Source organism: Apodemus sylvaticus, chromosome 3, assembly GCF_947179515.1.
Source record: "Apodemus sylvaticus chromosome 3, mApoSyl1.1, whole genome shotgun sequence".
NCBI classification, from domain to species: domain Eukaryota; kingdom Metazoa; phylum Chordata; class Mammalia; order Rodentia; family Muridae; genus Apodemus; species Apodemus sylvaticus.
This window is the reverse complement of record NC_067474.1, coordinates 19,130,958-19,203,046: the sequence shown is the minus strand read 5'-3', so window position 1 is coordinate 19,203,046 and position 72,089 is coordinate 19,130,958.

The following is a 72,089-nucleotide window of genomic DNA, read 5'->3' as shown; positions in this document are numbered from 1 at the left end:
TTCCCTGAACTTTTCATTTTTTTCTTGCAGCCAACTAAAATGTCGTTGTGTATACGCAATACATTTTCAGTCTCTGTTGATCAGTTGATGAACATCTAAGCTGATTCAATTTCCTAGCTATTGTGATTAGGGCAGCAGTACAAGCTGATGAACAAGTGTCTCTGATGTAGGATATGGTGTCCTTTGGATGTATGCCCAGCTGTGGTATAGCTGAATCACATGGTAATTAAATTTTTAAAGTAAAACTTTAAAAATAAAATTTGCTTTTAGCTTTTCAAGAATGTTCTACACCAGTTCTTATAAGGTTTAAATTTCAGGTTCCAATTCTTCAATAGTGATCCCAATAAAGTAAGTGATTTTTATACATTCCTCTCTATTCCACATACTTGGCAGACTCTTCCAGTGGCATGCTGTGTGGGAGTGGTGAATGGCAACATCCTATTCTTCATCTTGATCTTAGGACAGAAATGTCTGGTTTTCACTGTAAGTGTGATGTGCAGTAGATTCTCCAAGGATGCTCTTTATCATTTTTAGTGAGTTAGTGTCTATTTTTAGTTCACTAAACTGATTTGTGATGATTGGGTATTGAGTTTTGTCAAATGATTGTTTTGTGTCTCTTGGATAGGATCATGTGTTGATCACCTGTTGATCAAGTCAAGTAAAACAAGCCTTTTATCCCTGTAATATGTCTCACAGGTTATGGTGTATAATTCACTTGATACATATGATTAAACTTCTATTTGTGAAGGTTTTTACATCACTGCTCATTAGGGATATTAGTATGTTTACTTCTTCAATATTATACTAATAATGCTGACTTCATAAAATGAGATAGGAAATAGTCACAATACTTTTTATTTTTCAAAGTGATTGTAAAGAATTATACTATATCTTAAGTGTTTTGAAGAAGTCATCAGAAAACCCAGATGACTAGTACATTGTAATTTAAGAGGTTATTAATTATTAATTCAACCATTTTAGTAGATATTAGTGAATTTTGATATCAAAATTTGATTATATTTATAAAGAAATTACTCTGGGTTTCATAACTTATCAAATGTGTGGATTTATATTCATTTGTAATATTCCTTTGTTATATTTTTAATGTTCGTGGGCTTAGTATTGGTGATTTCTCTTATATTTCTGCTGTTTGTAACTAACCATGGAGCAAAGTCTTGTCTTCAACATGATTTCAAAGCAGAAAGACACAGGAAGAAGACTCTTACTGACTTTGAAATATGTAGAACTACACTGCTGGCACTGCAGTACCTTAGTGCCCCATTGGTTCTCTAAGAATCTTTGCTTCTTTTGGCTAAGCCCTCTTTCTTCCCTCCCTGCTTTGATCAGCATTCTCTGCTATCCTTCTTGCTCAACTAGACTGTGTTTCCATTTCAAGATTCCCTGGTACAAAAGTTGCAAATGGTTGTGTAACACATTTGTACCCACATTATGGGTGCAAAGAATAGAACCTTGGTAGTCTGGATGAGTCACAATTATTCTTAATCACTTGAGCCTTTTCTGTATCTCCTAACATGCATTGCAGTTCAGGTTGGCTTTGAACTCATAAGGTTCCCACCTCCATCTTTTTTAGATTATTATTGTTGTTGCTGTTGCTGTTGTTGTTATTATTATATAATTACAAGATTTCTTCCTTCCCTTTTCTTGCTCTGAGCCTTGTCATATACCTCTCCCTATTCTCCTTCAAATTAATGGGTCTGCCATTATGTGTACATACGTTTTATACAGACATACATACAGACATACATACAGACTTACATACATGTATTTTATACACACACACACACGCACACACACATACACATATATGTAAATTTGGGTGATATATTTTCATTCTTGGTTAAACATCTTCCATCTGCCAGGCTTGGTCACACAAGCCTGTATTCCAAATACTGGGGTCCCTGAGGCAATATGATCACCAAGCAGAAGGAAGCATGGGCTATATAGGGAGATCCTATCTCCATATCACTACAAACCACCAAGAGAGCTTTTATTTAGGATAAAGAAAACTGTCTACTTTCTCAGTAAAGTTGTACAATGTAGTGACCTGTCCACACCACCTGCTACCATTTGATCTGCCCTAGAGGCATCCTTATAAGCATGGTACCCTTTAGTGGTCTGGTTTTAGAGAAAGCCTTTTTCTCTGAGCCAGGAAGGATGGGAAGGATGTCGCAGTAAGAAGAATGGGAATTTTCAGAGAAAAAAGTATTGATGCTTCTGCAGCTCTCTAGGGTTTGCTGAGGAACTCTATTCATGATCAGGAAATGAATTCAGAGAAGGTGCACAAGTTGGTCTCCTTCTCTCTGGCATTTCCTTTTTTTCCTCTCAACATTTACATGTCAGCTAATTACGGTGTCCTCTGAAATAAGGCTGAGTAGGAAGATCCAGGAGGCTGCAATTGTCATCATGAGACAATGCTTAGTAAACACAGCTTCTAGGACAGGCTACCATACATCCAGTATTAACCAAGTACAAGTTGCATGAGTGCCACTATTCAGAGCTTCACATATGCAGACATGGGTGGAAATCATCTGCTTTTATTCAAGATGTACTTGATTCTGACTAATGTGAGGATGTTCATTATTTATTTGAGGACAGCCACACCAAGCTATTTTATATTGTTTGTAACTATTGTGAAGGGTGTCTTTTCCATTATTTCTTTCTCAGCCTGTTTATCCTTTGAGTATAGGAAGGCTACTGATTTTATATTTGGCCACTTTGCTGAAGTTGTTTATCATCTGTAGGAGTTCTCTGGTGGAGTTTTTGGGGTCACTGAAGGATACTATCATATCATCTGCAAATAGTGATAGTTTGACCTCTTCCTTTCCAATTTGTATACCTTTGGTCCTTTTGTCCAGTTCTTTACGTCCTTATATAACTTTTGATTAATTTCAGGTAGCAAACACTATCTGAAGTGTAGTGCCTTACCTATGAACACTGGGTCTTGATTTTAGAATAAACTTGAGTAGTGAGGTGTGTGAGTAAAATGTTTCAGCACAGATGAACCTCAAGACTAGTCCACCCTTACTATATTACATGGACAACTGAAGGAGCCATGGTCCTTTTGTATGCTCATCTACTGTGTGTGTGTGTGTGTGTGTGTGTGTGTGTGTGTGTGTGTGTGTATGTACTCAGAAGTAATTCTTCAAGTAATTCACCAACAACCACCAGAAAGGAAATATTTCTCAAACATCATTTAAGTGAACACTTGTTTATAGTTGGAAGAGAGCTGTCTTCAGCCCTAAGGACTTTCAATAATGTTCTATGATGATTTAATTAAAAGATAACTGGAATAATAACAACCACAGGGAAAAAATCAACTCCCATAGGAAAAAAATAAAAAATGAGAGAGTTCAGGAAGGAAGCACAAGAACTATAAGAAGAAATAGCAGCATCTATAGGGACAAATTAGTAGAAAGCAATGTTGGTGTGTTACATAGGTTCTCTATAATGACCAATGCATCCAGAAACCAGATGCTCAAAACCACTAGAAAAAAGGCAATGACTTTAGAGGAAAAGAACAGATTCTGCAAATCTTCCTCATAGCAGTATAACAGACTTCCTGAGGTTTTCTTTCCTTATTTTTAATTATCCTTTTTTTACTTATTAAGCATGTGGCATGAGAGGTATATGCTTGCCACGTGTGTATGAGTGCAAGCAATGTGTGTGTGGGGCGGGGATAGAGTTCAGAGAACAACTTGTGAGAGTCTTTCCTCCCCTTCTACATTGGGGGTCACTAAGATTAAACTCAGGTCACCAGACTGTGAAGAAAGTAACTTTACCTACTGAGACATATTACTGGATCCTCGGTTGTTATCTTAATTTCATTGTTCCCTATCCTCCTTGAAAGATAAAAGCCAGTCGATATTAAATGATTAGGGTAGATGCAGCCTGGCAGACATCTCCACAGGGAACAATGCCACATATGTTCCTGGTTGCATGGAAGTGAGTGCTGGAGTGGAGCCCAAGCGAGTGGCATGACATACAGGTCTGAGTCCTCTCCTTGGTGGTAGACATTAAGGATAGCTTAAAGAAGAGCTAGACTCCTCAGAAGTGCACAGCCTACACTCTAGGAATTAGCAAAGGCAAGGAATTACTCAACAATACTTTTCTACATATTCCAAATTTAGTTGCCTTGATATATGAATGAGTACAAGACGGGCAGCTCCCTACAGTGACAGTTCTGCCAATTTAGTGCTAAGTGACATGTGAGATGTTTTGTGGAAGCTGAACTTCAGGCTGTAAGGACATAGCTATGGCCTGGAATTATGCTTAAGTAACTAACGGTAATATTTAGATGGTATTTATTTCTAAGTGGCTCACGCTAAAACTCTACCAAGTTTATGTCATAAACTTTAAATTACAGGGAGTTGGCTATTTGCAGAAATCAACTCCATGCTGCATATTAATTTTTTGGCATTACGCAAAAATCCATTACTAGTACATCTATGATTATAATAATTATCTGATCAACACTAATTCAAATTATATGATATTTCAAGTGGGTTTCACCCAAAAGGCAGCTCTTTGGGGAATATCCACTGCTGTGGTTTTTGATTATGACAAACAATAGAGATGGGTAGACAATTTAAAAATGAATGAATAGACCATAACTATCAACTACAAATGAGTTTATTAATAGGAAACAAACCAAATACCTTTTTGAAGTGCCACAATATAAAGTGTTGTCACACTTTCAACCTATAACCCTAAGATTTTTGAGCTAGAAATAAAGCTATAAGGAAATCAATACTTTTCAGAATCACTTAAGAGAGGGGGGTAAAGAGGAGGAGAAAGAGAGAGAAAGAAAGAGAGAGAGGGAGAGAGAGAAAAAGAGAGAGGAAGAGATAGAGGAAGAAAGAAAGAAAGAAAGAAAGAGAGAGAGAAAAAATAAATAAATAAATAAAGAAAGAAAGAAAGAAAGAAAGAAAGAAAGAAAGAAAGAAAGAAAGAAAGAAAGAAAGAAAGGAAGGAAGGAAGGAAGGAAGGAAGGAAGGAAGGAAGGAAGGAAGGAAGGAAGGAAGGAAGAAGAAAGGAAGAAAGGAAGGAAGGAAGGAAGGAAGGAAGGAAGGAAAGAAAGAAAGAAAGAAAGAAAGAAAGAAAGAAAGAAAGAAAGAAAGAAAGAAAGAAAGAAAGAAAGAAAGAAAGAAAGGACATATTCTATTTCTATCTCTAGTCTCTGCGGATGTCTGTCTGTTGTCCGGGTTCCTCCTTCCTTCATAGTACCCCTAAAGCTTCCTAACACATTAACATTGGTATCTGGACAGCTCACTATATCCCATCTTTGCAGGGCCATTAATGTGTGTTGTCTTATGCCAAATACATCCAAATCCATTTGATTTCTAGAGAAATGATCCTGTTGCTTCTGCCATTCCATCTTCATCAGGGGTAGAAACTTACAAGGTAAGTGTTTATAAAAATATAAATAATGTATATGATACCACCTTGAAAACTGCTAATTTAACAAGTTTCACGTTTTTAATGAGGGCAGGTTTCCAAGAATAGATGTGTGTTTTGCATGATTTTTCTCTGTATATGGAGGAAGGGAAGTAGCATGTTGTATTGAAATTCATGGCATTAGCTAAAGGCAAATGAGTGTTTACTATGTCGTTTTAAAGTATGAGTCTTCTTTCTCTCTAATGTATTTATTCACTTTACAACCCAGTCCCAGTCCGAGCCCTCTGCTCAGCTCAGTCCTACCTTCACAAAGTCCTCTTCCTATTACCCTTGCCCTGTCTTCTTAGAGAAGGGGAAGCTGCCCGAGGGTACCAGCCAGACTTGGAACATCTAATACCAGCAGAACTAAGCACATCCTCTCCCCCAGAGGCCAGAAAAGGCAGCCCAGCTAAAAGAAAGGAATCCAAAGGCAGCCAACAGAGTCAGAGACAGCCCCCACTTCAGTTGTTAGGGGACCCCATGAAGACCAAGCTGCACATCTAGGTCTAGCCCATATGCGCTCTTTGGTTGGTTGTTCAGTCTCTATGAGTCCCTATGAGCCCAGGTTAGCCGACTCTACAGATCTTCCTGTGCTGGCCTTGATGCCTCCAGCTCGCTCATCCTTCCCTAAACTCATCCACAAGACTCCCTAAGCTCTACCTCATGCTTGGCTGTGGCTCTCTGCATCCTTTCCATCTTCTGCTGGGTGAAATCTCTCAGAAAACAGTTATGCTAGGCTCCTGTCTGCAAGTAGGGCAGAGTATCATTAATAGTATCTTCTAACTGAAAAAAAAAAAGAGCCCACTGAAGAAGGGATAAAACCCAAAATGAAAATATATAAAAACACTACAATAGAAATATTATTTTTGTTTTTAGATAATCTTAGAAGATTAATTTAATCTTAGAAGATAATTTAAAATCAAATATTTCAAGAATATGTGATGCTGTATTTTATATCAAGTATTGTACCTTTTTTTAGCTTTGTTTTTTAAACAGGGAAAGAACACTTTTTTATTAGATATGTTCATTATTTACATTTCAAATGTTGTCTCCTTTTCCTGGTTCCCCCCCTGAAAATCCCCTAACTCATCCCCTCTCCCCCTACTCACCAAACCAAACCACCCACTCCTGCTTCCCTGTCCTGGTATTCCCCTACACTGGAGCATCCATCTAGACTTCTCAGGACCAAGGGCCTCTCCTCCCTTTGATGTCCAACAAGGCCAACCTCTGCTACATATACATCTGGAGCCATAGGTCCCTCTCTGGTTGATGGTTTAGTCCCTGGGACCTCTGGGAGTATTGGTTGGTTCATATTGTTGTTCCTCCTATGGCATTGCAAACCCCTTCAGCTCCTTGGGTCCTTTCTCTAGCTCCTCCATTTGGGACCCTGTGCTCAGTTCAATGGTTGGCTGAGGGTGTGCCCCTCTATATTTGTCATGCACTGTACATTTTTAAAAAATTAACACTTAGGAAGGTTGAAAAAGATGTATGAGCAAATAATATTTTATAAACTTCTTTTAAACATTAAATAATATATATATTTAAAACATATATATAATGTTTTAAAGATATATATATAACTTAATTGGAGTTAGCCTACATGGAAGGGAAACACTGATACTCTCAGAAGAGTTGAAGACTATTAATACATAAAAAATTAGCCCAGTGTCAGCCAGCTTTGGAATGCCCTCCCTCAGGTTGTCAGTCAAGGTATTCTGAAGACGATCCAATCTATTGAGCTGAAACAATCTGAAAACAATACAATGTATTAGGCATATTGTTCTTGGTTACACCTCATAACTTTATATTGCTGAACATGCCACAGATATTGGTGAGAGAATAAAGGGTAATTAAAGTAGTACTGGCCTGGAAGCCTTATCTCCACTGGCTAGCTTTCACAGAACTGATGATGTTTTATAGGCTGTTGGTGAAAGAGATTTTCAACTGCCCAGATTTAAACTTCTGTGGGCAACAGTGATGACCAGCATTGCAAGATATGCCTATTGATGCAATATTGTTATGAATGTTATAGGAATAACCAACAGCTTCCTAACTGCATTTAAGAAGAGGGGCCCATGTCTAGTGTTATAAACCTGCGTGTGACTGGGAAAATGATAGGTCCCAGCATGGAGCCTAATACCATTATTTTGCTAAGGGGACAAAGTATCAAATTACCCTCTAAATATTTATTTTATACCCTTATATTAGTTCACCTGTCACCTGTCTTCAGATGTGTTCCTTTATGCAATGGAGATAATACAGACTCACAACTGTCAAAGAGGAGAGAGTACATGACTATGGAGAGCCGAGCTCTAAATGGGATGTGTAAGATCTGGAAAGATGGATCAGCAGCTATAAGCATGTACTGCTCTTAAGAAGAACCCGGGTTCACTACCCAGTACACACACTCTCTGTAATCCCAGCTTTCAGGGACCTCACAACCTATTATGAACTTCATAAGTACCTGCACTAATATGTGCATATGCCTCACATAGACAAACATACAATTAAAAAATAAAATAAAATATTTTAAAATAATAATGGAGCATTTATATCATACTCCCTCCCCCGAGTCTCAGGGAATTTGTTGCTGGAAATATTAAAAAAAAAAAAAAAGAAAGAAAAGAAAAGAAACTCAACCAACACATTCCTGACCTAGTGCCAGAAACCAATGGGCCACAGGGCTAGGGCTGGAAGATCTCACTCGCCAGCCTCTGAGACCACCAACTATCCAGCCCTGGGGGTCACAGGGCCACAGCTAGGCCATCTCACCCAGCAGCTCCTCTGCTAGTCATCTCTCTGGATGGGAGCTTCCTGAGGTCATCTAGCTACTACGCAATGCCCCACACACCCCACGATCTATAACCTTGCCACCTAATTACTCAGTAGAATCAAGACCCTTAAAGCTTAATTAACAATCAGATTTATATATCAAGAAAATCATAATTTACACGATGTCAATACAATAATCTTGGAGCCAATTGATAATGATAAAAATTTTATCCCAATATTTCTAACCTCATGAAAACATAGCTATTTGTGGATGTTAAATGCCCTCTGAAGCCATCTTTGTTCTTCTCTAGATTCTGGGATGCCCCCTATCTCCAAAACTCTCAGCTCTGCCCCCTTTTGACTGTTGAATCCCAGACCTTCTCTGCACTAATGTAATTGGACAGGGAAAATCCTGCAACAGGAATTTCATGGGAAGATGGGGAAGAAGGATTGTAAGGGCCAGAGATCAGATAAAACTTTAGCCAGATAGTGCCTTCTGGACATGACAGGCCACTCTGTTACACTCTAAACTCACAGAACAGAATTGCCTATACACAACTGTCAAAAGAACAATCTAATCATTATTCCAACATAGAGAAAATAGGCACTCACAAGGCCAAACCACTAGTGTGTTTACATAAGTGATGGCTATTGAGAAAGAGAGTTCATTTTCTTCTGTGGTATAGCATACAGTAGATTGACTATATACCAGTGGGTGGCCCTACAACCACATGCATACAGGCAGCACTAATTGTACCAAGTAGGTTCTTTTTTAAAGGGGGAGAATATAAAGTCGGGAAGAGACTATAGAAGATATTCATCATGACAGGAAGGTTCGAAAGGAACATGTTGAAGGGAGTTCCAGGGAGAGTTGGGGGTAGAAGTGTTCAAGATACACCATATACATGTGTGATATTGCCAAATAATACATTTAAAATGTTATTTAAAATGTACCTAGTGAGAGATTGTGTTGTTCAAATTTTCTTGAAACAATTTTGTGTGTTCTCAGGAGAGAGTTGTGGTCCATTCCTGGCATACCATGGTAGATGTGGGACATTGAGACACTGAAAAAATGACTTCAGAATTTCTCTATGAAAGTAAGAGAAGATTTGGTGGTGTTTTTTTTCCTAAGATGATTATGGATAAGGAGGAGATGATGAGATGACAGGAAGCTGGATGAACCATATAGGCAGAGAGTTTCCATGTATATTATTCCAATGTCTACAACACTGATGGACAGGCTGTCTGTTATTTTGACATAAATCTTCCCTTATTTTCTGCATGCAGTCTCCAGAGAAGTCTGCACTGCTCACAATCTTTTATGAAAATAAATTCTTTCATTTTGTATCTTATATCAGATCCAGTTACTATAGCCCAGAGGCAGCAATACACAGACTAGAGTTCTCAGAGGCTAGAAGCCATGAAAAGTAAATTGTATTATTTGCAAAGTCCAAAAGGGAAGACTTTTGTATTTTTGCATATAGTATAACTGAGAGAGTCACACTATCTCAGAACTACTTGAAGCTCTGAAGATGTTAATGATTGGTACTAAAATTATCAATCCATTTAAATTGTTCATAAAATAAATGTCATCTCAATGAAATATGTAAGATATATTTATAATATTAATCAAAGGTCTTGAAGTATGTTTACATATATCCTATGGATGTTTAAACTGCCTTAGATCTAAACTGTATTTTTTTTAAATAATTTAATCTAGAAAATTGTGTAGTTAAGAGATAGATGCAATTCAAAATAGAAAAGGCTGTAATAATAATCAAAACTGTATTATGATCAAACCACTAAGACTTAACCCAGCACAACTTCCCAATTTAAAGCAGAAGCAGATAGGCTCATAAAAATTCAAATCAGTAACTTCAAGATTACAGTAAAAACATCTTATATAAACTTGAGTCTGGAAAACTCAAAATCACAGCTTGAAGTCTCCTGTTAGATCATTCTCCTTTACGACCATATAGCACAGTTTCCAAATGAGGAATCCATTTAGATCACAAAACTATGTGCTGCTCTTACAGTGGAATACCTAGGTCCTCCAAGGCCTCTGATTCTCAGAATGGATGACTGTGGTTCTTTTGTAAAGGGTCTCATCCTCTAGAAACACCATTAGAGTTTGAGAAAGGGTACACGAAGCTTCAGCCCAAGCTGTGGAGAAGATCCAGTGCGAGCTGATGCTAATTTGATTGAAACTGCAAGGCGTCACTGTTTCAGTCAAAGAACTTCATTTAGCTCTCAATTCCTGACTCACATTACCTACCCAAATAGAGAGGCTCTCTGTCCCAGATAAGACTGTTGCAACTCCAAGAACAGCCTAGCCAAGAATTTCCATTCTCCTGAAGCCTGGAGCCCCTAAGTTAATGATTCACGACTCCTACACCTTCTCTTTTCTCAAAACTCAGGATTAGTTATCAGTATTAATATTGGTCAGATACCGTGAGTCACCTCTCTTCACCCAAACAAAATGGTAGACACTGTCATGTGTCTTAGACCTTTGTTTAAAAGATTAGTTCTCTGCCTCTTAGGACGAGCTCCTCACAGAACCAAAGGCATATCTAATAAGGAGAAAGTCTATTTCTAACAAAAAACGATTTCTAGCAATCACACATGACAATAAAAAATGAATGTGACCTCAAGTCCCTATTTAGAGCAAATTGTATTGCAAGTAATTACCTGGAGATACACTATTTTCTCTTGAGATTAAAAAAATCTATTAGGAAAATGTCAATATATGATTTATGTCCTGTTAGAAAATAATAGCAAAAGAATTCCCTGCTTCATCTTTAGGGACACTATAGCACAGTATGAAACCAACTGCCTTCATAAGGAAAGAAAAGAATTAGAAACAAGTTACTCTAAATTGTTATTTATCCTACCAATTCAAGTATAACCTTTATATGATTGTACTTGAATCAATTCATTGTTCAGGTTAATAAGCATAGACAATCAGTGCAAAGATAGAAGAAAGTAAAAATGTTGGTTTATGGCATAATGTGAACATATAGACAATTTAATTTCTCTCTGGTTTTTAAAAATTATATATTATATTATATATGATAAATAATGTATTTTTGCATGAGTTATTATTGACATAAAACACTATGTTTAAAACAAAAATTAACTATTGTTTGAAACATACATATAGAAGACACATATGTACATATATGTTCATAAACATATGTGCAATGTCCATATTTGCTAGATTAAAAAATGCTATAGTCTATATTAGTATTTCATAAATAAGATAACATTACAACCAACAGATAGGATAAAAATTCTGCTAGCTGATAACGAAGCTTATGGGAGTGGTGGAAAAACTCTTGAGTGGGTAAAATAATTTACCTCTACAGATCTACAAGAGCAGATTTTTTAAAGCTTATTTTTTACACTGCAAAGAGTATAACAGGAATGAATATAACAGAGTGCCCTGTGTATAGTGATAGGCTTAAGGAAGTTCCCTTCAGAGTTGTCCTCAGTTAACTAAGATGAGCCACTGTATATGTTATGTTCTAGCAGGTCATGCTGCCATGTAAACATGGGCAATTCTGATTGGTTGATGTTCATTTCTGGGTAATCTCTAAGGGACTATGAAATTTCCTTCTGAAACATCACAAGGCAGGCCTTCATCATTGACATTTTTCTCAACACTCTCCCAAGATCCCATAGAACAGCCAACTGAACTTTGAGAGGTCTGTCACAGCAATACCCCACTCCTGGTTCTATAATTTATTTTAGTCATATATACATTCTCATCCCAGTGGTGGGGAAATATATTTATATATCCAAGAATACAGAACTTAAGACACAGAGTTCCAACTGTACTGGAACATTGGGTTTTAAATCAGAATATGAGTCTCTGAAGAATTATAGCACCATCATTTTTTACTGGAAGTGATTTATTGTATTTTATATTTTGGTGCCAAAATATCATAGGTTTTATTAGAATTGAGATTATAATAATTTATCAATCCCCCTTAGCCTTTGACAACAGCAAAGAAATGCTCCTTTAAAGTGCATGTGGAATTTGTTCTCCAGATAGTCTGAGGATAGAGGAGACCTGAGGACGGTGGCAAGCTGGGAATTAGGAGGACTTCTAGAAGCCCAAACTGTTAGTTTTAACCCTTAATCATCTCAGTGAAAACAGGTTCTTGGGTTCAACCAGTTACTGGTGAAAACTACTGGGAAAACTTGTAACTGTACTGAAAATATGCAGACATAAAACTATCTTAACTCCCTAATAATACAGTGTCACAATTTGTATAATGGTTACATTGGGAATTGAGAGTCATCTAGAGATATTATGAAGTACATAAAAGGATTTGTATAGGTTATATTTAATAGTCACACAATCTTTTAGATATGAGACTCCAGATTGGTGGGTCTAGCAAATCACATTAAAATACAAATTTTCTTATAAATCTTTTTATTCACAATTTCTCATGAGTGCTGAGGACAGTTTAATGGTCAGTCTGAATAAAGCCATTACACAGAACAATTGAAACCTCAGCCCTGAGGCCTTTAAGTATTCTCATCCCAGTAGAAAATAATAACATCACCAAACTAAACAGTTGCTGCAAGCGACTCTCCCTCTACACACACACATATACCTTTCCCCTTTATGGGGAGCTGCTTCCTTTTGAAGTTCTCCTTAACTCACTTCTCGATTAAAAAGCCCAAAGAAGTCTTTTCAAATATACTTTCTGCTATTCAAATCTTTTAAAATATAATACTGAAGAAGGTAAAATGTAGTTTCAAAATGAAACACTTATTTCTAAAGTATAAGAGAGAGAGAGAGAGAGAGAGAGAGAGAGAGAGAGAGAGAGAGAGAATTACCAAAGTCATCAAAATACTTTTCTTCCATGTATTGTTCTTTCATGCTAACTCCAGTGTCTCACTCATTCATTATAACAGGGGGATATATTTTTCTTATTTTGTTTTACATTGAAATAAAACCTTATGAGAAAGACATAACCACACTGATTAGGTCAGTATTTGAGTCCTTTAATTTTGCCTGGTGACCAAAAGTGGGTGCAACCTTCAGAGTGTCTTAGTGTTGAAAGTTAGAGGAACTGCATGTTTAGGGAAAATATTCACAATTAGATCAGTGTTTGCCAGTGGTCAGAGAAACCTTGCAACATATGTTTAGGCAGAATATAGTAGTCATTTCAGATATAACATGACAATTTTTACTTATGTATTCTTCAGTTATTTTATGTTAAGTGTGTATAAACAGTAATTATTTTGTTTAATACATGTTTAATATAGCTATGGAAAGCTGTAATGGTTTGCCAAGACAGATATTAACATGGAGAGTAAGGGAGAGGACTGAGGAGTATCCAAAAAGACATGAAATGAAGTTAAGTCTGCATGGTATTGCCTTAGCCACTTCAATTTAAGGTAAACTCCCATTACATTCACCATGCCAGCCTTGCATTTTGAAATCAACATGTTCTTCTGCTTCAGTCTCTCAAGTACTTGAGACTACTTGGATGTGCCACCAACCTTCATTACTGATTCCTCCTTTGAGTCCTATTTACATGGAACTCTGCAGCAGCCAAAGCTGCCAGCTGGCTCTGGCAGATGCTCTCCTGAAATCTAAGAAGCGTCCTTCACATTTAAGCCAGTTCTGCAACTTTCATCTGAATAAGAAAATTCTGTTTCAATTTTCAGGAAAGTGTTTTGAACTCTGGGAAGCATACATATTTTTCTTACCACTACTCATGTAGGTTGGCACAAATTATCCAAAATTATTCTTCCAGAATGACGATTTCCAAAGTTTCTTAGTTTGGTGAAAACATTGTTAGAGAGCTATAATATATAATTTCATATGCCCCATTTTTTACCTGACAATCCCTATTTGGTGCTGTTCCCTGCTTAGTCCAGGTAAAATAATTCCAAGCAGACATTGCCACTTAGAGTTTTAGAGGACAGTTCTTTCATCAGTTTTAAGAACTAAAGATGATGCTAAGTAGAGGCTAAATAGAAGAGGCTAAATAGAGGCATGGTAGCAGATAAGTCAGCTACAGTCGGCTGTGTACTGACCTCCCGTACTCATCCTTTTGAAAACAGGTGATAAAATCAAATTTTCTTGCATGAGTATTCATGTCTGCAGAAGACCAACAGATCTTCCTTTCACCTGGCAGTATTAGGCAGATCTTTGATTCTCCTACTAGAGTCCTGTCAGTGAGATCCATCAGCAAGCCTCAGTGTGACTTAAATGGCACCAAGTTAGCACTATCTGCCTAATCTGACCAATTAATGTTTGAAAGTGGCCCAGTGGAAATCTGGGTCACACCATCACATGATGCTAATGTATAAGGTTTCAGGAATCCAGTGATCCTGTCTGTAAAATACACCCAGGCTAGCCATGACAATAATAAATCATTTGTCATGCCAAGAACTAAGAAGATTGCAGCATTCCTAAAAGGAAAGCAATAGGTACCAGAAATGAGACAAATCAAAGACTGAAATTCTATGTCCCTGTATTTAAAGCAGTTGTCATAATGCTTCAACAACTGACTACAGCAATAAAAGACAGAAAGCTTTGCAAAAAGAAAGAAATTATGAAAATATATTTTAATAATCAAATGGAGATTATAGAAATGAAGCATCCAAAATATAGAGATAGAGATAGAGATAAAGATAGATATAGATAGAGATAGATAGAGAGCAATGAGATAGATAGATAGATGAGATAGATAGATAGAGAGTGAGATAGAGAGATAGAGAGATGAGATAGATAAGAGATAGAGATAGAAATAAAGTTTAGCATCCAAATTAAAAAAAATGTTGGGTGAGCTCAGTAGGAGGTTGCAGAAGATAGAGGGTAGATTTAAGAACTTGAATACAGATCAACCGAGTCTATCTTACTTGAGCTACGGCAAGAAAACTTGTTGGAGGAAGATGAATAAAGTCTCAGAGCAAACAGGTTAACGTGAATATAATGAAAGTTCCGTGAAAATATGAGAAGTAGATTGAGAAAAAATATAGTGAGCATAGTTAAAATTTCACATGTTTGGCAGAGAATTAAAACTACACATTTAAGAAACTTAGAAAATACCATACTTGCTATGGGACATCAAAATTACACTTCTGGAAGTAAACAAAAATTCAAAATAATTGAAATCAGCAAGGGTAAAAAATGGCCCACTTTCCATTAAACATCATTTACTATCAGTTGATAGTAAATTAGTCAACAGAACCATGATGGCCTAAAGGAAATGACATTTCATAGTCATTTTCATGAACTGATGGAATAAAATTACCAGTTGTACAAATGAAATCTGCTGAAATAAAGATAAAATAGTGTCTTAGTTAGGGTTTTACTGCTATGTCTAGGCATCATGACCAAGACAACTCTTATAAGAACAACATTTAATTGGGAAAGGTGTACAGGTTGAGGTTCAGTCCATTATTATCAAAGTGGGAACATGACAGCATCCAGGCAGGCATGGTGCAGGAGAATCTGAGAGTTATATATCTTCATCTGAAGACTGCTAGCATAATACTGACTTCCAGGCAGCTAGGATGAAGATCTTGGAGACCACACCCACAATGACACACCTATTCCAACCAGGTCACACCTCCAAATAGTGACATTCCCTGGGCCAAGCATATTCATATCATGACAAATATGATTATTCCCAATCTTTCTGTGACTCTAACCAAACAAGTAAAAGATCTGTATGACAGGAACTTCAAGTCTTTGAAGAAAGAAATCAAAGACCTCAAAAGATGGAAAAATCTTCTATGCTCTTAGATTGGCAGGATTAATATGCTAATAGTGACCATCTTGTCAAAAGCAATCTACAGATTCAATGCAATCCCCATCAAAATCCCAACTCAATTCTTCATATACTTAAAAAGAGTAATTCTCAAATTCATCCAGAATAACAAAAACCCCAGGATAGCTAAAACTATTCTCAACAGTAAAAGAACTTCTGGGGGAATCAGTATCCCCGACCTCAAGCAGTACTACAGAGTAATTGTGTTAAAAACTGTATGGTATTGGTACAGTGACAGGCAAGTAGATCAATGGAATAGAATTGAAGACCCAGAAATGAACCCACAGAATTATGGTCACTTGATCTTTGATAAAAGAGCTATAACCATCCAGTGGGAAAAAAGATAGCCTTTTCAACAAATGGTGCTGATTCAACTGGAGGTCAGCATGCAAAAGAATGCAAATTGATCCATTCTTATCTCCTTGTACTAAGCTCAACTCCAAGGTGATCAAGGACCTCCACATAAAACCAGACACACTGAAATTAATAGAAAAGAAACTGGGAAAGACCCTTGAGGACATGGGCACAGGAGAAAATTTCCTCAACAGAACACCAATAGCTTATGATCTAAGATCAAGAATTGATAACTGGGACCTCATAAGCTACAAAGTTTCTGTAAGGCAAAGGACATTGTCAAAAGGATAAAACAGCAACCAACAAATTGAGAAAAGATCTTTACCAACACTACATCTGACACAGGGCTTATATCCAAGATATACAAAGAACTCAAGAAGGTAGACTCCAGAGAGTCAAATATCCCCCTTAAAAATGGGGTGCAGAATGAAACAAAGAATTTTCACCTGAGGGATATCGAATGGCTGAGAAGCACCTAAATAATGTTCAACATCCTTAGTCATCAGGGAAATACAAATCAAAACAACCCTGAGAATTCACCTCATACCAGTCAGAATGGCTAAGATCAAAAACTCAGGAGAAAACAGGTACTGGCGAGGATGTGGAGAAAGAAGAACACTCCTTCACTGCTGGTGGGGTTGCAAGCTGGTACTACCACTCTGGAAATCAGTCTGGTGGTTCCTCAGAAAACTTGGAATGATACTTCTGGAGGACCCAGCTATACCACTCTTGGAAATATACCCAGAGGTTTCCCCAGCATGTAATAAGGATACATGCTCCACTATGTTCATAGCAGCCCTATTTATAATAGCCAAAAGCTGGAAAGAACCCAGATGTCCCTCAATGGAGGAATGGATACAGAAAATGTGGTATATATATATATATATATATATATATATATATATATATATATATATATATGTGTGTGTGTGTGTGTGTGTGTGTGTGTGTGTGTGTGTGTGTGTGTGCACACAATGGAGTACTATTCAGTCATTAGAAACAATGAATTAATGAAATTCTTAGGCAAATGGATGTAACTGGAGTACATCATCTTAAGTGAGATAACCCAGTCTCAAAAGAACACTCATGGTATGCACTCACTGAAAAATGGATATTAGCCTAGAAACTTGGAATACCCAAGACACAATGCACATATCAAATGATGCCCAAGAAGAAGGAATGAGTGGCCCCAGGACCTGAAGGCTCAGTGCATCAGTGTAGGGGAATACTAGGACAGGGAAGTGGGAAGGGTTGGATTGGAGAACAGGGGGAGGGAAGAGAACTTATGGGACTTTCGGGGAGGGGGGATCCAGGAAAGGGAAAATCACTTGAAATATAAATAAAGTATGTATCAAATAAAAAATTGGAAAAAAAGAAAGGTGATATTGAGGTGAAAAAATAACCTGTCATTAGTAAATATAGATGACTATTTTTCCTTCTTTTTATGCTGTTTTATTAACACATTTTGCATTTGACTATTTCATACATATCCCATTAGGATAAACTTTGTTTGCTATTGCCTCTTATTCTCAAATGCCACACCGCTAAAGAGCCAGAGAGCTACAGAGGTGCTGGGCAGCTCATTGTATGGTCACTCCTTAAATATCTGCTTAGCTTCCAGAATAATCACAGGACAAAAAATATTTAGCTGAGCAAAATATATCTTTGTCTCTTTTTGAGGTATTTATATTTCCCACTTGGAGGCATGTTTGCAGTTGTTACAGCTGAGCCTTTGTTAGTAGATGGAAGCAATATACCAAAAAGTTCAGCTACAGACATGTTCCCAATTCTAAATTACAGACCTGTTTTGATTTCTGTTCTAACATGACTCATATTGTCATTTTAAAATGAAGATTTGTTCTTCATAACAAAATGACATGTATTAAAAGCTTAGTGAAAAATCAAGGTTTCTACACAACGGTTAGCGGTAATGATAAAGTATCCCATTGAACATGAACTGTTTTGTAAGAGACATCAATAGGTAAGCTTACACAAGGAAGGAAAGAGGAGGCTTTAAAACAGCCAATGCTGTAAGGGTCCGACTGGGAAGTAAGGTTGTCTTCACCCTGTCATTCTCATATACACTCTCCCCTGCCTACATGCACACAACACACACACACACACACAAACAAACACACACACATACCTACACATATACATGCACACACATTTGCATGCATAACACATGTGTATCTCTCACACATACAGCATACCTTCACAAGATTGTAAGAGATTTTGAGTTAAAAAAAACTGTCCCTAACAAGTAATCATTTATATAAAGAGATGACTTCTAGATCCCTACAAAGGGATTTGTCAGAATAAGCAAGCAAAGAGAAGGACAAAAATATGCTATGAAGTGAGATTAAAATGAAAACACCAGAGATGTATGTGTATCAACAGTAGCCTGTGTGAATCCTATCATCCCAGTAATAGAAGTAACTGTTTCTTTCCATCAGACAGCATCCTCAGCAATAGACTGCTTAACCACAACCCCTATTCTTTAGTAGTGCTGACTTCCTTGCTAATTTAAGGTGCATTTCCCTCAATAGGAAATTCTTGGTGGTTGCTTCTTAGCCTTTTGGCTAATATCAAGTGAAGGAAATGCTTGGTGAATATTTCCAGGTAGGCAGGACAAACTACATCATCTGCAATGACCCATTCAAATAAAATATGGAGAAATAATGTTTAAAAATTAAGATTTTTTCAAGATGACAGCAGCTGAGTATTAAAACATTGCACAGATCAGAAGCCTCACTTTCCATCATCAGAGAACCTTCTTGCAGTAGATGGTGATTAATACAGGGAGACCTGCAACTGGACAATGTGCAGAGAGTGAGATACTGTGGAGTACTCAGCCCTGATGGTTTGTCTGCCCTCAAGGTTCAAGGATTTTCCTGGAAGAGAAAGCAGAAAATATTAGAAGAGCCAGGGGTGGTAAGTGATTCTAAGAAAAGAGTATCCCCCAGGCCAAACAGACCTGGCATGTATGTTCTCACAAAGACTTTGACAGCACACACAAGAGCTGCACACATTTAAGCCATATAAAATCTGAGCACAGAGAAGGGGGTAGACACAAAGTTCCACCAAATTTTATTTGGGAGGGTTTTTTGTCTGTTTGTTCTTTGAGGGAGAAAAGAAGGGGAAGAGAATGTAAAGTTGGTTGAGTGGGAAGATGAAGAGTTTCTGGGATAAGGAAAAGGATACAATCAAAATACATTGAATGAAAAAATAAAAACTAATGATAAAAAACAAGAGTTGAGTCCTTCCTATAAATATCTATGTTGCTGACCAGAACACACAGCCAAAGAGCTAGATCTAAGCACAGTGTGTGCTACATATACACTGGCTTGTAGTAGCTGAATGTTGTGAAAAGACCCTGGATTTTTAGATGCCTTCCGGGGTATCTGTAGGAAATTTATTTAATGAGACAAATGCCATGTGGTCCTTACATCCTATTACTACCAGTAGAATGAGGTTACAACTTGTATGCAACTGGTTAAACTGATGGAGAAGGCTTGGGAAAGCATATGTACTAGAAACAGAGATGGTATATCATGAAGGAAAACAGCTCAAAACTCAGTTTCTGTACTTATGCCTCAACCAATAACACACATACACATATTCACACATGCTTGCACTCACATACACACACACATGTGCAAACATATATGTGCATGCATGCATGCATACCAATAATAAGAGAAAGAGTGTGGGAAAGAAAACTGGGAAGGTGGGGAGCATAGGAGGAGACCAAGGAAAGAATCTAGGAAGGGCTGGAGAGAGAACAGAAGAAGAGAAAGTGATGTAATTCTATTTTAGTTAAAAAATATACCCAAAGGATTCCCCGGCATGCAATAAAGACACATGCTACATTATGTTCATAGCAGCCTTATTTATAATAGCCAGAAGCTGGAAAGAACCCAGGTGCCCCTCAAAGGAGGAATGAATACAGAAAATGTGGTATATTTACACAATGGAATACTACTCAGCAATTAGAAACAATGAATTCACAAAATTTTTAGGCAAATGGTTTGATCTGGAAAATATCATCCTAAGTGAGATAACCCAGTCACAAAAGAATACACATGGAATGCAATCTCTGATAAGTCGATATTAATTAGCCCAGAAGCCTTGAATACCCAAGGCACAAATCGCATAACAAATGACTTCCATGAAGAAGTATGGAGAAGGTCCTGATCCTGAAAAGGATTGATCTAGCATTGGAGGGAATATAAAGACAGAGAAAAAAAGGAGGGAGGTCATTGGAGAATGGATGGAGAGAAGAAGGTTTATGGGACATATATATGGGGAGGGGGGATCCGGGAAAGGGGAAATCATTTGGAATGTAAACAAAGAATATAGAAAATAAAAATATTTTTAAAAAAATCCATCCTTCCCCTCCCCCAAAACACAAAAACAAATGACAAAACAAAACAGCCCAAGAGTCATACAAATGCAATGAAGATAAATGCTCATTAATCAGCCTCTCCTAATTACCATATCTTGCCACTGGGCACATTCATAATTTAACTATGGGTTATTTCTTGTAGAATCTCTTAGAGTTTGAAAGTGTAATGTGTAATAAGAGTACATTGCCACAACAATTGATTTTAAGCTGTAGCTTTCATATCAATTTTCAAAATATAATCTTCAGATTAACTTTGTATAAATAAAAGTTACGGAAAGCATTGAAATTTCTCATCTTACATAAGGTCAAACTTTTATTTTCAATAGTGCCTTATACCTCTCATACATATAATGACATTTGGTTTTGGAGGGCAAGGTGCAATCCTTCTCCCTGCTGATTCCTAAGTTGATTAGGGCATTTGATAAATGATATTTGCCTATCATGTATAGCTGTTGCAACAGCTCTAAGGTTTCTGAAATTTTGCTTGATGAAAATGATGCATGTGATTTCCAAGTATTAGGAAGGTTGCTCTTAACTTCTGGACTGTGTTTCCAGGCGCTCGACTTGCCAGATGGACGAAGGGGAAGAAAAGAATTCACTGATACCTGAGATGAGCCCTGTGACTCTAGATCATTGGTTCTTAATCTTCCTAATTCAGTTACCCTTTAATACAGTTCCTCATGTTCTGGTGATCCCCGACCATAAAATTATTTTGTTACTACTTCATAACTGTAATTTTGCTACTGTTATGAATTGTTATATAACTATCTGATATGCAACATCTGTGAAAAGGTCATTCATTCCCCCCCCCCCCCCCGCCCAAAGAGATTGATACACACAGGTTGAGAACAATTATTTTAAGGCTTTCCATCTCCCTATAGAAACAACTCTAGTTAAGATTTTTCTAAACTTACCTTCTATGCCAATAATTCTAGATATTATATTCTTATTTTCATTGGTGCATTAAATCTGAACACTCAATATGTTCACAACACTGCAGCCAAGGTAGAGAACGCAATAAACAAATATGCTGCCCTCCAGTATATTCTCATAGATTGTGAGACAATCCAGTGAAGATATTTAGGTGGAAGAAGAACAATTTATCACTACCATTTGAGAGGAGTTAAATGGGAAATGTCTGAGCTGATGGATAAGATGGAATTTGACAAGGAAAATGTTAGGTAGGGTTACAGAAGTATGCCTCATCAATGCTAGAAAGACTGTGGAGCTACAGGTATGGGTAAAGCTTAGGCATCAACAGGTTCAAGAAGAGGAAACTTTCAGTTCTATTTTTAAATAATGAAAAGTGGAAACAAAATATAGCTGATCTTCAAAATCTATGGTGGTTGGTTCTAGGATACACTTTGACATCAAAATCCACAGATATTCATTTCCCTTATATAAAATAGTACAGCACATCTTCCTACATACTTTAATTCACGCTCTCATTGTTACTTACAAGTGCTTACATAAAGTAAATGCTGTATAGTCACCCTACTGTATTATTAAGAGAAGGGTTAAAAGAAAATATCTGTATCACAGTTCTCTGCCCTCATCAGAGATGCCTACCATGCAGAGGATGAATTAATACAGAGACTCACAGTTGGTCAAAGTACAGAAAACAAGAGACTGTTATATGCTCATTCCTAAATAGGACATCTATATCTCACACCCATTCCAAGGATTAGGAGAACATCATGGATGAAAAACTAGAAGTTTGCAAGAGCCGGAATTTGGAGGGGACCATTGCAAAACTATATCTTCTGGTTACAACACAGACCATGTACTTATAGCGTGGAGTCATAGAAGCTGTGATTACCTCCTCAGGACCTGCGTAAAATGGGCTCATCAATATGTCATCACCATCACTGCCAGAACCAGCACCAGTAGTGACCAGGTACTATAGAGGAGATAAGAAGTAGGGGAGAGAGAAGGGAGTCAAGCTTGGTGGTCTGGGAAATCTCACAGACTGACAGTCAGGATGTTGCTTTTTATATACAGAACTCACTAGGCAGGAATTGATTCATGATGTTCCAAAACAGATCATATCATATTTTGTCCACAGTGACATGTTTTAACTTCCTCTTGGCCATAAGTTGAATCATCATTGATAAGCTGTAAGAGAACAGAGTAATTTTTTCACCTATTTTTTCTTTTTTATTATTATTATTTTTTTAAGATTTTTTTATTCCAAATGTGCATTTTCCCTGCATGGATATATGCAACTGCATGCATGCAGTGCTACAGAGGCCAGAAAAGTTACAAATGAAGGTGTTGGGAATAAAACCCCAGTCCTCTGCAAGAGGCATATGTGTTCTCTTTTTATTCGATATATTTTTTATTTACATTTCAAATGATTTCCCCTTTTCTGGCCCCCAACTCCCTGAAAGTCCTATAAGCCCTCTTCCCTCCCCCTGTTCTCCCATCCAGCCCTTCCCACTTCCCTGTTCCGGTATTGCCCTATACTGCTTCACTGAGTCTTTCCAGAATGAGGCCACTCCTCCATTCTTCTTGTACATCATTTGATGTAAGGATTATGTTTTGGGTATTCCAATTTTCTAGGCTAATATCCATTTATTAATGAGTGAATACCATGATTGATCTTTTGAGACTGGGTTACCTCACTTAGTATGATGTTCTCCAGCTCCATCCATTTGTCTAAGAATTTCATGAATTCATTGTTTCTAATGGCTGAATAATATTCCATTATGTATATATACCACATTTTTTGCATCCATTCTTCCGTTGAGGGATACCTGAGTTTTTTCCAGCTTCTGGCTATTATAAATAGGGCTGCTATTAACATAGTGGAGCACGTATCCTTCTTACCTGCTGGGGAATCCTCTGGGTATATGCCCAGGAGTGGTAGAGCAGGATCCTCTGACAGTGACATGCCCTGTTTTCTGAGGAACCGCCAGACTGATTTCCAGAGTGGTTGTACTAATTTGCAACCCCACCAGTAGTGGAGAAGTGTTCCTCTTTCTCCACATTCTCCCCAACACTTGCTGTCTCCTGAATTTTTAATCTTAGCCATTCTGACTGGTATAAGGTGAAATCTCAGGGTTGTTTTGATTTGCATTTCCCTAGTGACCAATGAAGTTGAGCATTTTTAAAGATGTTTCTCTGCCACCTGAAGTTCTTCAGGTGAAAATTCTTTGTTTAGCTCTGTACCACATTTTTAATAGGGTTGTTTGGCTTTCTGGGGTCTAACTTCTTGAGTTCTTTATATATATTTGATATTAACCCTCTATTTGATGTAGGATTGGTGAAGATCTTTTCCCAATTTGTTGGTTGCCGATTTGTCCTTTTGATGGTGTTCTTTGCCTTATAGAAAGTGGCAGGTTATAAAATCAACTCAAGCAAATCAGTAGCCTTCCTATACTCAAAGGATAGGCAGGCTGAGAAAGAAATTAGGGAAATGACACCCTTCACAATAGCCACAAACAGTATAAAGTATCTTGGGGTGACTCTTACCAAACATGTGAAAGATCTGTATGACAAGAACTTCAAGACTCTGAAGAAGAAAATGGAAGAAGACCTCAGAAAATGGGAAAATATCCCATGCTCATGGATTAGCAGGATTAATATAGTTAAAATGGCCATTTTGCCAAAAGCAATATACAGATTCAATGCAGTACCCATCAAAATCCCAACTCAGTTCTTCATGGAGTTAGAAAGAGCAATTCTCAAATTTATCTGGAATAACAAAAAACCCAGGATATCTAAAAACTATACTCAACAACAAAAGAAATTCTGGGGGAATCAGTATCCCTGACCTCAAGCAATACTAAAGAGCAATAGTGTTAAAAACTGCATTGTGTTGATACAGGGACAGGCAGGTGGATCAATGGAATAGGATTGAAGATCCAGAAATGATCCCACACACCTATGGCCACTTGATCCTTGACAAAGGAGCTGAAAACATCCAGTGGAAAAAAGTCAGCCTTTTCAACAAATGGTGCTGGTTCAACTGGAGGTCAGCATGCAGAAGAATGTGAATTTATCCATCCTTATCTCCTTGTACTAAGCTCAACTCCAAATGGATCAAGGACCTCCACATAAAGCCAGACACTCTGAAGCTAATAGAAAAGAAACTGGAGAAGATCCTTGAGGACATTGGTACAGGGGGGAAGTTCCTGAACAGAACACCAATAGTTTATGCTCTAAGATCAAGAATTGACAAATGGCACCTATTTTTTTCTTGTCAACCTAATAACCCTATCTAGGGATGTAGATTTGCCAAAGCCTGCTCTGAGACTGTTAACTCTAGTCATTTCAAGGACCCTAGATAAGTCATTAAGCCCGTGTATGCAGACTGTCATATACCAATGAGTGTATTATCTCCTTCTGTATTAACTTTTAATAATCAGAATGTTGTCATTAGACCCAAGAAAACTCTTTAGTAAAGAGTTGCTGCAGTTATTATTCAATTTCTGCCATAGTACAATGTATATTTACTTCCTTATTTATTTAATGAGTAGTAAGTTAGTTAATTTCTTTATTTGTAGAGTTTATTTATATGTCTGATATTGGTATATTATTGTTTTTCCTTGATCATATTATATACCACAGTATAAGTCCCAGAAAGTCTATTGTGTGTAACTGTGGGGGTAAATCCTGGATTGCCTTGGAGACTCCAAGATGTTGGAGAGAGCAGGGTCATGAGATACCTGTTATAGATAGGTGCTAAGATAGAGTCGAATAGAAACAAGTGTGTTGCAGTAAACAAAGCTTGTTTGGCGATATGAAATGTGCTTTGACATCAAACATAGAGATACAAAATTTGGAGTTTGCCCAGCTGGATTTTGACCTTGCTTTGGTCCAGTATTTCCCCACTGTCCTCCTTTCCCTATCTTTAGGAACAGTAATGTATACACTGTGCCATTTAATGTTGAACATATGTGATCTCCTTTTACAATTTCATTTTGATCTTATAGATGACTGTAGTTGAGGTATTACATGAATCTCAGAAAAGACTTTCAACTTTAGACTTTTAAACAAGTTTGAAAAAGTTACAGATTATCAGGACTTTTATAGTTGGATTGAATGCATTTTATATTATGTTATGGCTATAAGTCCATGGGGGCCAAGAAATGTAGACAACCATTATTAGACTCTCCATTCTCAATTGTGTAAGTGTATTTTCACTTCCTTGGTTTTCTTGCTTCAGAGAATCCTGGATGATACAGCTCAGCATAGATTGTATCCTAATTGTTTATTTAAGACTTTTATCTTAAAGTTGACACTGGGGCAAGTTAAAATTTTAACAGCTATTCCATGCAAGTAATATATTTTGAATGTGAGAAAAAATGGTGAGACAAGAGATAAAAACTACTCTGGTTTATTTATTTATTCATTCATTAATTGTCCTTCAAATTTCATGTGACACAATACCCCTTTGAGTTCAAATGCTGCCAATAATATAACATTAAGAGAAAATAGCTTTAAATGTAGTTAGGCCATGAGAATTCTTTCCTTATTTCATAATTCATTCCATGAAACCAGTATTATCTTAATACCCAAACTAGACAAAGATAGAAAAAATACATACCAACATCTCTTATGACCTTAGTTACAAAGCTCTTGTACTGTCTGATTTTGTGTGTCAACTTGACACAGGTTGGTGTTATCACAGAGAAAGGAGCTTCAGTTGGGGAAGTGCCTCCACAAGATCCAGCTGTGGGGCATTTTCTCAATTAGTCATCAAGGGGGCAGGGCCCCTTGTGGGTGGTACCACCTCTGGGTTGGTATTCTTGGGTTCTATAAGAGAACAGGCTGAGCAAGCCAGGGGAAGCAAGCCAGTAAGAAACATCCCTCCATGGCCTCTGCATCAGCTCCTGCTTCCTGATCTGCTTGAGTTCCAGTTCTGCCCTCCTTTGGTGATAAACAGCAATTTGGAACTGTAAGCTGAATAAACCCTTTCGTCCCCAACTTGCTTCTTAGTCATGATGTTTGTGCAGAAATAGAAATTAAGACAGCTCCTCATTGAAAATTAGTAGTGTATTGAGGTTGGTGTGGTAGCACCTGGAATACTAACATTGGAGGTAGTAGGAAGAGTAATAATAGTTCAGTGACAAGATGAACTATATAATGGGTTCCAGGCCAGTTTGAGCTGCATAGAGAGACTATATGTGTATGTAATTAAATATTAGCAAATAGAATTCAATAATGTAATAAAAAGACATAAATTACAATTAAGTGGGACTTTTCAAATGCTAGTTTTATTTTAAGTTTAAATTACTGCTCTTAAGAGATCCATAAAACAAAATGCTTCTAACCTATATGGCCCACTTGTCAATGGAGAGATAACTTCCTGGGATGTTCAAAGCTGTTGTTTCCATAAAATAACACACCATGTGGTTTATTTCTGTAAATAAGCTTGGTTGCCCCAACTGTACAGGATGCGCTTAATCACATGTAGGCAGTAGTTATATAAGCAGAAAGCATGGCAGGATGTGCAAAGACAAGAAATGGATAGCTTTGTGAGTTTTGCCTGGTTAAGCATATGATTAATATAATTTTTTCTGCAATATTTTGGGAATCCTGGGTACAGACCTGGCCAATGTCTATCACACTTGACAGTATTTAATACATTTTATTTCAAATTTGGCCCCCAAATTTGATAATGCTCTTATCTAACTCAGTGGAATTAACAATTTGTACTAGGTAGGCAAGGTTAATTCAATATGTGAACATTAACCATTTCAATGTGTCATAATAACACCATCAAGAAAAGGTATAAAAAAATCACATGACTGTATTAATTAAGGAAAAATCAAATATAAGTTATTTCACAAAACTAAGCCATTCTTGTCTAAAACATTCAGGAAGTCACAATACTGAGGAACATACTCAAGTTGATTAAAAACTAATAATAACTGCCAAGGAAATCAAAGAGAGTTACAGGTGAGATCTGCAAACCAAACTCAGATGTCTCTCAAAAGCAGTAAGCACTTTTAACTGCTGAGTCATCTTTCCAGACCCTAAATAAAACATTTCTTCTTTACAGTTCCATCTATTCATGCAACATGTATTGATCACAAACGTCTACCATTACCTCCCTCCAATACTCTGCACACATACATCCTATCTTCTCAGTTGGATGTCTGCTGAAACACAGTCCAGGAATGACTCTATTTGAGGTGATTTCTGAGAGCTCCTGAGAAGTTCAAAGTAAATAAGACAAGAGTTTTGCAACTTCTGTCCCTGCGGGGAGTAGCATTATTAGGAGGTGTGGCCTTGTTGGATGAAGTGTGTCATTGTGTGAATGAGCTTTGAGAGACCCTCCTAGCTGTCTGGAAGTCTGTCTTCTCCAGTTTGTCTTTGGAATAAGAAATAGAACTTTCAGCTCCCCCAGCACCATGCCTGTCTGGACACTGCCATTTTCACAACTGATGGTAATAGACTGAAACTTTGAACCTGTAAGCAAACCCCAATTAAATGTTGTCCTTTATAAGAGTTGCCTTCGTCATGTTGTCTCTTCTCAGCAATGGAAACTTTAACCAGCACACATGCCTTAAACAGCCCTGAATGTGATGCAGACTTAGCTTTGATGATAAGCTTGCTAAATTTTATTAAAGTGGTAACCACTTGGGTTTCGTATCTGAAAAAGTGCTAAATGCTTGGGGGAAGTGTGTGCTCCCTGCCTAGTCCAATGCCACACTCTATAGCTATGGACTTGGGGACCCACCACTGTGCTGGATTTAGGGAAGACATAACCAAGGTCACAGGCCTGGTCTCTTCTCCATCCAACCAACACTGTATGATTAGAAATCTATGAAACAATGCTACAATATCCTACTATGTATAAATAAGCTGTTATTTTTAAAGGAGAGGGGGTATTATAAGAGGAAAGACTTTGTTTCAATTTGCTCATTGTAAGAAAAAAATAGTCTCATGAGATTGGCAGAGAGGGACAAGGTTCCTTGATTTTTTTTTTTTTTAGTATTATTCATACATTGCACACTTAAGATGCTATTGCTGTTGCAAACTCCCTCCTGCTCATACCCCAAGCCCTGCTCTGGGACCACAAAGTCTCTGCTTGTAGACTCTGAGAGAGACAAGCTCTCTGGAAATAGATCTTTTGAATAGCTCAATTTAAAAGTGCATTTCTGTCATCAACTAAACAGGGCTCCTGGTGTGACAAACCTAAGACATTGTGAAACTACACTCTAGATGGTCTTGGAGGCAGCCTGTGGCACACAGACTAGCCCTGATACATTCTACACTACTCGTACCATGCTCAAAGTCAAAAGCAAGTTCACACTCAAAAATACCTGCTTCAATTTCTTTTTTTCCCCAGTGTTAACAGATTCTGAACATCCAGGTCTCGTGGCACCCAACTTGAGACTTCATTTAATCCAGTTGAAATTCTCAGCAGCAGTTCTTGGAATTCTCACTTGAAAGGCAACCCTGGCCTCATCTATGATCAAAAGGGAAACTGAGAATATATGGATGTGAGCCCTCATCAGGTTGTAATGTGAACTAAGAAGTTAAGCAAACCAGGATACACAATAAAGTAAGAATGAATCAATAAACTACAAAAGCTATACATTCAGCACACCCACCCACCCACCCACCCACACAAACACACACACACACACACACACACACTTAAAACCCTATGCCAAAAGCTATTCCCCTGTCATTTTCCTCAGTCCTCCACAAATCTCATGAGATTCCCCTTACATCATGAGATAGTTACCATAGCATTCTCCTTATACCAGTGGGGAAGCTGAGGAAGATAAAAATACAGGGATTGTTCTCAAGGTCACATGCCTCTTAAACAATAGACTACAAACAGGTTTCAAGTAAAAAATGGATCGCTGTGGCTTTCTACCTGGGAGTGGACAGAGCAAGAATGAGGGGTCAGGGATCCCAGATTCTAGTCTGGGTGTCGTTATGAGCCCTCTGCTTTGCAACGGTTGGGGTCTTTGGGAGAAGGGGTTAGTGGTGGGGTGACTTGATTTGTTTCTTTGTGCATCTCTGCCTCTCTTCCCATCTCTCCTCTCCTGGACTTTCCTTTCCTTCCCCTCTGTTCTTGCCTTCGCTTCATTCTTTACCTCATTTCCTACCCCACCCCACCTCCTCCTCCTTTCCTATGGAGCTATAGAATGGCACCACGTTAAACTTCCAGGCTTCTTTCATCTCACCCACTTTACAAATCTATGCCGCAAATACTTTAATACAAGTGAGTGTATGGAACAGGCATCTCTGAGAATTTAGACATCTCTCCAAGGTGAAAACCATTTCTATAGCATAAACTCAAGTGCTTTACTGTACTTTCAGGAAGGTGGGGAAGTAGGAAGTGAGAAATGTGGGAGTATGTGCCCTCCATTTGCTGATGCTGTGACTTAATTACTTTCCAGCACAAGAGTGTAAGCCTTTTGACTGGAAGCACTGACTCATGGTATTTTAAATAAATGGCACAATTGACTTTGTTGGGTTCCAGTACCTTCTCATTGACAGTTCCTGAATAAGTCATCTCTTTTGCATAAGAAACAATTGAGTTTCGTGATAAATGAGCCCTACTTGACTCAGTGCTGTGGACAGGTGGCTAAACCTTATAGTACTCTTTCTTTATCATTTGATATCTATAGAGATGAGATCCTCCAAATAAGCATTTTCCCAGATTTCTCTATAAACTGTAATTATAGTTCAAAATGAAAAGTCATCTTTTCCTTTGAGATATAATTTCATTGCTGGAATATGAATAAATGATTAAAATGCAGCTGTTCCTAAGTGACTGTCAGTGTCTTTCATACCATCCTGTAGAGTTGTAGACCTTACTCCACTGAACACAATTTTCAAAAACACATCTAAACAGCCATAATCCCTGCTTATTGACACAAATCCATCTGATGTATTTATAAATAGAAAAGACAAGGTTTTTCATAAAGTTCTCTTGCAGCACATGTTGTGGACATTTGCACAAGTAAATTTCCAGTCATAGTTAAAGGGAAAGGCATTGAAAGAATTGATTGTAAGTATTGAGAGGGGTTGGATGCCAGGAAGAGAAATTGTATGTATCTAGCAAATGCAGAGGACTGAAAAGATGATTTTCAGCTCTTTAAAATAACACCTTCACATTGTTATTGAAGCATTTCCAAACTGCTGAATTATAAATAGTGCTGTATGAGAAAGCAAGCCAAAAATTACACACAGGTGCAAGAAAATGATAGGTCTGAATGGCTTAGAAATGCTTTTCAGAGGCACCAGGAAGATATTTTTGTGTCTTTCAAACATTACTATCATAAAAAGAAAACAATAAACATCTAATGTTTCTGCAATGTAATGACCAAGTAATTTAGATATCTGTTCAAGAATAATTGACCAAATGTCAAAAAATCATATCTTCATTTTCATACGTATAGCAATAATTCAAATCCTAAGAAGCTGTTTTGCAATTCAAATTAAATTACACATTGATGCTCTAAAAACAATTCCCACCTTAGTCCCCATTCCTTCAGTATTGGCTTTGACTCTTAGACAATTCAATCAGAATAGGAATTATATGGGATATCAGTAACTTCACTTTATTTGAAATGAATTTTAAATATTTTCACATGAATATTTTGAGATATAGGAAAGTTTAATATATGTCACACAAATGCAGAGTAATAGAATAGTTAGGATATTATATTGTACAGTACTTTACATTTCATTTTATTCTAGGTATTAAGTGAGGGGTTAAACTTCCAGAAATCTTAATATTCACATTGATCATCAAATATGCAAACAAGTTGGAGATCCCTCTATAACTCCCCACCACAAAGAGAGAGTGATTATTCCTGGCACGTGAGTGTTATTTGGATCTCTTCTCTGCCATCCTCATCCAGCCACAAAGGGGCTGCCTGGAGTCAGCACACCCAGGCACCTGATTCCTCTCAGAGACTTCCAAGACTCCCCCTTTCACAAGCTATGACTTATACTTTTCATATAAGCCTGTGAAAGCTAGTGAGACTATCATCTAAAAAAGGCTGGCAGACAGATGCAGGTGGGGGAAAAGGCATGCCCAGGGCACTACTCTGTCGAGGAAAGAGAGGGGAATCCAGAACTCCCTATGACTCTTGACACTTGCTAAGAAACCCTCTAACCTTCAGCATCTTCTGGAATCCGCAGTTCCCACCTTAGTCCCCATTCCTTCAATATTGGCTTTGACTCTTAGACAATTCAATCAGAATAGGAATTATATGGGATATCAGTAACTTCACTTTATTTGAAATGAATTTTAAATATTTTCACGTGAACATTTTGAGATATAGGAAAGTTTTAAACAAGGAGAGACATGAGAAATGGGGAAATTCTTGGCATATTTGTTCTGATTTTGGTCAAAATTTGGAGTGAAATAATACAGTTATTGACCCCTATTCACTGCCATGGAAAGATATGAAGACACAAGAAGATATCTCATAAATTCATGAATTTTGGAGTCATGAAGGGAAAAATAAACAAAAAAATCAAAGACTGAAAAACAGAATGAGTTGCTCATCATGTGTTTATATAAAAGAAATAACGGTTAAGTCAGTGAGATGTTTCACTTGGTAAAGCAATAGCCCTCAAGCCTGACCAACAAAGTTTGACCTCTGGAACCCACATAATAAAAACAGAATCAATTTTTACAAGTTGCCCTGTGATCAATCCATGTACACTGTGGCATATGCACATACAATATCATTAGTGTAAATAAATGTAAAAATAATATAGGAAATGGAGGGAAGGCTTTAATGCATGCATGGCCATATTAGACAAAGAAAGAAAACAACACCCATAATAAATAGAGAAAAGGGATTCAGTAATTATGATTCTGGCAATTCTAGGTAATTTCTTTTTTGTTTTTACATTTTTTTCCAATGTATTTTTATTTTATTCGATATATTTTTATTTACATTTCAAATGATTTCCCCTTTTCTGGTCCCCCACTCCCCAAAAGTCACATAAACCCCCTTCCCTCCCCCTGTTCTCCCACCTACCCCTTCCCACTTCCCTGTTCTGGTTTTGCCTTATACTGCTACACTGAGTTTTTCCAGAACCAGGGGCCACTCCTCCATTCTTCTTGTATCTCATTTGATGTGTGGATTATGTTTTGGGTATTCCAGTTTTCCAGGCTAATATCCACTTATTAGTGAGTGCATACCATGATTGATCTTTTGAGACTGGGTTATCTAGGTAATTTCTTATATTTTAAAATGTTATGTTCAGAAGTAGATCGTGGAAGATTTGGCAGTTGTTTCATAATTTTATTGATTTTGATGGTCAAATAAGATATTTCAGGCAAACAACAATAATAAATGTCTGTAAACAGAGAAATACTTCAGGTTTGGAAAATCTGATACATCACAGACAACACTGAACAGAGCTTTGAGCAGAAATGCTGCGGATGCATCAGGAGCCAGCAGAATTTTCTGCTTATTTTGTTCAAATAAGCAACTTCCCCTAAAGATCACACAGTCTTCTCTTCACTCTCACTCTTCTTCAGATACCCCTTCCTCTCATTAGCTAACTTCTTAAGTAAGAAGCTTACAAATTATGTTTACCCTTCTTCTCTCTTTCTCTTTATCCAGCCCACATAGCTTGCAATGCTGACTCCCGACATGCATCTCCAATCCACTCTTGTTCTCCCATTAGTGTTCATCCTTTTCATCACCTCTTGCCCAGGTAACTCCCAAGGACTTTCTCCTCCTCTAGCATCATTATTGTCTAATGTCTACTAGACCTTGCTAATAAGTGTGTTCAACTAAATCACTGCTGCCATCAATTATTACCAAGGTCCCCAGTGCTGCTGTACGTTTAAGATGGTATAATTATAAGCCAGGAATTCCAATTGAGAAATATTCCTACTGAGATATGTTGAACAAGAGGAGTCATAGGCAATGGCATATTTCCTCAGGCATCCGTAAGGAAAGAATGCATGGAAAGTGGCCTGACATAAAATTAACTCAAGCAAATCAGTAGCCTTCCTCTACTCAAAAGATACACAAGATGAGAAAGAAATTAGGGAAATGACACCCTTCCCAACAGTCCCAAATAATATTTCATACCTAGGTGTGACCCTAATGAAGTAAGTGAAGGGTCTATATGACAAGAAGTTTAAGCATCTGAAGAAAGAAATCGAAGAAAGTCTCAGAGGATGGAAAGATCTCCCATGTTCATGGATTGGCAGAATCAATATAGTAAAAATGGCCATCTTGCCGAGGTAATCTACAGACTCAATGCAATCCCCATCAAAATTCCAAATCAATTCTTCATAGATCTAGAAAGAGAAATTCTCAAATTCATCTGGAATAACAAAAAACCCAGGATAGCAAAAACTATTCTCCATAAAAAAGATATTCTGGGGGAATCACCATCCCTGACCTCAAGCTCTACTACAGAGCAATAGTGATAAAAACTGTTTGGTATTGGTATGCAGACAGGCAGGAAGATCAATGAAATATAATTGAAGACCCAGAAAAGAACCCACACGCATACAGTCACTTGATATTTGACAAAGGTGCTAAAAACATCCAGTGGAAAAAAGACAGCATTTTTAACAAATGGTGCTGGATCAACTGGAGGTCTGCATGCAGAAAAATGCAAATAGACCCATTATTATCTCCTTGTACAAAGCTCAAGTCCAAGTGGATCAAAGATCTACACATAAAATCAGACACACTGAAGCTTATAGAGGAGAAAGTGGAGATGAATCTTGAACACATGGGCACAGGAGAAAAGTTCCTGAACAGAACACCAATGGCTTATACTCTAAGAACAAGAATCGACAAATGGGACCTCATAAAACTGCAAAGCTTCTGTAAAGCAAAGGATATACTCAATGGGACAAAACGGCAACCAACAAATTGGGAAAAGATATTTACTAACCCTACATCTGATAGAGGGCTAATATCCAATGTATACAAAGAACTCAAGAAGTTAGTCTCCAGAGAATCAAATAACCCTATTAAAAATGGGGTACAGAGCTAAACAGGGAATTCTCAACTGAGGAAACTCAAATGGCTCTAAAGCGCCTAGAGAAATGTTCAGCATCCTTAGTTATCAGAGAAATGCAAATCAAAACAACACTGAGATTCCACCTCACACCAGTCAGAATGGCTAAGATGAAAAACTCAGGGGACAGCAGATGCTGGAGAGGAATGTGGGAAAGAGGAACACTTCTCCATTGGTGGGATTGCAAGCTGGTAAACCCACTCTGGAAATCAGTTTGGCGATTTCTCAGAAAGCTAGACATAGTACTACCTGTGGAGCTAGCTATACCACTCCCGGACATATACCCAGAAGGTGCTTCTACATGTAATAAGGACACATGTTCCACTATTTTTATAGCTGCCTTATTTATAATAGCCAGAAGCTGGAAATAACCCAGATATCCCTCAACAGAGGAATGGATACAGAAACTGTGGTATATATACACAATGGAGTACTATACAGCTACTAAAAACAATGAATTCATGAAATTCTTAGGCAAGTGGATAGAACTAGAAAGTGTCATCCTGAGCGAGGTAATCCAGTCACAAAAGAACACAGATGGTATGCACTCACTAATAAGCGGATGCTAGTCCAAAAGCTCAAAATAAACAATTTACAATTCACTCAACAGAGGAAGCTCAAGTAGAAGGAGGACTTAAGTGAGGGAGCTATGGTTCCTCTGAGAAAGGGAACATAATACTCACAGGAGCAATAAGGGAAGCAATGTATGGAGCAGAGTCTGAAGTAAAGGCCACCCAGCAACTACCCTACCTGGGGATTCATCCTATAAACAGTCATCAAATCCCGACACTACGACAAGAAGCGTGTACCAAGAGGAGCATGCCATGGCTGTCTCCAGAGGGGCCCTTCCAGAGCCTTACAAATACAGACGCAGAAACTAGCAACCAACTATTGGACTGGGCTTAGGGTCCCCAACAGAGGATTTGGAGGGTGGTCCAGAGGAGCTGAAGGGGTTTATAGCCCGATGGGAAGAACAATGACTTTGGACACCCAGACACCCCAAGACTCCCAGGGACTGAACCATCAACCAAGGGGTACACATGGTTCCAGCCAAAAATGTGGCAGAGGAATGCCTTGTTGGGCATCAGTGGGAGGAATGGTCTGTGGTCAGGTAAAGGCTCAATAGAGGCCCCAACAAAGGGAAATGGATGGGGGGGGGTGGAATTTGGGAGTGTGTTGGGTAGAGGGTCATATACATGGAGGCAGACGGTGGGAGGAGGGGTAGGGAATCTTTGGGGGGAGGGACTTTGGGAGGGGAAAAAGGAGACAAAGGTTGCATGCAGTGAAAGAGAGTGGCAGAGAAGAGGCAGGCAATGGAAGGACACAGAGGACGAGGGATAAAGGCAAGAAGAAGGATGAAGAGACATGCTGGCAATTCCTCCTAACTTGTCTTTCCTGTACATGACTGTTCTGTTACATATTCAACAGTCTTTGCAGTTTATTGGGTCTGTCCCATTCAAAGCTCTCAGGAGCTCCATGCTACTGCAAAATTAAATGCAACCCAGGGTTTTTTTTTTAATTTATTGATATATTTATTTACATTTCAAATGATTTCCCCTTTTCTAGCCCCCCCACTCCCCGAAAGTCCCATCAGTCCCCTCCCTTCCCCTGTTTTCCCACCCAACCCTTCCCACTTCCCTGTTCTGATTTTGTTCTATACTGCTTCACTGAGTCTTTCCAGAAGAAGGGGCCACTCCTCCGTTCTTCTGGTACCTCATTTGATGTGTGGATTATGTTTTTGGTATTCCAGTTTTCTAGGTTAATATCCACTTATTAGTGAGTGCATACCATGATTCATCTTTTGAGTCTGGGTTACCTCACTTAGTATGATGTTCTCCAGCTCCATCCATTTGCCTAAGAATTTCATGAATTCATTGTTTCTAATGGCTGAATAGTACTCCATTGTGTATATATACCACATTTTTTGCATCCACTCTGCTGTTGAGGAATACCTGGGTTCTTTCCAACTTCTGGCACTTATAAATAGGGCTGCTATGAACATAGTAGAACATGTATCCTTATTACATGCGCAACCCAGGGTTTTACATGCATTCTAAATGACTTGATTCAAATTAGAAAAATGACAAAGCATCATGATTTCTAGTACAAAGAGGAGAGAAAACAAATGTCAGTGGTCAATCTGAGGTTAAGAGTATTATTGGCAAAGAGTAGTCTAAAAGTCAAAATATCAAGAAACTTTCTTCTTGTTCAGAGATTCTAGGCGTCAACCTAATGCAATATAAAAGACCTGCAATCTAGATCTCCTGCTAATGTTCTACAAATAGTAGATGAAAGGTCTGTTGATCAGGTTAAAGAAGTATGGCAAGGGGAAGGAAACAAAGGAAGCAGAAGAGAGTCTCCTCAATAATACATCACCCATGTGGGTACTCTGTGGACTACGTAGTCTGTGTGGCAGGTAATCAGGAGGTGTGGACACTTGTCCAAAGCCTGTGAAGATCAAAGCAGGTACAGACATTTGTACATAGATACGGTTTAAATTTTGACTCTAATATGGAATATCTTATTTTCCACATCTATGGTGACTGAAAGTTTTTCTTAGTAGTCTAGGCTGACATCAGTGGTCTCTTTAGAGTCTGCAGGTCATCTGTCCAGGCCCTTTCTCTTTTACAGTCCCCACTGAGAACTCAGGTATGACTTTAATATATCTGCCTTTATGTGTTCCCTGCTCTTTTTTCATGTAATGTAATTTCTTTCTTTGTTCTCTATAATGCTTTTATTGCTATGTGGTGAGTAGACGTTCTTTTCTGATCTAATCTATTTGATGTTCTGCATGATACTTGTACTTTTATAGTCACCTCCTCCTTTACTTTAGGATTTCTTTAATATGACTTGGTTGAAAACATTTTCTGATCCTTTGAAATGGATTTTTTCTCCTTCTGCTATATGTATTATTCATAGGTTTGTTCTTTCAATAATGTCCCAGATTACCTGGATGTTTAGTCAGGAGTTGGGTTTGTTTGCTTTTTGTTTGTTTGTTTGTTTTTCCTTTTCTTGGTTTTTTTTTTTTTTGCTTTTGTTTTTTGGGGAGTTTTTTAATTTAGAAATTTTTGGACCATATATCCATTTTTTATCTTAAATGCCCAGATTCCCCTTTCCAGCCATTGCATGCTGTTGGTGAAGCTTGCCTCTGTATGTTCTCTTCAAAATTCTATTTTTTTATTTCGAGAAATCCCTCAGTTTGTGCTTTTTTATTGCTTCTATTTTTATTTTCATGTCTTAAACAGTTTTAATTATTTCTTTTAACTGTGTTTTCCTGGCTTTCTTTGGGTGATTTATTCACTCTTTCCAATGGTTTATTTGTGTTTCCCTAAATTTCTTTAAAGGATTTATTAATTTACTCTTTGGCTACCTATTATTTTGATATAGCTGGTTCTAAGATCTTTTTCTGGTGCTTCATCTATGTTGGAATATGCAGAACCTGCTATGGTCGGAGAACAGATCTCTAGTGAAGACACACTGTCTTGCCTGCTGTGTTCTTGTGCTGGCACAGGAACATCTGGACTGGAGATAATTATAGATCCAGGTGCTGATTTCTGTATTTATCTCTGTTGGATGACTTTTTCCTCTCGGGATTCTCAGAGAGTGTGGTGGCTGTTTGTTGACTGTCTTCCTGGCCTGTTCAGCTGGTGTGTTCACAGGGAATACCTGGTGGTGTTAGAATCTGGAATACTAGGATGAGTTGGGGAACAAAGGTTGGAAGAGAAGGTCTCTGTGATCCCTTGGGGATTGGGTCGAAGAAGAAAGGGAGACCACAGCAGATTTCAGCTACAGAGCTGGAGATGAGACTGGGGAATTTGATTTCAGGAACAATAGGAGAGCTGTGGGTATACCTTCAGTCCAATTGCTAGTCTGGGAGAAGGGACCCTTGAGGTAATCATGATTGCCTGCTAGATTTGTGGCCTGGACAAAGCAACAAGTTGAGGGAGTGAGGTTAGGAGGAAGTGTTTTGTGAAATCTACAAGAGATGTGAATAGGAGACCATAGCTCTGTTCTGATGTTGTGCTAGGGAGGAGAGTGGGTGATTGGGTCTGGGGGTACAGAGAGAGAAGAAAAGGCCTGATGGCAGTTTACCTGGTCTTCTCATAGGCATGGCCTCTGGTTTAGCTTGATTTGGGGTGGGGGGCTAGGATACAGTAATGGTTGTGAGGAGGGAAGTTGGTAAGGGATCAAATTTATAACCATGTTCTCTTTGATTATACATACATATGTGTGCACACGTATGTGTGTGTGTGTGTGTGTGTGTGTGTGTCTGTGCAGGCAGGCGCAGGCTCTACCACATAAGTAGAAGTCAGAGGATGATTTTCAGCAGTAGCTCCCACCTTCCATCCTTCGACAACAGACTCCCTTGTTCCTCTACACTGGCTCTCCACACTCTTTCCCAACAGTCCTTGAAGGGCCTGGACAGTTCTCACATCTCTGCTTCTCACATAATTATAGGAGTGCTGAGATTATAGAACACTACCACAAACATTTGGGCTTGTTTGTCTGTTTTTAAGGTAGATTTGAGGGATTTAACAGTCACCAGACTTGTGTAGCAAGTATTTTTACCTGCAGAGCCATCTCACCAGATATCTATTGGTAATATATTTCTTAGACTTTACTCACTAATAAAGTGTGAGAGATCAAAGAAAGGACATTAAACAGTTTTAAATTGCAAAGCAAAAGCATGGCAAACAAGTTGAAAAGCTATAACATCGAGTCATTTTCTTACAAAGCAATGCCGACATTTTAAAAGCAGTTAAAATTCAAGAAGCTTCTTTTACTGTGTTATCATCTAAGATCTCCTGAGTTATTCATGTTTTAAATGTCAAACACATCAGGAAAATTCCTTTAAAACAAAGGCAAATGCTCTCTTAGCCCTGTAAGCACAAATTACATATTTAGAGTATTCCAGAGCAAATGCCAACACTGCTTATAACCATTTCATTTAAACTTTGTGAGGAAGTCAATGGTCTATTGCACTCACAGACAGCACATGTAGACAAACTATGCCTATACTCAAATGTTTTCCATTGGCTTATTTTTGTTGTTTTTGATTCCTGAGATAGAGTCTCATGTAGCCCAGGATAGGATCAAGCTCAACTGTACTGATACAGTTGAGGAGAGGATGTCCTATAGAGAAGAGGTTATCCTTGAGGTTTTGATTCTCCTGCTCCTACCTACCAAGTTCTGGCATTACAGGAATGATCCAGCACATTTGGTTTATGTAGTTCAAGGGACAGAACCTGGCTTTGTGCAACACTGTCCAAAGCATCACCATCACACATACAGCTTTCCAGGTCTTGTTTTAGAGAAAACACAGACCAAAAATTAATGATTATTGTTTTATCAAAAAAATATGTTCTCATTTTTATGAAATGAACACAAACCTAGAACAAGAAAAAAATCACTATCAAATATCCCTACCTTCCTCCTTGCTTTTAAAAGCACTATTTGTAGTCCATGACACAATAAACTTTGTTGAACCCTGGCTACCCAGATACCTATCATAGCTTCGCTGTTTTCATTGAAACTGCCTCCTACTTTGTGCAAGATGCTTGCCACTGTCCCTGGAGAAGCCACCTTAAGCCTGCACCACCTTAGCTGACAGTTTCATTCATCATGGCTCTATCACTGCGTTCTGTAACCTTGTTCTCCTTCACACCACACTCACTTTGTCCCTAGACTCACCTGCCTAAGACCTTAATTCATACTGAAGAAAGATCTAAACAAGGCATGATGCCTGGCTAACGCTGGCAAATATTCCTCAGGGAAGGCTATGCAGTAAGCACAGGGATGAGTTGGAAACATTTATGCAAACATTTTCTTCAGCATAAAATGTTTATTTAGATTAGAAGCAAACGGGTATCTAATTTGCAAAACAGCAGACACTTAGAACCTACAAGTATTTAAGTGATACATTATCAACTTTTCTTCTTCTTCCATTATGTAGGCCACAGTGGTAAAACAGAAATAGTTGCTAGAAAACTAACATTCACATTGTTATTCTAACAACTTTCTTTAAAATCATCTGCTGAAAAAGAAGATAGAATTTGGAAATATAGAACTAGCAGTCTACAGTCCTCAAGAAAATACAACCAAGGCGTTCCTCTTGTGTTAGCAGTTGAAATTTTTTATCAATGAGACGTCAAATGGCAGTTTCTTTTATAGTAACTTCAAAGCAAGGGAGATGTCCCAGCCTGCTGCAATATTGGAAGTGGAAAATGATCATAATGACATTAATAAGGTTATTCACAACATGCTAAATATTATTTGTTATCTGTATGTTCCTCATGTCTCTTTCAGAGAGAGGTGGAGAGGGAACATGAGTAATATGTCTTATACCAGTGTACTCTTCCAAGGTACTCCTGGTCTCATGAGAAGCCTTTCCTCTCACTCTCTGAATGCCTGGATGAATCACTTCCCAACATTGTTGTTGCTGTTGTTCTTGGTGTTGTTGCTACTATTGTAACAAGTCTAATTGTTTTAAATAGACTTGGGAGCACTGGCAAAGAATCTAAGTTTCTACCTCCTACTGTAACTATGGCCAAGACTTTACTTATTTAATAAACAAGCAGCAGCCGTTAGGATGGCAGCTTTAGATAAGCAGCATCTCTGTATGCACCCGGGGCTGGAGAGATGGCTCAGAGGTTAGGAGCACTGGCTGCTTTTGGAGAGGACCCAGGCTCAATTTCCAGCATATACATCATGGATTACAACTCCCTGGATCTCCAGTTCCTGGAGAACAGATACCCTCTTCTGGCACTAAGCATGCAAACGGTACACATATGTATATAAGGCAGAACATCCATACAAATAAAATTAAAATAATTAGAAAGAAAATCTGTGATGTCACTGACTTTAAAAAATAGCATAATTTGGTGAAATTTCAAAAAGTCCACATACATATGTAACTCATATGAATAGTAATACAAATTGATGATACTATCAGTGTTTTTTTGTAATGACCTTTCCTAAAACTCTAATGAGCTAATTTTTTCAGTTGTGACATCTTAATTAAAGTCATAATTGAGTATTATAAATTTAAAATTCATTTGTTATAATTGTTTATATTCAAAAATCATATTTTTCTTATCCTAGTTCCCATTCTCCCATGTCCTGATTTTTAAAAGGATATCATAAAGACCAAATGGTTTAAATGGACTAAGGAATATTGACTCATATCCTTTAGTCTCCTCCCAATAATCCCATTAATTCCTTCCTAGTAAACACACAAAGAGATAATGTGCTTGCTCCAAAATCTATTTATAACAATTAGACTTGTGAGAATAATGATCATGTAAATTAATAACATATGATATAATTCAGGAATTATGATAGGAAAAGGAGAGGTGTCTAATAAGACTGGGAATATGCTGAGAGATGGCAGAGGTATGAGATACTTGGAAAAAAAATGTCTATATACCGAGGAAAGGCCACTTGCAGAGTCTAGAGGATATAGTTGTCAAAACCAAAGAGAATTATTTTCTAAATTCAGTTTTCTTGAAAATATACATATATATGATTATTCCACTCTAAAGTCTTCTTAGCATATATTCATTGTACATGGCAATGGTTTCACTGTGACCACAGCTGGACTCACTGTCCTTTCTTCCCACCCCTGCTCCTGTTCTTGTCCTCTTTATAAATGACCATCTCTCTCTCTCTCTCTCTCTCTCTCTCTCTGTGTGTGTGTGTGTGTGTGTATAGTGTGTGTGTGTGTGTGTGTAAATGATTTCATATCTACATAAGATAGAAGAGTTGGCACTGGTCTGAATCTAGCTAATTTTGCTTAAGATGATGATTTCTACTTCAATCCATTTGCCTGAAAATGGCATAATTTCTTTCATTATAGCTGAATAAAACCCCATTGTTTATACATTTAGCATTTAGCATTCATCTCTTGTGAGACACCTAAGCTGACCCATGGTTGTTGTACACAGTAGTTCACCTCTGTACCCTGTCAGTTCTGTGGTAAGCTGGTTTAGCTTCCTTTGCATATATTCCCAGGTCTAGTGCATCCCATGATAGCTCTAGCTTTATCTTTTGGGGATGGCAAAACATCATACTGATTTCCACAGTAACTGAGCTAATGTTTAAAATTTTAAATTGAATGGGAATGTCTATTTACCCTGGTTTGGTTATTGCACACCATCCACATATTACATTACTATGATACAGTCAACATAAAGATAAACAAATAGTATATCTAAATAAAAATGAAAGTCAAAATGTAAAATCACAGAACACAGTTGAGAAACAGAAAAATGTCTGCTAAATGATGACAAACTACAGTCATCAGGCTCATGTTCTACTCCTGGAGAGGACTATGGTCAGAGACAGGATGGGGGTACAGGATGCATGGACAACATCTAAGGCGACTAGGTCTGAAGAAAGAAGAGCATTCCTCCTGAAGGCCTTAGGGAAATGCTATGGAGGCGCAGACTGGAGAACGGGGCAGCAGCACAGAGGAGATAAAGAAGGTGAGGAAGGTGTTACAGACACTAGACATGCACAGGTAAAAGAGCAAGAGATACCTGCTCAAGACAAGATGCTGCGTGACTGTTGAAATTACAGGCAGGCACATCTGCTTTCACAGCTGGGTCATCAAGCTGCTTGCCAGAGAGAACTACTGAACTGGATGTTGGCCGGGAAGACACATTTCTCAAATTCCTTCACTCATGTCTTTTATTCTTGACAATTTCCAGGGCATTGGGCTTGTTACAGTGGCATTATGTGGGAAGATGCAGCAGAGAAAAGAAAATACGTGTGCACTTTAGACATTGCAGTTTTCTGGAGCCTCGTGCAGTCATGCTCAGCATGCCTGAGACACCGCAGGTGAGTCTGCAGGGATGGTGAAGATCTTATGTGAAATAAGAAATGTTTTACATTGGGATGTTACACTGGAAAGCCTCCTGTGAGATTTTATTTAGAGTGATAACAAAACTAGAGAGGGAAAATCCTCATGAAAGGTGAGCGTTTTGCCTCAAAACAGTATGCTAAGTATCTTGAAGTCACATGGGCTGTGCTGAATGCAGTTTCTCTTTAACTTAAATACTGAATATAACTGGTGAGGCACTTTCTCCTTTGGAACAGTCCTTAAAGTTCTTTAAGAGAACGGTATTATCCCATGTCAGATATTCTGCCTGAATTTATAGTTCTTCACTCTGCAGAATAATATAGAATAATATCAGGATATCTAAAAATGAAATGGCAGTTAATTCAGTTAATTCTTTAAATTTTTGGATTTGGTTTTTTTGAGGCAGGGTTTCTCTGTGTAGCCCTGGCTATCCTGGAACTCACTCTGTAGACCAGGCTAGCCTTGAACTCAGAAATCTGACTGCCTCTGCCTCCCAGAGTGCTGGGATTACAGACGTGTGCCACCACCGCCTGGCTCATTAAGTAGTTCTAAGAACTATCTGCTACTGTGGTGCTTTTATCCAATGTGTATTTGTGGTTTTTAAGATTTTATTTTTATTTTTAATTATGTGTTTACATGGGATTGTGGAGTGCCTCTGAGTGTGATGCCTACACAGATTGGCTCCCATGGAATTAGATTTGCAGACACTCCTGCCACATGTTAGCACTCCTAACCACTGAGCCATCTCTCCAGCCTCTCCCAATTTGTTTTAGGAAAAAATAGTCATAATTCTTTCTGGCAGCTGATATAACTCTTGTTGCCTGCTGGTCAATATCTTAGTGATTCTCATCATCTTCAATTCTCTAATGACAAACATACAAGAGAAATATTTTCTCTGTCATCCCAACTAAAGTTATCCATATTTTATCTTTCTGTCACTCTCATGATTTTCCTTAAAACCATGTTGCTCTCTTGTGCATCATTATATAAAATGTGAAGCAGTTAAAAGGATTAAGACCACGACCTGAATACCAGACCTGAAGCAGAGTAATCAGAGTCTTTCAAGGAATGTCAGGAGTGCTTTGCCCCAGCCCGAGGGAGGGGGGGAGGGGGTTCCGATAGGGGATCCTAGAAAAGAGAAGGGCAGAGAAACAGGGACAGGAGATGATGTGAAGAAAGAGGTCAAAACAAATTAACCGCTCAAGACCTAGTAAACTATATTTTCTCAGGAAACGTATACAGGCAGGGGAAGAAGTGAGCAAGTGGGATTCTGCACATAGTCTGGGCAGTCAGCCAAGGTGAATCTCTAGCAGCTGCAAGATGTTTTCTTCTTCTGGGAGGGCACAGTGACCACTCGAATTCTCCAAGATCTGTAGCTGAGGAAAAGTCAAAACCCAAGTCTATCTTTAATAAACTCTAAACAAAAAGTAAAGTCAGTTTGGCTCCTGGCAGTGCTTGAAAGCTGAAACTACCTTGTTGCCTGCCTCAGGGACCCAGAGTGCTGGAAGGTGATCCACAGAAGGGGGAGGAGAATGGGTCAGGTCTGAATATGTTGCTGTCATGCTGCCAAGTGAGGAAAGCAGAAGGGAAGATAAAGAAGAAACCTATATGATTCTTTGCCCATTCTTCCTAATGCCCATTTGCGTTCCTATCACAAGGTTTCTAAGAGATGCCCCTAGCCCAGCAGTGCCATAGTGTGCAGTAGACTGCCAGAGCTACTTAGTCTGGGATTTTTTTTTTCTCTGTGAAAGCAACAAAATATGTTTTCAAGAACTGTTACAACTATAATTCCTTTTGGGAATGTTTGTAATTTATAATGCAGAAAGCATTAGCATTTTTATATAAGCAACATTTTTTTTCAAAGTACCTCTCTTGAATACAATTGTTTGAAGAGTAATAATAATGTCAGTTGATTTGCATTTGAGGGCTGTGAAATCCTAAGTGCTGTTTCCATAAGCTACAGGCATAGCGTTGTCAATCTACATGCTGTGCAGGTACACTATTGTCAAGGTACATACCTTGGGAGAAGAAAACTGAAGCTTAGAAAAGTTGACTGGGGGTAGACAAATATTTATCACAGTGATACTTCATCAAAGAATCACACACACACACACACACACACACACACACACACAGTCACCTGTCCTAGAGAAAGCTTGTCAAGAGGCCATTTCAGCTGTGAGTTTCTTTAAGGACAGCATTGTGTGGAGACAGACAATCTCCTACATAAATGCATTTTGTTGTTTGTGCTCAGTGGTGAGTGACAACATAAAATTCCAGTTGGGATAAATTCTGCAAACTCCTCCAGGAATGGAGGGAAAGACTAACAAGTGTGCCCTTTAGCTCCCTTTCTTCCCTACATACTCTGCTTCTATGACTCCCTTATGCAATTGTCTAGTACAGGAATGCTCCCTGATAAAGACCTAAGCCCTAACCTCTGTTTTTGAGACTGCACTCTAGGCAATCCAATCTGTTGCATTAAGATAACTTCTCCAAGTTCTACCAGCTGACTCAGGCAGAACAGTATATCACATCATCTCTTTGATCCCAGCATGGTATGCTTCTCCTCTGTTCTGGCCATGGTATGCATACTACTGCCTTCGAGGCCTTCCACATAGTCATAGATGTTTATTTCAGCAGGATGCTTCATTGGTCAATAGATAAGTCTTGAAATAATACTCCAGAGGGAAAGTAACTGTCTTTTCCTTACTAGAAATACCTCTGTAAGCTTATAAATTTATGAATTAGAAAGTAAGAGACTTATTCAGCAGGGATTCTCACTAAATGCAGAGACAGACAGTTCAATTGTCAAGCACAGGAGTGTCCTCCTGGCTCAGTTTTGATGTAACAAGGACAAATAGTGACATAATCCATGATAATCTCAACCCAAAGAAAACTTTAAACAAATTATTCATTTACTAATGCAGAAAAGAATCAGACTTTAAAATTAACTTAGGACTAGGTAGAAAATTAGATTAAATTTTCAGCATTTCCCATTCACAATCTCAATCCTTTTCCTACTGTGAGTTTGTTGCTTTGAATGAAAATGGCCCCTCTAGGTGCATAGTGAGCAGCACCATTAGAAGGTATGGTCTTGATGGAGGAAGTGTGGCACTGAGGTTGAGCTTTTGGGATTTCCAATGCTCAAGCCAGGTCCAGTGCCTCATCTCTGCCTGCAGCCTACAGAGCCAGATGTATTCTAAGCTCCTCCTCCAGCACCATGTATACCTGTTCATTGCCATGTTCCCTATTGTTATGATAAAGAACTAAACTTCTGTATCTGTAAGCAGGCCCTTATTAAATGATTTCCTTCATAAGAGTTGCTTTGGTCATGATGTCTCTTTATAGCAATCAGCCCTAAGACAGTTAGGGAGTTGGTATTCTATTTTTAAGAGCAACTAAATATAACAAAACAACCTTTCCTTTGACCAAACAGTACAAAAAACTCTTCCCAAAAATCTGACCAATTAGTAAATAAAATAATTTCAAAGAATCATTTCAGATTTTAACCATAGAAAGACAAGCATTCAAGGGTTAATGGTTAGGTAGTGTTTAATGAATCATGTTTCCTACCTCCACTCCTTGTACCAGAAGGCAACTAAGAGCTGACAAAATAACAAAGGTACAGAAAGGCTACTCTGAGGGATGGAGCCCTGTTTTCCGTGGGGAAGGCCAGCTGGGCAGCTTTTATCCCAATTAGGAACATGCCTTTCTTCCTTAATGTGAATTGAACCGCATTGGTACTGAGAAGCATTGCCTGTCCCTGAATGGAGCCCTGGGCTATTTAATTTGATCTTAAATTCTGGATGACCCTGAAGCATGAGAAGACACATGCACTTCAAAGGAACTATAGTGAATTGCATAAGCCTGACCTGAACCCTGTGCTACGCAAGTCCCAGGAGTTTACTGTTAAACCAATGACTACAAATATCTTCACCCCATGGAGCTGTAGTGAGGTCCTTTGTTCTTCCTTTCTTTCCCAGTACTTATCCCTGGGCAGCATCTAGACAGAAGAATCCATGGCTGGTTACCCTTTGCTAGCCAATGGATATGGTTTATCCTACTTTCCTAATCAATTGTACTTACAAAGTTCTCAGGCAAAAGAAACTTAGGAATGAAAGGCTACATTGATTCATGAGTCCCAGTTACACTGCATCATTATGGGGGAAATCATGGTATCAGGAATTCCAAGCAGATAGTCAAACTACATTCACAGAGCAGAGAAAGAAGGAAAGCTTACTTGATAGTGTCCAGCTCCTTTCCCCAAATCTTGACTGGCTGGTTAGTCTCTGTACATAAAATGAAAATTAAATTCTAAATTCTAAGTGCTTTACCTCCTATGGTGATTTGAGTGAGAATTGCCCCCATAGGTTCATGGATTTGCATACTTGGTCCCCAGCTGATTAACTTCTTCAATAATTAGAAATGTGTGAATAGTTGTGTCTTTTTTGAAGGAAGTGAAGGTGAAGGGCTTTAAGATTTCATAGTCCATGCCAACCAAGTAGTCTCTCTCTGTCTCTCTGTCTCTCTGTCTCTCTGTCTCTCTGTCTCTCTGTCTCTCTGTCTCTCTGTCTCTCTCTCTCTCTCTCTCTCTGCCTGTCTCACTTCCTGCTTGCCAATTTGGATGGTGACCCAGTGGCATGAAAGAATCCTGACATACTCCTTGCCATGATGATAATAGATTAAGCCTCCAAAGCTACAAGCCAGCCCCAAATTAAAGGCTTCTCTTTGTAAGAATTGCCTTGGTCATGGTATCTCTTCACAGCAATAGAACCGTAACTAAGGCAGCTCTTCATGTCCAAGACTTAGGTCAGGACTATGTGGTGGATCTAGGAAGGCAGATCCTCAGTGTCCCCTAGCTAAGGTCCAGGTATCTAGATGTTCCAGGAAATCAGCTGCTCCCTCTCCAGGCAGCTGACATTGGGAGCTCTGAGGGTTGAAACCTGATAAGAAGTGAAGACAGGGAAAGAAGAGAAATTCCAGAGAACAGAGTCCACATCTAAGACAGCTATCTCTTCACAAATAGGTAAGAACCAGAGGCCCAGCAGCTTGGGGAGAATGGCCATTTCTTACAGCCATTCATCAGCTGGCAAGCCCATCAAATCTTCCTCTTCTGTTGGATTTGATTTGGTAGCTGTTTCACGTATTTAATTTGCAGCTAAAATTTGAAAATCAGGTTCTAACTTCTAGCTTCCTTAAATATACCAATACTAAGTCAAATTATAGAATGTCATCACTCAGCTATGGCTGTTACTATGCCTAGAGGTCTATCACTTTCAATAGTGATACTATTTTACTCTTGGTGTATGAAGATCCCTGAAGTGAGGTAATGGAGAGTGACATCCCCTGTCAACTGAGGGAGAAACTAAGTGGATCATGCGAGCCCTTTACTCTTGATGGTTGACTCTTCTGGGATTTACTTGCAAATTATTAAAGGAAAATGACAACTGACTTGCCCCTAAAACAACAGGTTTAAAAGATTCAGACAGAAAGAAAAAGAATATTCTGAGCCCCAAGTAATGCACACTTTTTTTTTTACTTACCTTTCTTCTTTTTATTCAACTCTTTGCATTCTTTTTCTTTTAAATTGGATATCTTCTTTATTAACATTTCAAATGTTTTTCCCTTTCTAGGTCTCCCCTTCAGAAACCCACTATCCCATTCCCCCTCCCCCTCCCTCTATGAGGTTGATCCCCTACCCACTCTTCCCACCATGGCATTCCCCTACACCGGGGCATCAAACACCCTCAGGCCCAATGGCCACTCTTCCCACTGATGTGCAACAAAGCCATCCTCTGCCAAATAATCGGCCTGAGTCATGGGTCCCTCCATGTGTACTCTGGTTGGTGGTCCAGATACTGGAAGCTTCAGGTGTGGGAATCTGACCAGTTGACACTATTGCTTCCCCCATGGGGCTGCAAACTCCTCAGATCCTTTAGATCATTCGCCAAACCCTCCATCAGGGATCCCTCGCTCAGTCCAATAGTTGGATGCAAACATATGCCTCTGTATTTGTCAGGCTCTGGCAGAGCCTTTTGGGCTGGAGACAACCATATCATGCTCCCTTCATCAAGCACTTTGCAGGATCCACAATAGCGACCAGGTTTACTGAGTGTTTATGGGATATATTCCCAGTTGGGGAAGTCTCTGGATGGCCTTTCCTTCACTCTCTGTTCCATACTTTGTCTCTGCACTTCCTCTATGAGAATTTTGTTCTAAGAAGCACTGAGGCATCCACAGTCTCATCTTCCTTCTTCTTGAGTTTCATATGGTCTATGAATTGTATCTTGGGTATTCTGAACTTTTGGACTAATATCTACTTCTCAGTGAGTGCATCCTTTGTGTGTTCTTTTGTGACTGAGTTACCTCATTCAGGATGATATTTTCAAGTTTTTTACAGCTGAGTAGTGTTCCATTGTGTAAAATGTATTTTCTGCATCCATTCCTCTGTTGAAGGACATCTGGGTTCTTTCCAGGTTCTGGCTATTATAAATAAGGCTGCTATGAACATGGTGGAGCATGTGTCCTTATTAAATACTGTAGCATCTTCTGGGTATATGCTCAGGAGTTGTATAGCTGGGTCCTCAGGTAATACTATGTCCAATTTTCTGAGGAACCACCAGGCAGATTTCCAGTGGTTGTACCAGCTTGCAACCCCACCAGCAGTGGAGGAGTGTTCCTCTTTCTCCACATCCTCGCCAATACCTGCTGTCTCCTGAGTTTTTAATCTTAGCTTTTCTGACTGGTGTGAGGTGAAATCTCAGGGCTGTTTTGATTTGTATTTCCCTAATGATTAATGATGTTGAACATTTCTTTAGGTGCTTCTCAGTCATTAGAAGTTCTTCAGGTAAAAATTCTTTGTTTAGCTCTGTACCCCATTTTTAAAAGGGTTCTTTGGCTCTCTAGAGTCTACCTTCTTGAGTTCTTTGTATACCTTGGATATTAGCCCTCTGTCAGATGCAGGATTAGTGAAGATCTTTTTCCCAATTTGTTGGTTGCTGTTTTTCCTTTCGACAGTGTCTTTTGCCTTACAGAAACTTTGTAATTTTATGAGGTCCCATTTGTCAATTCTTGATCTTCAAGAATAAGCTATTGGTGTTCTGTTCAGGAACTTTTCCCCTGTGCCCATGTCCTCAAGGGTCTTCCCCAGTTTCTTTTCTATTAGTTTCAGTTTGTCTGGTTTTATGTGGAGGTCCTTGATCCACTTGGAGTTGAGCTTAGTACAAGGAGATAAGAATGGATCGATTCGCATTCTTCTGCTTGCTGAGTTTTTAATCTTAGCTATTCTGACTGGTGTGAGGTAGAATCTCAGGGTCATTTTGATTTGCATTTCCCTGATGCATGTTTCTTTAGGTGATTCCCAGCCATTTGAGTTTCCTCACTTGTGTATTCTCTATTTAAACACTGTTCCCATTTTTAATAGTGTAATTTGGCTCTCTGGAGTCTAACTTCTTAAGTTCTTTGTATATATTGGATATTAGCCCTCTATTGGATGTAGGATTGGTAAAGATCTTTTCCTAATCCATTGGCTGCTGTTTTGTCCTATTGAAGTGCCCTTTATCTTACAAAAGCCTCACAAGTTTATGAGGTCCCATTTGTCAATTGTTGATCCTAGAGCATAAGTCATTGGTGTTCTGTTGAGGAATTTTCCCCCTGTGCCTATGTGTTTGAGAATTTCCCTACTTTCTCTTCTATTAGCTTTACTATGGCTGGTTTTATGTGGAGGTCCTAGAACCACTTGGAGTTGAGCTTTGTACAGGGAGATAAGAATGGATCAAGTTGCATTCTTCTACATGCTGACTGAAAGTTGAACCAGCACCATTTGTTGAAAATGCTGTCTTTTTTCCACTGAATGGTTTTAGCTCCTTTGTCAAAGATCAAGTGACCATAGGTATGTGGGTACATTTCTGGGTTTTCAATTCTATTGATCTACCTATCTGTCATTGTACTATATAATGCGCATGTTTAAGCATCACTTGGGACATATAAGAGGCAGAGAGGGAGCTCAGAGCCATCCAGGTTTCACATAGAGCAGGTCTTGAAAGGTGAAGGAAGAAAGGAAGTAAGGGAGGGAGGGAGGGAGAGAGGGAGGGAGGGAGGTAAGGAGGGAGGGAGGAAGCAAACCAACAAGAAACTTAGGATGCAAACTAGTGCATTTTTAGTTATAAAACTGGCAAAAAATCAGTAAGAACATAGGAGGTGTGATGGTTACTCCTAGTTGTCAACTTCACTACATCTGGAATTAACTATAATCCAAAAAGGGAAAAGACCCCTATGATCCAGATCTTCATGCCAGAAGTCACAAGCTTTTGATCCAGATTTTGAGGTGGGATGACGCATGCTTTTGATTCATGTTTACCCATACGATCTTGAGACACACCTTTAATTGGGGCCATATCTTTTTCTGGGGGGGCCTATATAATGAAAATGGAAGAAGATAAGGGTTGTTCTTTCTTTGTTTTCTTACACTTACTTTGCCAGCAGACCCACTGGAGCCTATTTCTTTGGGATTCCAGCTTATTCAGAGCACTGAGCAAGTACTAGATTCTTGAACTTCCCATTCAGAGCTGGACATTGTTAGGTTACTAGGATTGTAATCTGTGAGTCATTCCAATAAAAGTAATAAATTCCATATATATATATATATATATATATATATATATATATATATATATATATATATATATATATATATATGAAAGAGATATTCATTCCATATGTTCTGTGATTCTAGAGGACCCTGACTAATACAGAAGGGAAAGCAATTTCCAAATCTCTGACTTAACAGTCTGAAACTTTGAGAGCAAACATTTTAAAGTGCCATGGCTCAAGTCTAAACATCCTTATTTATAAATATAGGGGATAAAAGTATCCCCTAAAATTAGTCTTCCATATGTAGATGTTCTGTTTGAGACCAATCTTAAGTTGGAGTCCAGAGCTAGACATTCCATCATGAAGCACTGCTAGGTCCATTTGGACTCTGTGGTATGATATCGAAACCAAGCTATATTTCAAATCTCTGAAGACTAAAGAATTGAAAACCTATATCTAGTGTTAATTTGTGAATTTCTGTGATATGTCTATAAATAGGACTTTACAAAGATGTCTTCATACAAAGTAAATCCTATGTTTGTTCTGAAGAGAACTTTTCCCAGCTTACTTGGAGAACACAGGAAGCATGTAGAATTTTACTGATGTGGCTCACTCTCACATGTCTCCCAAACTTAGATTGCTGTCAATCCACAGGAAAGAAAGTATATTTCAAAGTTGAACTGTCCATATAATATAAGTGAGCAGATGCGTTCCAACCTCAATGTTTAGCTGTAGTTGCAGGAGAATATAAAACATTCTTATGGCTTCGTCTCAGCTATTTCACTGTCAAAATCCACAAGCTCAACAGATTTACAAAGGATCCTTTGGCAATGAGAACAGCAAACTTGCAGGCCAACCTATCTAAATGAGGATGTTTCCTGTACAGTGCACCATCAGAAAGCAGCATGGCCACACTAGTCTCAAAGACAAGTGACTTGGATCGCCCTGGAGAGGCACATAGCAAAACTGCACCCACCCCCTAAATGTTTTGCCCTTAGCCCTTCTGGCCTATGAAAACTAGGAAAACAAACTGCTATAGCCGTTGATCATTACACTGAATATGGATTTCTTGAAATAAGAGAAGGATAAAACAGCTGAACTAGAGCAAACAAACAAACAAAAAAAGACCAGCAAAGATGCCAAAATGCCTGATAAGGAACTGAGAGTTAATCCATTGGTTATTAGCCAGGAGACTGTAACACCATTAACACTATAGACTATAACACAACCAAGGTATGAATTCTACAAGAACAGTAAGATGTATCAGCATTGTCTCCACTTTATTTTGAAAAAAATTTCAGCTTTCAAAACTTAGACAAAAGTCACATCCCACCTATCCTGATGCTGACACCTTCATAAGCATAACACAGTTATCAAAACCAGAAAGCTAATATGGGTGCAATTATGTTTACTAAACTTCAAGCCAGGCTTTACTGATTGCTGCCCGCTTTGTATTCAATGACCATTCCTCATCTATAATCCAAGCCAGGGTCATAACAGATATCAGTTCTGCCTTAGTAGTCTACTGAGGAGTTTGTGGCTTTCTCAGGCACTCCTTCCTTCACTTTTCATGCTTGACTGCTTTTGATAAGCATGCCTGTTGTCTGGTTGGACACTTCTCAGGGGATTGCCTGGTGCTTTCTCCAAGCCTAATTTGCAATTTACATGAGTCTTCACATAAGTAATGCCATGCCCTCTGTGCATCCTGTATTAGGTGAACTGAGATCTGATGTGAAGTGGCTTGCTACTGGTTTTCTTTACCTTAATTACTTGTCTCATCTACGGAAGTCCCTTACTGCCATTTCCCCTCTTTCCCATTATAATAATAAGTACACTGTGAGACCACAGAGCTATTCCTGTAAAACACTAAATTTTATATCCATTCATGGATTTTCCACACTACAGTATTTTGCATAGGGTCGTTGGAATCTAAGAATAGCTTCACACTGACCACTCAGATGCCGATATCAGATATGATGAAAGTTATTGAACAATTCTTTCAGGCGGATTGATTAGGGTCAGAGAAAGGACTCAGGATCCAAACTGTGATGCTGGTTTGCTCTTAGGGCAGGCTTTTCATAGTAAAACCAAGTGCATGAGACAAGGTAGAGCAATATTACATTTTGGCTAACTAGACAAAATATTATCAGCTGACCTTTAAGCTTATTGGTACTAAGTGAGGTTATTGAGGTGGTGGTTAAGGGTCTTCCAGAGTACTGAGATAACAGATCATGAGTATTACAACCAGAGTACTATGAGCTCTTAGGAGAATTTTTCAGTGTCAGCTACAAATAGAGTCTGAACTGAATTTCACCTTTGAGCAAAATGGAGACTAAATGCAAAGTCGCTGCAGTAATGTTAAAAAGAGAAGACCTTAACAGTATTTGCTTAAGTTCTTACTTCACTCTTGGTTTTTTGTTTAGTAAAATATATATATATATATATATATATATATATATATATATATATATGTAAAGAAGAGAATTGTTCTTTTCCTACTTGTCACTTATAGCACCATGGTCTCATAGATCCTGTCCTAGACCACAAGTGACAGTCAACCTACCATTATTCTGCTACTCATGTTGCTCCCATGTGGGTCATCAGGAACACGCAAGAGGCTCTGGGTCCTTCCAATAAGCTTTCCTGTCCTTTTATTTTTGGAACACATTCTTACTTTCACCACACCAATGGACTGTAATTCTTTTTATGACAGTGACTGAATTGGCGTCTAGAACAAAAGACAGTGTTCTTCAGAGGAAGCAAGAAAAGACATATTTCCTTCACAATATACAGCATATTTTAAAAATCACCAGATTTTTGAACAAGCAGAACAATGCCACCAGTAATTAAGACAGCAAAAAGAGTACTAGAACTAGTTCAACAGACAAAACAGGAACTGAAAATACTTGCGAAAGAAATTTATTTTAGTGGAGGTGGTGTTTGAGACAAGATGATGATGTGTGACACACTAGTCTCGTACCCATACCTGCCTAGGCTTAGCTTCCTGAGGGTCCAGATTAGAGGTATGTGCCACCATGACTCATGCAAAGTGTCAGTAATTCAAAACTGGATAAATACAGAGTAGCCTATAGAAAGGGAGAGAGAAGATTTCAGACCTTAGGGAATTAGAAATGAAACAGGAATTCTCGAATTGAAAAATATGTCTCCATTTTTAAAGAGCTGTGAACCCAAATTTGACAACAGCTGGATAGATTCTGACCACTCTTTCTGCTATATTTGCTTCAGGCCACAATGCTCCTCTGATTTGCCTCTGATGCTATCACTTTTTTTAACCCTTGAAGCTTATGTTTGCCTTATTTTTAATATGTAAATAATGTTTTTGTACTTTTTGAGATACATATTATGAAACTTTTTTTAAAAATATGCAATTCCATGTGTTTATATTTCATCCATATTGGTATTTATACTTTATTATTTCTGGCATAGTAATTCATTTCTTGAACGAATTGCTACTTAGGTTTATTTATTTTTTATTCTTTTGATGTACACTTAACATATAGCAGTTAAGATTAACCATGAGGCTACCACGAGATGAGACAAGGTAATCCATGTCTGTAATCTCATACTTGATAGGTGGAGGCAAGAGGTTCTGTAGTTCAAGGTCAACTTTGGCTATAAGGAGCTTGAGGACACTCATAATCTCAAGTATGGGAGTCCACTGCACAGTATCAAGAACAAAATAATATAATGCTACTATAGACATGCTATGTCAGTCTGCTTGAGAACAGGAAAGAGAATCTGACATACTCCCCATAATATATTTCTATACAAATAGCTTCTTGTTTTATAGTTTCAACCTTTATATCAAATTTCCTGTAGTCAAGTTTACTTTCAACTTAATTATGTGACTGTACCTTTTGAGTATTTGCCAAAACGTGGCCTTATTTACCTATGGACGTATTACCAGTATGGTAACTTATGTGTTTTGATTTGATTTAACTTGATTCTTATATGTATAATATGCTCCTTTTCCACTTTTCTATTATTGGTTCAGCTTCTCTCTACACTTACTGCTGGGTGATTTTGCAATGTACAATCTCCATGTAAAATTCTTCCAAAGCCTTTAGTCTTATAATCAACCATTGTAAGTTAGCTTTAAGCAACCATTTTATATTATAATCTTTCAGATATTTTCTATTTTTATAATTTTTCAAGTATTTATTTATTCTAAATAAGTGTCGATAAGTTTGGAGATGATGGTGCTTCCAAGCCATCACCACACTCAAGGCTATATATAATATACCCGTTACCTTTCACAGTTTCCTTAGATTGATCTTTTGATTAGCTTACACACTCTTGGCTCTTCCTTTGTAAATTTTAGTATTGATTTTACAACTTGCACAAAAGAAATCCCATGTGTTTTCAAAATAGATTTGAATTAAACTGACAGGCTAATCTTTGAGAAACATGACATTGTACGTGCGTGCGCATGTGTGTGTGTGTGTGTGTGTGTGTGTGTGTGTGTGTGATAGTCATTTTCCAGTCACAAGCATATAAAAACCTATCTTTTACTCAGATTTTCTTCTACATTTTTCTTTGATGACTTGATTTTTTTTATAGAGCGCTTGCAAACCTACCATATGTTTTTTGTTGCTACTGAGAATAAGATCATTTGTTTCTTTATTATATTTTGTAATTTGTTGTTGCTTGTCTGGAGCTATTGCTTTTTATGTGGTGTGTTAGAAGCAGCTCAGCTCCCGGGTCTGTTTTGACAGTGATTTGAAATGTGTACGTGAATAAACAGGAGGCATGACGCAGTCTGACTCAGACTCAATGGACGCACAAAGCAGATGTTACTGCATTCGCTTGGAAATTTGTATTCACAGTTTGAAAATCTCTGTCTGCTGCCATTTTAAAATGGCTTAAATAGAAAGTATTTGTGAACCACACAAGCTTCAGCTAGATCCAAGCTACTGGATTGACGGCCGAGTGCTTTTCTTTTGTCTCACTTCAGATTCAGGAAGTATGCATCTATCCGCTGACAGTTTTATGCCCATCAGTGCTTGCCTTCAGAGTAATTCCAGATTCAGCAATGGCGCTAGTGGTGTTGCACATCAAACTGATCTAAGTTACGCTGCAAGGCCTCATTCAATTTGCTTGAAAGGTCCCTTGAGGAGTGAGTACCCTGTCGCAAAAGTCAACTTAAGTTTTTATTTCAGTTGTTGCTTCAGTATGAAGGGAATGAAAGATCAAATGGCATTCACTGCCCCTGTTCTTATCTCCCTGAGACACATTGCCCATTTCTAGACAAAAGGACATTTTTAAAAGTATGTTTAAAAAACCTGCAAACATAGAATAATTTGAACTCTGTGGGCCTAATTTCAATACCAATGATTTTTATTCTGTTTACTCCCCCCTTTAAAATATGCCTTTATCTCCACTAGCTACAAAATGCAGAATAATAGAAAATATACAGTGAGGAAATAATTTGGTGAAAACCACTTTAAAGTGATAATTTATATAATCTGGAGAAATATTTCTTGTTGGCTCTCCTTTCCACCGCACATAGGGGCTAATTCCATCAGACTGCCACTTCACCATGTGAATTAGCTTTGTCTAAAAGCCCTCAGTCTGGTGTGGTAACAATACCTATTCCTAGCAATGTCACTGACTGGTATGTTAAAGTCTGAGTCAGTGAGTTGGGAGAAAATAGCAGTCTGGAGTCTGTCATTGTCCCTGTACAAACAGCTATTCATTCTTTACATCTAGAATGATGTCTGTTACATGGCCACAATTCTTCCCAGAAGTCAAGGGATAAATAAGTCCCTGCTGAGTCATGGTGGAAGTATTGGGTAAAACACTGTGTGTACCTATACTAACAAAAGAAAAACTGCAGTCATTTTTCGTGTTCTCTATGTGCTGAGCACTGTTTCAATATTATAACTCATTGATTTTATTTAATTATCACAAACCTTCATAATGATAGCCAGCATACTTCATAGTCACATGAGTCAGACGTGTACCTGATACAATTTTAGTTACCCCACTTATCTTCCACACATCCCTCAGAGGAGGCACTGTGAGAGTTCTTTTTCAAAACATGGAAGCAAAGTAACAAGAAAGCAAATAACTGCAGCAAATGGTCAGTAACTGAAGGTGTCTTGTAACAGAGCCACACCATCCTACATGATGCCACCCGCTTCTCAAACTCTACCTGCAGCTTACATAGAAGGAGGAAGAAGACCAGAGAGAGTGGTCTGCATCAGACCCTACTGTGGAAGTTCTACAGCCAGAGCCACAGAATGATGCAGCCAAAGCCTGTCTCTGTTCCTAGTTGCTCTTGGGAAACATCTATTAGCCACACAGTGCTCTAACTGGAGGTGGCCCTGCAGGGCCTTCTAGAGTCTACAGCTTGTCACACAAACAGAAAATCTGTTCTTCAATAATGTACCACATATGGTGAAAGACCCCCATGATCTATGAGAGTAAGAAGACTGGGATGGAATGCATGATGGTACTTCTCCTTCTGTTCAGAACAGATGGAGAGGGGAAGGTGACGGCACAGCACACAATGGATGGAGGGATGCTGGCTGGTACCTGTGGGTCTGGAAACACACTGACAGGGCAGCTGGCTAGTCTACTTTTCTGTTTCCTATAATTTAGCTCAATATGTGCAAATGTGACAGACATATTGATTTGTTGAAGGATAATTCAGCTGTCGTAGCAAAAGGGAAAGAAATATCACTGTGAACATTTGTGAGTTCTACACATTATGCCAAGCTACTCTGAATTTATTGCCCTATTACAGTCCAATGATATAATTAAAAGCTATGGTTGCCACACAGTAATTATAGAGTATCCACATGCTACTTCTGGGCTTTAATATTTATTCATAATTTCTACCAACTAAATCAAAGTAGCCATTTTTGACAGCTATCTGGTAATTTGGGATTTTTTCCCTAAAGTAGAATTATTACATTTCAGCTACCAAATTAATTTTTAGAAAAGATTCTCAATCATTCTTATTTTATAGCTATAAACATGAAATAAGCATGCAAATGGCTATAAATGTCAAATATCTGAGTCTAAAGAGGCTCTTAATGATAGCATTGCATTTTTAGTTAAAATACATATAGTTCAATGAAGATTCTCATATTCATCATCAAGTCAAAATCAGTGACCTAGTTAAGTCAGAGTTTTCTAGAATAAGTTGGGCAAAAGAGAAGTTCAACTGCTTAGAGACCAGCTTTAAAGACCTTTTAGAGAGCAACATTGGTGCTTATGTCTTGAAGATGACCAATAACCATGTAATTAAGGCTGGGTCAATAGAAGGCAATTCATGCATAATATAGCAAATCTAGTCAACTACTCATGTATTCATGGCTGATAAGACCATAAACCCTAGAGGAAAATCTATTAACCACATTCCTAAACTAGTATAATTTCTCACTGCATTCTAAATACTAATTCTTAGTATATGTAAGTGTAACTCTCTCTACTCATCAAAGAAGCTTCTTTTTGCTGCAGACAGATCTCATTACAGAAAGCCAGCACTGGTTACATGTAGAGAAAAACTGACCATGAGTGATTAGACCCAGTCAACACTTCCACAATACAACCCTTATACCTAGAGTTCAGGAAGTGTCAAGGGATAAGGAGATGAAACATTGTAAGAACCAGACAAGGACATCAATTACAATACTGTGTCCTCTACATATGATGGGGAAGCTGCATCTATGAAACCTCAAAACTGTGACAGTCTAAGTAAGATTTGAACAATGACAACAATGTTGTTGACATTTCAACATGGATAGGAAAACTCTCGAAAGACCTGTTTTAGTTGTGATTTAATTGCTGTCAAGAGACCCTGTAACCATGGTAACTCTTATAAAGGAAAATATTTGACTGGGGCTGGCTTACCATTCAGAGCTTTAGTCAATTGCCATCATGGTAGGAAGGATGGCAGCGCACAGGCTAACATGGTGCTGGAGAAGGAGCCAAGAATTCTATACATTTGGATCTGCAGACAGCAGAGAGAGAGAGAGAGAGAGAGAGAGAGAGAGAGAGAGATTAGGCCTGGCTTGAGCATCTGAAACCTCAAATTCCACCCCACCCCACCCCCAGTGACATACTTCCTTCAACAAAACCATACTTCCTAAGAGTACCACTCTCTGTGAGCTTATGGGACTAATTTTATTCAAACCACAACAGGCCCTAACCCTAGATAAGCTACAAGTAATTAAAGACTACTGAAAGAGTAGGAATCAGTTTTTCCTCCAAGTTGGAATCCTTCATTGGTTAGTCAATACCAAGTTGTTAGCCCTAAAAATACATACATACAAGCAAGACTAAATAAATATAGCAGTTTGTATTTCTACATGTTCATATAAATGTAATGATAATTAAAGAAAAAGAAAATGAGGAGGTAGGTTGGGTCTTAGAGGACTTAGGAGAGTGGGATAGCAAAAACACATTGTATGTCATGCTTAAAGAATTAATAAAAATTACAGTAAAAGCAACCTCTCTGCATACAAATGGAACCATGTGTTCTGACACTCTGTACCTTGAGAACTACCCAGAGGGTGCTCAGTCCACGCTGGCAACAGCAGTTGTTTAGGTCCAGGGCACTGATGCCCCTGCTGTGAGCCTCAGCGCTTAGTTTCAGCAGTGTTTGTTTTGCTCCAGGTTTCATCAGTTGTCAGCTCATATTCTCCTCACAGTCAGGAGGTGCAGAACCATGTGTTTCCTTTGCTGAATTCATCTAGGCTTTATTCACCATGTTTTACAAGGATTTTGATTTTGAAAAGTAAACAATGAAGATCAGATAAGGGAAAGATTTATGTCTGAGAGTTATGTATCATCACGTGACTGGTGGCTCGGGCCTAGCAGCTGTGTATTTGTATTTGGAGAAGGTATTGCTGCGAACCCTGCTATTAAGGTAACAGTCCCCTATGACTAGATGGCTTTCTAAGCTTGGCACACAATGGGGGACTCCCATTCTCATTGGGGCTTGCCTGTCCATGTCTGTGTAGAGTGTCCCTGAACACAGCTGGCTGGCCTCGTCTGAAAAGCAACCTTATACAGAGTTTTCTACAAGGCTGCATAACAGCATACATGTCCAACTCTAGCATCCCACCTGCATGATAATTAGGTGCTGTATGATAGCCACTCAGCCTTTCCCACTTCTACACCTACCCCTAAAAAAAAGCTGTTATATACTCTAGTCCTGATACAGTAAAGTAGACTCTTGCCTGAATCTCGCTCTTTGCATCTGTTCCCTGTTGGTGGCCAACAGCCACCAAGGAGAAATGGGAGCAGGGGAGGAATATTGGCACACAGTATTCCACTCTCCTAGAACCTTGATAGTCTCACTGGGTATCAGAAAACTTACATGTGGAAAGGAAGTGGGGAATTATCAAATATCAGCAATTGGGGATATTGCTGACTCATTCATTCATGGGTTTTAAAGGGTAAAGCTGAAAGGTAAGGGCCATGAATGCCTCAATGTTTTGCTTTGCTGTTTATTTTGTTGTTGTTGTTGCTTTTGTATTTCTTTTTATTTTGTATTTCCTGTATTGTTTGGTAATTCTTAGTCACACATAGTAACCAAGTGGCCCGTAGATGATTCTGGCATTAAACTGATATAATTCTCATTATTTTTAGTGTACCTAGTTCTTCCTCCTCGGGCCTTTCCACACTACCTACCTTCAGTTAATGGGCCTCCTCAAAAGTGGCCCAGTGACAATGAATCACTGCAACAACATTGTTGGGGCCCATCAGGCTCCCCTGTGTGGAATCCTTGAATCACCTTGATGTGGAATCCTTGAATCACCATGATATTCAGTACTGCCATTCCCCCTGAGAAGCTGAGGGAGCAGAACAAAGGCCGAAATGGAGCTGAGAGCAGCTAGGCTTGTGTCGGCTGTGCTTCTTGCCTTGTCCATCTTCACCAATGTTTAATTGAGTGACAGCTCACTTATATAAGCTGCCAAGTGAGAGGACTTGAGGATTTTCCAACAAATGATGGCTGGCTTGTAGGTGGAGCTGATGCCTGAATCAGACCAACCCTGCTTTCTCCTTGAGAGATTGTATCCCAGTGAGTGGGTGGAGTTCCGGAAGTGTGATCTGAGCTAAGGGCAATTATTCATGCCTGCCATTGCCACTAATAAAGCCATTAAAGCTGGTGTGGGCTACAAAGGGTCAAAGCTAAGAGCTTTAAGGACTCTTAGACAACAGAAAATTGTCTCTGAATGTAAGCCACAGAGGCAAGACAGCAGCAGAGGGGGGCTGTATGCTGGTTATCACAGACACAAAGTGGACAGCAGCAGCCTTCTCCTTGAACAGTATTTGGGATCTTCCTTTGTGGTTGGAAGACGTCTTACTCTGTACTCAGAGATCAGCGCAGTTGCCCTGGGGCAGCTATTGAACTCCTTTTGTAACTGTATGCTACGTCTTTCTGTTATTAGTGCAGAGAAGCAGGGTCAACTTGTGCCGATGGAGACTTGGTGGAGAGCATGGTCACACTTTGCCTTCAGGAGGTTTGGCCATTCTATCAGTGCTGCATCATTCAGTTTTCTGCCTGGAATAGACTAAGCTATCTAATAATGGAGTGCTAAAGTCTGCCTTAACATCTGTCTTGGCCCACAAGCCCACCTCCCTGTGCCCTCCTAGCCTCTCTGCAGACCTGCAGCATGGTCTACCTCCTGTAAAGCAGTGTACTAATCAGTTTGGGACAGACCCTGTGCTTGTGGAAACAGGATGCCCTCTCCTACTTGTAACTCTCAACACAAGTGGCATATACATATCAATTCCAAATGTGGCAGGTGCTGGTGGCAAAATGACAGGGTGTCCCTGGCTGTGCTTGATGCTTTCTTAGCGGAAGCTAAAAGCCACAAGTGTCAGAGCAAGGGTTGAGTCTTTGAAGTCGCTTTCTGAATCCTCAGTAGTTGCCTGTTCTAGCAGCTGGCACCATCTCTGCTCAGTCTTTGTCCCCCTGCCAAGTGACAAACAAGTGTGACATTTGGATAGAGAAAGGCTGGCATGGGTTTCAGAGTACACACTTTTGAGGTGAACCTTGTTGTTTTCTCTATATCGAGGGATTTTGTGCCACCACTTTATAGTTCCTTGTATCTATTTTTTTAAACCAAGAACTAGTCAAGTTGGAAATTTTAATGCCTTCTCAGGAATTGCAGCAAATAAAACTTTGTGTTCTACTAAACAACAAAAAGAAAGAGATGGGGAGAGGAAGAAGGGAACCTTTTGGATTGGTGGCAGTGCTAGGACTGGACCCAGGGCCTTACACGTGATAGACAAGTGCTCATCAGTAAAGCCTCCATCCTACAGATTTGTTTTAAAGCATTTTCCTCCCTTAAGACATGAAATTTCTGAAAGTCAGAACTATGCCTCACATCTGGCTTTCCATAGGCCAAGTATAATGTTTACTCAATGAATGAGTAAGTCTGTGTACCATATGTTATTTACTAGATAAAACTGTTATATGCTACAAAGAACACACTCAGGAAACACATTTTTTTGAAGGGATAGTCTTGAAAAGTCCAGTCTAGAAAACATATGTTTTTAGTGTACATTGTGTGTGTAGCCCACTGTCTATGTATGTGTCCATAAGCTCTATATGTCATAATCTCACCACTTGTTAGCTGCACTCAGTCAGATATCGGTACTGACTTAAAACCTAACTGGTTATGTTGTGTTGTTAGGTTATGCTATGTCATGTCATGTCATGTCATGTCATGTCATGTCTATGTCTCAGTGGCCCCAGAACTTTCTCAGGCTGTCTTACTGAAATTCTGACATGCCCTTTGCTACTCTGTAGATGATGCCTGTCCTTATTTGGATGTACTCTTCCATTTTTATATTTAAACAAACAGCAAAGAGCTATCAAGAGTCAAGTGAAATTTTCTCACTGACTCTTTCTCTGTTGAAGTTAGTTTGCTGCTCTACAGGGGTTCTCTACTTCCCCACAGAGTGTTAAAAAATAACAGCCACCTGCTGTGCAGGCTTTATTTTCTTCTCTCCTTAATGAAGACTTCCTCTGCTTGGATGAAGTCTTAGGGTTTATGTTGCAGCAACAAAACATGGGGAGGAAAGAATTTGTTCCACTTAGGCCTCCACCCCACAGTCCATCATCAAAGAGGTCAGGACAGGAGCTCAAGCAAGACATGAACCTGAGCCATAAGCTGATGCTGAGGCCGTGGAGGTCTGCTTACTGGCTGGGCCTTGGGGATGTCTAGCCAGCTTTCTTTTTTCTTTTTTATTAGATATATTCTTCATTTACATTTCAAATGTTGCCCCCTTCCCTGTTCTCCCCTGCCCCCCAAAAGTCCCATAAGCCATCTCCCCTTCCCCAATTAACTCTCCCCTGCCCCTACCCCACTTCCCTGTCCTGGTATTCCTCTACACTACAGCATAAAGCCTTTCCAGGACCAAGGGCCTCTCCTCCCTTTGGTGTCTAACAAGACTATCCTCTGCTGCCTATGTGTCCGGAGTCATGGGTAACTCCATGTCTGGTTGATGGTTTTGTCCCTGGGAGCTCTATCTCTGGACCAGTAGCTCAGGGATGGCACCACCTATAATGGGTTGGGTCCTCACCCAAAAATCTCTAATTAAGAAAATAACCTACAGGCTTGCCTACAGCCTGATGTTATGGAGACACTTCCTCATGTGAGGCTCTCTCATCTCTGATGACTCTAGCATCTGTCAAGTTAACATAAAACAAGTCAGTTCAAATGACCCCTTGCCAATTTGACATACAAACACATGATTTTTCAATTAGAACTTTACTTTCTTTTATCCCCAAGATAGCACATTATTGTTAATATAGCAATTCAAAACATAAATTGCTTTAAATGTCCAACATTCCTTAGAAATTGAAACATACTGAAACTCCAGTCTCTTTAAAATATCCAATCTCTTTTAAAAATGCAAACTCATAAAATTTCAAAGTCATTCAACTCCAAGCTCCTTAAAAACCAAAACTAAATTTAATACTATTTTTGCTTCAAAAGGGAAGAAGCAGAGCACAGTCAAAAAGTGGATATTATCCCAGAAGCTCAGAATACAAAAGATACAATTCACAGACCACATGAAGCTCAAGAAGAAGGAAGCCCAAAGTGTGGACACTTTGGTCCTTCTTAGAAGGGGGAACAAAATACCCACAGGAGGAGATATAGGACAAAGTGAGGAGACTGAAGGAAAGACCATCCAGAGACTGCCCTACCTAGGGATCCATCCCATATACCAAACCCAGACACTATTATGGATGCCAAGAAGTGCTTGCTGACAGAAGCTGTCTCCCAAGAGGCTCTTCCAGTGCCTGACAAATATAGAGGAGGATGCCCGCAGCCAACCATTGGACTGAGCACAGGGTCCCCAATGGAGGAACTAGAGAAAGGACTCAAGGAGCTGAAGGGGTTTGCAGCCCCATAGGACGAACAACAATATGAATCAACCAGTACCCCCAGAGCTCCCAGGGACTAAACCACCAACCAAAGAGTACATATGGAGGGACCCATGACTCCAGCTGTATATGTAGCAGAGGATGACCTTGTCAGACATCAAGGAGAAAAGAAGCCTTTGGTCCTGTGAAGGCTCAGTGCCCCAGTGTAGGGGAATACCAGCACAGGGAAGTGGGAGTGGATGGGTTGGTGAGCATGGGGAGGGGGGATGGGATAGGGGCTTTTTGGAGAAGAACTGAGGAAACATCTCAATGTTTGATATCCCAGATTCACTCATGATCTGGTCTCCTCCAAAGGGAGGTCACGTTTCTGTCTTCACTCTCCACAGGACACAAAGCTTGTCTTCCACTCTGGCTGGCTCCACTCCACAGCTGCTGTTATTCTTGGTGTTCATCCCATGGTACTGGCATCTCCAACAAGCAGGAGTCTTCTGCTGTAACTGGGCTGCACTTTCACCGATAGACTCTTTATTGTTGGTGCCAAAATTCAACTTGTTTGCATGACTGCTTCAGTCCTGGGCCTTTAACAGCTAGTGAGGCTGCAGCTTCACCTGCTCAGCTGCACTGTGATCCCCTCCTTCATACCTCTGAAACCAGTGCCCCTCAGTAACTCCTACACTACCAAGTTTGGCTGCCAGCACAAGGTACAAGCTTGGCAACTTATGGAACACAGCTTCAGTGTGAGGAAACACTTCCCAGATTTCACCTCAATGACAGTGGTCTCTTTTAATCACAGAAGATTATTCAGCTTCAGCTGATAACCACCCACTGTCCCATAAAGCAAATGGTTTACTTTAGTTGTTCTGGTATCTTGTTAAACATAGCAGACTCTTCAGCCCCTGTTAAGCAGAATCATGTATTCTTAACCCAAATGGTCTAATAGAGTCACTGTATACTTTAAAGCTCTGCTCTGCTTTCAACGTTCTTAGCTCCCAAGATCCTACAGAACACATGACTGGCTCTCAATACCCAATGGCTTTTCTCATCCAGAGCTCCTAATTCTTCCCATAATTCTTCCCCCAAACAACATAATCAGTGCTGTCACAGTAATACCCTAATTCTTCATACCATGTTGTCAGTGTTACTATTGGTATAGCAAGACACCATAACCAAAGCAACTTGAGGAGGAAAGAGTTTATTCAGCTGTGCTTCCATATCAGAGTTTATCATGAATGGAAGTCAGGGCAGAAACCCGGAGGCAGGCGCTGATGCAGAAGCCATGGAGTAGTATTGCCTGCTGGCTTGCCTCCTGAGGCTTTTTCATTCTACATTCCTATGGAACACAGGACCACCAGCCTAGGGATGGAACCACTCACAATGGGCTGAGCCCTCACTCATAAATTTCTTAATTCTTAAATTTCTTTTTTCTTAATTAAGAAAATGCCCTGCAGATTTGCCCACAGTCTGAATTTACACAGTCATTATTTTTCTGCCTGAGGCTTTCTCCTCCCTGAAAGCTCTAGCAAGTGTCAAGTTGCCATATAACTAGCTACTATGCATGGCTGAAAATAGTATGTATATCTCACTGGATTCTCATAGGAAGAGAAAATATCGCCATTAAAAATGTTTCTCTTGCTGCAGAGAAATGTTGAGTTTATAAAACTTATTTTCCTATTTGCTGGTTGATGTGTGTGTGTGTGTGTGTGTGTGTGTATGTGTGCATTCATACAGGCTTAAGGATGATGTTAGGTATTTTCCTCAATCGCTTTCCATTCTTTGAAAGTGGCAGGCCTTTCCTTGAACCTAGATCTAACCAATTCATCTGGTCTGGCAGGCTAGGGAGCTCCCAGAGTTCCCCCTGTCTCCATTTTCTCTGTTCTGGGATTATAGGTATCTGACTTTCCATGTGGATGCTGGAAATCAGAATTCAGGTCCTACTTGTATGCATTTTCCATTGAGCCTTCTTCTCCTCAGCCTTAAGTGTATTTTGTTCCTATTCAAAAATTCCCAGACAGTATAGTAGTTTGTTCCCTTACTGTTGTTGGTCTCTTTCCTATTCACTGTGAGCATCACATATACACAATATGCCCTACAGCTTTGAAACTTGTCTGTTTAGTTTCTCACCATAATGTTTCTGATTAAGTGCCTAGTTTGCTTCCTTCTAATTTCCAGTTTAGACGTGCTGGTTGGGATGGCTGCAGTGACTTGGTTTATCTCTCAGCAAGTAGCAGAGCTTCCTGACTTCCAGGTCAAGACAGCTTTACTACTACAAACTCTTTGTTTAACATTTGAAATAATTTCTTAGAGCTTTATAGCAGCACTCTCCAGCAGAAGAGGATGCCATTAAACAGCTTTGCATGGGGACTTGGGTATCTTATGCCCAGCTCTCCTCAGATAGTGGCCTTCAGCAGCCACTTGGGAACTTTCACTCTCTCTACAAGCAGTGTGAATGTGACACAAAGCATGCCAGTCCAAGAAACCCATGTCACTTGTTCCTGTTGCTCTACCCTCAAACCTATAAATCTCTGAAATATAGTTCTAAAGAGTAACCAGCCCATCATCCTACTTTCTACATGGTGCTAATGACTATCATTCATCAGAAATAGTCATTTGTTACTCTTTTCAAACCATAAATTAATCAGAAAGGATTAGGAGGAACTCTATTCTCATTAAAGGAAAAACCCATGAGGATATTAAAATCCTAACCATCTATACACCAAACAAAAAGATACCAGGCTCATAAAAGAAACACTACTTCAGCTAAAATCACATTAACACTCACACAGTAATGATGGATGACTTCAGTAGTCCACTCTCATCAATGGATGGGTTATCCTGACAAAAACTAAACAGAAATGCTGAAGTTATATAACATTGTAAATCTAACAGGAATCTACTGAACATTCTACCCAAAAACTAAAGTATATACCATCTTCCCATGAAACTCTTTCCAAAACGGATCATATTTAGGATACAAAGCAAGGCACAATAGATAAAAGAAACTTGAAATAACACCCAGTGTTCTATATTTCTATTAGGGATTAGAGCTGAATATCAAAAAAAAAAAAAAAAAAAAAAAAAACCAAATGACAGAAAGCACACAAATTCATGGAGGCTGAACAGCTCACTACAAAATGAAAATTGGCTCAAAACAGAAATCAAGAAAGAAATTAAAACTTTTTAAAAGCTAAGTGAAAATGAAAACAGAACATATTCAAACCTATAAAATTCAATAAAGCCAATTCTAGGATGCCAATAGAACTACCTGCCTACACCAAAAAAAGAAGAGATTTCCTACTAATAAAACAATGACACACTTGAAAGCTCTAGGAAAATGAGAAAAAACAATATTAAAAAATGAGTAGACAGGGAGAAATAATCTTCATATATATGTCTGTGCATGAGCCTGGCCATTTACTTATCTGAAGTATCTTGCCACTTCAGTGTATGTGACTTTGTTTGCATGAGAAGAGAAGGAGACAATGAGAAAAAATATGAGTCCAATTTGATGTTTGTGATCAGAACTAGTGTGTAACTTATGAAGTTACTTGCTTATTTGTCTGTGTTTTCATAGAAAATGTTAAGGTAATGAAAACAAAGGTGAGAGTGTTGTTTGTGATAAGAACTAACCATTTTCTCAAACTTCAAGTGACTAATTTTCATTGTGACAAAGGGCACAAAAGCCCAATTACTTTTCAGAGAATTGTTTTTGTACTTTCCACTCTCTGTTTTGAATAATAGGCTCATCTGAGGTACATTAGCATATCAATATTACATGTTTGATAATGGTGCAATTTTGATGCTAAACTGCATTACCCAATTCTTACTGAGACTACCAAACAAGCAGAAATGGCTGCCCCAAGCTAATATCCGTTTTACTAGCAAGTTGATGAGAGTCTCAGGGACTCCATGGGTAGGTGCTGCTCCTTTTTATCTCTAGGCACATGGACATGAGTTATCCTGACTTCCATCATAGAATAGAGAGCTCGGGGGAGAGAAGCCGATAAGGAGAGAAGATGGCACTGGGTTCTGTGTCTGAAGAACCAGTTTGTTCCTGCCACATTTCTCCCTAAATTCAACATGTAAAAGAAATCTCATCTAAAATCTACTTCCCAGGTCTTTAGGATATCTTGTAATTATCTCATTATGGTAGCAGCAGGGCTCACATTCAAGTAATTCTCACAATATAACCACTCTCATGCATCAGCCTAATAACTTGCAAAACATTCTAAAACAACACTAATATCAAAGAGTTTTAACAGAAGTTTCCTTTAATGAAAATAGAAATATGACCTAGTAGCACTTTTTAAATCCTTAAGACTCCTTCTCCTTCTCCTTCTCCTTCTCCTTCTCCTTCTCCTTCTCCTTCTCCTTCTCCTTCTCCTTCTCCTTCTCCTTCTCCTTCTCCTTCTTCTCTTTCCCCTTCCCCTTCTTCTCCCTCTCCCTCTCCTCCTCCTGCTCTTTCTCCTCCTTCTCTTCCTCCTCTTTCTCCTCCTCATCCATCTCCTCTTCATTATCATCCACCTCCTCCTCCTCTTCTACTGGAAATATATTTTCATTACAATATATTTTCTTCCCCAACTCATCCCAAACCCTTACCACCTCCTAGAATAGGATAAAATAAACTACCAGGAAAAAAGCCAATGGAAAAATCTTAAGACATATAGATACAGCACACACACACACACACACACACACATACACACATACACACACACAGAGAGAGAGAGAGAGAGAGACAGAGAGAGACAGAGAGACAGACAGAGACAGAGACAGACAGAGAGACAGAGAGACAGAGACAGAGACAGAGATCCTATAAAAGCACATTGGAAATCATAATAAATAAGCAAAGAACCTATAAGGTCGAAAATGACAAAGCATTGTAAAATATAAAAACCCTCCAAAGATGCCACTGAATTGATTTATTATTGGTAGTCTGCTGTCTGCATGGGGCTTGCCCTTGACTATGGTTTGGATATTCAGTGAGATTCCATTGAAAAGAACTTATTTTTATTTTTATGTTTATTAGACTTGGCAGTTGGAGGTAGCTTCTGGGTTAAAAATGGAGACTCTGGGATCCACCCCCATCTGGCCCAAACCTGTGAAGGATCTGTACTTGCTGCCACAATCATTGTGGGTTCTATGTGCATCAACCTTCTTGTGTCTAGAAAGCTGTGGTTCCTTGGTATCTTCCATCACCACCAGTTCTGTCTCCTCTTTCACAAATTTCTTTGAGGTCTGAGGGTAAAAATTTGATAGAAATGTCCAATTTAGGACTGGGTGTTCTAAGGTCTCTCACCCTTTGCACATTGCAGTAATATGTTTCTGTATTTGTTTCCATCTACGAGAGGGGGAAGCTTCTCTGATACTACCTAAACAAGGCACTGATGTAGCTGCTCACTAGGAGTCATTACACTGCTACATTTCTAAAGCACAAAAAATGGTGTTTAGTTTTCCCTTCGGTCCATACTTTATCTAGTATAAGGTTCTTGGTCACCAAAGCAGTGTCAGATATGGGTTTCATCATGTGGAGTAGGATTTAAATCCAATCAGAAAGTGATTGGTTACTCTCACAACTTTAGTACCATTATTGCACAAGCTCATATAGGCAGGTCACCATTGCAGATCAAAGGGTGTATAGCTACATTGGTATTTACCTTTTTCTTCTGATACTATACAAAGTACCTTCCTGTTGCAGTAAATCTACAACCCCAATTAACTCATGCAAGAAAAATACAACTCAGTTGTATATTTATAAACTGTATGCCTATATTGGGCAGATATGCCTCTACACCACTTTCTTCCCCAGCTATGAAATTCCTCACAATGTGCTGTTTCTCCAGGCCATGAACTTCTGCTACATCTTCCTTCAAACTTCACTCCCTCTGTACTCTGTCTCCTCCAAGTCCTCCTCACTTTCTCTTCCCTTGTTGCCAAGAAAACCTGCCTCCTCATTTTCACCCAGCAATTGGCTATTTGTCATCTTTATTAGCCAATCAGATAATTAATGGAATTTCCTCTATACCTTCCAGTGCCATTAATGATTTTTCATAGGGATGAAGGCTCTAAGGAGGTACCAGTTTGATTTCTCCGGGTTCAAAGAGATATAGTTGTTGTCTTTAGCAATAGAACCTTACCATCATCTTGTGAGAGCAACCGAAATCCTTGATAATAACCCAAACTGTTTGGGTTTTTCCTTTGGGACCTCTTTGATCAAATGCTAATTAGATGTAACCTGTTCCTGGCAGTGAACGTTTCATTTGGTGCCAAGAGTGGTCTAGTTGAGGTTTTGTCTCCCTAAATTTTTTCTGATTCCATTTAGATTCCATTCACACATGTATATATTTTAATAATCATCTATTATAGTACATTTCCATATGACTTCTCAAATGTTGGTTTAATTTTAGCTGTTCCTCACACCGTATTTCCTTCTCTTTTCATATAATCTTCCCATTCCAATACCCTACCAATTCTTCCTCCATCTATAAC